Genomic DNA, 68600 nt, shown 5'->3' with positions numbered 1-68600 from the left:
TCTCAACTCCACACCGACGTGGATAGTGGGGGTATGAAAAGGTCGGAGGACGCATACCGCTGCGCTCGCCACGCTTCGGGTTGACGTTGATCGTGGGGTGGCGTTAACAATTGGGGGGGGCCATTTCACACTTCAGGGTGGGTATTTGGGGTCTGTGTGCCATTTAACATTGTTCCCTATGTGAAATCGGGTCAATTGGGCCATTTAACATTGTTCCCTATGTAAAATCGCGGTAATCGCGTCGGTCGCATCGCATGCGATTTTTTGGCCGCATGCGATGCGACCGACGTGATTTTTTTCCTTACGATGCCTAAGATCAAAATCGTGGGCGCCCTTCTAGGAAACAAGTACCAAATAATCTATAGTTAACTCCACTTCTCATTGGATCTAAACCTACCTCCTATGATTTCCTTGTGCACCGATGTAGGCAGTTTAAGTATTTGGGTATTCAGATTGCTCACTCCCTAGCTGAATGTCTGACTTGCTGCCACATATGTATATTTGATTGTTGAGACTCGTGTTTGGCAGCAGCACTCCATATTGATGATGGAACAAATTAACTTTATTATCCAGGCTCGGTTCTTATATCTATTTATATATATCTCTCTCTCTTTCCTCTTATATCTCATTATTACGCGCTATGGTCTCCTATGTTTGGGGGATATAAGCGAGTCCATACTCCCTCCTTTAAAACATGCAACTTCTCGTGCCTCCCTGGCGATTGATGTATGTGTTGTCCAACTGGACTTGAATCACACTTGTATTGATGTGTTGTCCAACTGGACTTGAATCGCACTGCATTGTAGAGCACAAAGACCTTGGAAGTGTTCCCAGCACGACTCAGCAGCTCAGCTGCGCAGGCTTGCGTTTTTGTCCAATTCCATACTCCGAGTCTCCATCCTGCAGAAGGTGGCAGGAGTCTAACCACCTAAGGAGAGAAACAGCCATGTCTTTGGTGAAGTCCTGAAGGAGTTGATCCACTAAAGCCTTTATCAAAAGGAAGTCCAGATAAGGAATCATTGTTATTCCTTGCAGACGGAGCAACATCATCATTACCGCCCTGACCTTTATTAACATCCTGGGTGCTGTAGACAGGCTGAAGGGCAAGGCTTTGACCTGTTAATGCTGTTGCTTCAACGTAAATATCAGATACTGCTGCTGATGGGAATGTGTAAATATACATCAAGCGATACCAAGAAACTCATCACTTTCCAACCCTGCAATGACTGATCAAAGGGATTCCATCTTGAATTTTTATTTTAGCAAGAAAGGATTGCGTACCTTTAATTGTAGGATAGGGCTCATGATGCCATTTAACTTTGGCACCAGGAAAAAGGCTTAAATAAAAGCCTAATTGATGATGCAAGGGAACTGGGGTTATTGGTCCATAAACTATACAGTTTATATACTGCCCCCTTTTACAGCTATAATTTTTCCTGGTGGGCAAATGTTGCAGCGGCTCTGCCACAGCCTCTGAATCTTCTGGAAGTAATTGCCACTTCCTTTAAAGAAGTGGCTCCCGGCACCGTGAGTACCGTCTTTTTTTGGTCTGCAATATGCTACATTTGCCAAACAACAAAAATGAACACATTGATTCCCCTTGGAGTATGTATCCTCCAGCTACTGACCTATCCAATGCCTGGGCCCAGGCTGGTTCAGAGGAAGTAGAATGCCTAGCAGATTATCTGTCCTTTGTAGAAGGGAGCTCTGCTAAGAGACTGCATATAACCCTAGTGATGCCCATGCAGGGGAGTCTTGGCTCTGTACAGAGTTCTATCAGGAATACCTGTCTCACATAATAGGGAGTTATTAGCTTGTCCCTGAGCAAACTTTTCAGCACACTTTAAACAAGTGAGTGCCTTAGCCCTTGAGCCCTTTCCAGCCATGGTGGGGAAAAAAATACTGAACAATACAATATAGGACAGTGAAATAATTGAGGCTGTACAACAGAGACAGGAAAGCGGAACAGATATGGAGGAAAAACCACACTTTTGCCCTACCCACGTTCTAGCAGTGCTAAAAACTCTAGACTCAATGTACTGTAACTGAAAGAAACGTGCTCCAAACTCTCCTTGAAAGGTATACACATCTGTATTTACTACTCTGGTGCAGCTTGTAGCCTCAATGCTGAAGAACTAACAGCACCATTCCCAGCAGCAGTAGCGGTCTCCTACACAATCAGCCTGTAACTGGTGACCGGTGTACTAAATAATAGATTTGACCTGGCCAAAGCAGTCCCCTAGAGCTACCAACAGTTTGTGTTTTCCAGACCACCTGATGCACAGGTGTAGTCATTTTTAGCGGTCACATTTTCATTAATTTCTAACCAACACATTCTACAGATTCACAGGGCATCTAGGAAACCTGAATTGTTGCTAGATTGTGGACTGGTTTGCCCAACACTGTAATAAATGCTACTTGATGTGGTGAATAGCGTAATGGAGTTTTGCTGCTTCTCTCAAACACTTGAACAATGAACAAATACAATGTCACAGTCCCGGTCATACAATACATTTTAAAAATGTATTGCACAATACAAAACATGAAACCAATAATGGCCACAAGCAATATTAACTATGCAGTAGCAAAGGGTTTGCTTTTTTGTAAGATAGTGGTTTAATGGAACAAATACAAATATTCACATTGTGACCAACGACTAGATTGCATGTCCCACAGACATCAGGCGCACTAGGGTGGGCGCCCTGTGGGCCCAGGAACCTCAAAGAAAGGGAGTTAACCGAAGGTAGGTTTTACCATAACTCCCCTTTTCTTCTTCAGGGTTCCTGGGTCCCAAAGCAGTATTCTACGGGTGGATAGCACCTCAGAAATGTGTAGACCAAGGACCACGTTGCTGCCTTGCACAGCTGCTCAGCGGAAGCACCACGCCTAGCAGCCCACGATGGATCAACTGACCTAGTGGAATGTGCAGAAATAGAGGAAGGTAACGGGAGATTAGCCTCGTTGTAAGCCTGTTGGATTGATATTCTGATCTAATGAGCTAAGGATTGCTTGTGAGCAGGCCACCCTATTTTGTGGAACCCATATAAAACAAAAAAGTGTCTGAGCATCTAATGGATTCCGTACATTGGACATATATCTTGAGTGCCCGCATCATGTCCAAAGATTTCTCCTTGGAAGACAACTTGGAGGAATTCAGGGCAGGAATCACGATTTCCTGGTTCACATGGAAACCTCGAAACAACTGTAGAAAAGGTAAGAGGGCCTAGTCCTAAGAATGGCCCTATCTTTATGAAACACCAGGAATGGGGAGTGACCAGATAACGCCCCCAAATCTGATACCCTTCTGGCTGAGGCAATAGCCATCAGAAAAGACCACCTTGGCGGAAAGCCACTTCAAAACTGAGTGTAAAGGTTCAAAGGGTGGCTCTTAAAGAGCTGCTAGAACGAACGACGGGTCCCAAGGAGCTACCAGAGTAGTTTACAGGAGCTGAACCCTCAGCACCCCCTGAAAGAACATGCAGATGTCTGGTAAAATGGACAATTGCCATTAAAACTACACCGATAAGGCAGACACCTGGACCCTAAGGAATGCCAGATGAAAACCCTTATCCAGTCCATTCTAAAAGGAAGGACAACAATCATGCCACCTTCAATTGTTTTGGATCGAGCGATCTTGCCTTACACCAGGTAAAGTATGTGTGCCGTACATATAGTGGTAGATGCTCAATTAGTTCAGTAATACCACTCAGGTGCATGAGTGAGGGGTTAATACTGAGTAAGTAAAAAATACATTGTTTCCCTCAGCTCACTGAATGGCATTAGTAACCATTCTTGAACACTACATGATAATAGAATTCAGAGATATTGGTTACATATACCTGCGCAGGTGTATGATATTCCCCCAAGCCATCGTCAAGGCTTGTATATTGTAGGTCCCTAGCGCTATATCTAGGTGCAGGGTGCGGCACCCCAAAAACTATCATAGGCTAGAAAGCCCAGTGCGGCACGCACAAAGTATGTGTGCCTTCAAACTTAGCCTCTGCAGATCTGGATGTAAGCAAGGCCCTTGACTGAGAAGATCTTTCCTCAGAGGTAAATGAAATGGAGGAGCAGCCGACCGCTGTACTAGATCGGAGAACCAGTGTCGCCTGGGCCATGCTGGAGCCACCACAATTAGGCTTCCTCCCTCCTGCTTGAACTGCTGATATCTCAAGGAAGAAGAGACACCAGTGGATAAATGTATGGGAGACGAAAGTTCCATGGTACTGCTAGAGCGTCCATGAACACTGCTAGAGGATCTCTTACTCTGGAACTGAACAACGGTACCTTGCTATTGTACCGAGAGACCATCAGATCCACATCTGGAGCACCTCACCTCCTGGCTATTTAACAAAATACCTCAGGGTGTAGGGACCATTCTCCCACGTAGATGTCCTGATGACTCATGAAGTCAGCATCCCAATTCAGTATTCCTGGGAGGAACACGGCTGAGATGGCCAGCTCATGACTCTTGGCCCATTGGAGGATCTTTGACACCTCCCTCATGGCTTTTATGCTTTTGGTGCCCCCTTGATGGTTTATATAAGCCACTGTGGTTGCATTGTCGAACTGTATCTGAACAGGTTTGCCCTGTAATAGATCCTCCAGTGACAACTGGAGGGCGTTGAACACAGCCCTCAATACCAAAAGGTTTATGGATAGCCTGGATTCCTCCTGAGACCACTTTCCTTGCAAGGATCTGGATTCTACTTCGGCTCCCCAACCCCACAAGCTTGCATCCATAGTAAGGAGGACCCATTGTGAGATCCAGAATGGCCTTCCTACCTGCAGGCAGGAGTTGGTTAACCACTACCATAGAGATGCTCGTACTTCCGTGATGAGACACATAGTTCGGGAATGTATGGATTGAGGACGGCTGTCTCATCTGGCCAGTATCTCTGCAGTGGATGAGAGTGAAACTGCGCCCACTCGACCATGTCCAACATGGATACCATCAGCCCTAGAATCTTCATGGCCTGATGTATAGAGACTCTGCAACTGAAGGAAACTTCAGCAGGCCTTTTTCTGGAGGGAGGATTATCCTCTGCGACTGACAATCCAGCAGAGCTCCCAGATGTACCATTTTTCTGTAGGGAATCAGAGCTGACCTTCCAATTTATCAGCCATGCATGGGACTGAAGGACTGTTTCTGTCAACTAAAGATGTGTCAATGTTTCCTATGAATTGGCCAAAATCAGTAAGTCGTCTAGGTATGGAAGTACTCTGACCCCCTGCCATCTTAGAGATGCTGTCATGACCTTTGTTAAGACTCTGGGTGCTGTGGCCACCCCAAACAGGAGGGCCGTAAACTGATAATGGTTCGGCAATATTGCGAACCGCAGGAACTGCTGGTGAGATAGAGCAATAGGGACATGCATATACACAACTTGTATGTCCAGAGACACCATGTAGTCCCCTGGTTCCATTGCCAATACAATGGACCTGAGTCTCCCTATACGGAATTTGGACACCTTCACTGACCTGTTCATAGGCCTGAATGTCCCGTTTGGTTTTGGAACAAAAAATAGGGTGGAATAATAACCTTGGGCCCACTGATACTGAGGCACTGGTACTATTACCCTGGATTGCAGGAGGGATTCTACCACTTGATGAAAACAGGTACTTTCCAGCTGATCTTTTGGTAGATTTGTAGGAAGATATTGTTTTGGGGGGGAGCCCTTTGAAGGACACTGCATAGCTACGGGTCACCACTTCTCTCACCCAGGCGTCCGACTTCCTGAGCCACTCCTTTGAGAAGTAGAGAAGTCAGCCCCCCACCATGGGATCCCCCAGAGGGAGGAGTGGCCTATCTGGCAGCCTAGGTCTGTCTGGACTTGGCTGGATTGTCTGCCGAACAACTGTCTCTTTCTTTTCCCTGTTGGCCGAAAGGAACTGACCTTGTGCAGAGCAGATGCAGAGGCTGAGGGGAGGCATGCTGTCTTGGCTGCAGCCAGGGAAGCCACTATTTTATTTAGCTATTCCCCAAACAGGACCTCTCCTGCGAAAGGTAAAACTTCCAATGCCTTTTTGGACTCAGTGCCCACCTTCCAGGACCATAGCTAGAGTATACGTCTGGCCAGTATTGACACAGTGGAGACTTTAGCAGTCAGTTGCCCTGTATCTATCATGGCTTCTGAAATGTAAGCCACAGCTTGATGCACATGTGACAAACACACCACGCATTCCTCTAAAACAACCGTCGGAAGTTCAGCCCCAATCACTTTGAACCATTCCTGCATAGCTCTCGCCGCCCAGGATGTGTCAATAGTGGGCCTGTTAACTGTTCCTGCCAGACAAAATATTGATTTTAGGCATTGCTCCAGGCTACATCCTTTAAGGAGGCGGTCAACATGACCGGTAACACTGAAGGTTTAACAGTTAGGTCACATCAGAGTCCACCGGAGACTAATTTTCCCATAACCTACTATCCTCCATTGGGATAGGGTATCTAGTAGTCACCCTTTTAGGTATTAGGAATTAATTTCCTTGGGTTTTCCACATTCCCGTTCTAATTCCCATTAAATGATCCGAATGAGGGAATTCAGCCCTTATAACTTTGCAGGATTTAAACACATCCACTTTCTGTGCCACTGGCGTTGGCTCCTCCTCATCAGGTAGGAAGACCGTCCTAATAGCCGTTATAAGGTCAGTAACATTTATAACCAGGTTATCTACCTCCCCCATCTCAGGATCACCCTCAGATGTCCGCATCATCATTAGCATCTCCATCTGAAGAGCCAGTGGAGTCTGTCCCCAATGTCGATTGTGATGACACCTGCTTTACGGGTCGTTTAGAACTCTATGCAACAGTCTTATTATCTGTTTGAGCTGCCAAGGACTTTGTTAGTGACAACATGGTTTCAGATAAAAGAATCTACCCATGGGGAATTTCCTGTGCAACAGGTGCTGAGGGAGTAGGGCCGGCTGCGGATGACAGCCTATCCACTACAGTGCCCAGCAACTGTGTAAAAGCTGCCCATTGGGGCTGCTGGACTTGTGGCGCTGTAGAGGAAGTCGGTGGAGTATGGTAAGCAGCTCACAGGCCATCCTGGGCTTCCTGATCGAACAGCCCCGCTGCGCATGAATTACATGTATGCAGTACTGGGGATGCCGGCTGGTGTTCCTCACTGGCCATTGCAAGTAGCCCTTATGGGAACCCCGGTCACACATGAGGCTCTATGCCCAGAGACCAGAATTAATGTGCGACTAGCAAAACCACTGTCTCCCTAGTACACCCTTTCTATGCAAGCATTAACAGAAAAAAGTACAGTGTAATAAAACACACAGGAAGATAAAACACAGTAGATTATAAGCACATATCACACACAAAACAGTACATGTCACACACAACAGTAGAGATAAACCCACACCAACTACTGTATATTGCATTGTCAACCACAGTAACCCAGAGATTATGTGAGACAGTGAGTGCTGTAAAAACTTGTCACAGGAGACATTTTTACAAAGAGCAGCCTTCCAGGGAGTCTGTCAGCAGTGAGGATGGCTGCCAGCATCTGGGAAGGGGAGTTGGAAGCACGAATATGCAGCAAATGGGCGCACAGCAGTGAGGTGAACTGGGTCCCAAAGCCGGGGGGAGGGGCTGCAGGCTAGCGCCGCCGCCTCCTATGCTGGACTTAACCCACCTGTAAAATGGAGCCCAATTTGAAAATGGAGGACAGCTTTCCTCTCAGAAAAGCTGCCTCCTTGACCCCCTTAAATCCAAGTGGGAGCTCAGCATCGGGGCACTGGATGGAGAGCAATGGGCCGAGATCCTTGACTCCGTTAGATATGCCACCCCATTTGAAATATCAGCAAGTATACACAGGGCCTATCGCTCTCCAGTCTCCATGTTTCGATGCGCCTCACCCGGCACAGACTTCTGGCACATGCTGTGGTCCTGCCCACCGGTACTGGCCTTCTGGGAGGCGGTCTGGGCCGACATAATTACCATTGAACCATGATATTGCATATTTGCTCTAGGCCTTCAGGAGTCTCACTCGCCCCCAGTGTACAAGTATGTCCTTTGCCTGACCACCCTAGCTAAGGTCCTTATTGCCAGGAGGTGGTTCGATGTCTCACACCCGAATATCTACAATTGGAGGTCACTGGACACGAGAGATTCACTTACAGATCACGGGGTTCACTTGCCCCCTATATAGTTAAGTGGAGTAGATGGACCTCCTCTAGGCTGGCCCTGTCCGCCGATCCCCAGCAGGATTTACCTATGCATTAACACCCACTCTTTACGGTCCCACCAGTGACTCAACCTCTCTCCAACATGGTCTAAATAGAGTCACTCCTGTCTCCACCTATAACCTGGTAATAATAACCCCTCAGGTGTGAAGTGCTTCTATTGCATTGCATTTTATTGTAATTTTTACGGGTTGCTCCTTTGCTCTCTCTTTTCTTTTTTTAAATATTTCTTATGTTAGGGGGGTGGGGTGGATGGTACTCTATCTTATGGGTACCGGGCTAAGTTTACTAGGGAGAAAATTAAATACTTAATTGTTCCATATGCACTCTCTGTATTGCTGCTAAACTTGCCAGAGTAAGCAGCACCATTCGACAAGAAAAAGACTCGAACATTACTGAAAAGCTTACGTTTGTTTATTGCCAATAGATTTATCCTCTACTTATTGTTATAATTATTTAATATATTATATGTCAAAATGTACAGTTGTGCATCTATTTTCATTCTTGTCAATAAAAATTACTCAATTCAAAAAGAAAGGCTGCCTCCTGCCTGTGCTCCCTATCGCCGGTGGGCTAGTGGAATCCCTCTATGGGGGGCAGTGTTCACGCTAGTGCTGTGACCTGCTCCCACAGTGACACAGCCAGAACAGCCATTTGAACGCTCTCAGAGAGAGCATACTCTCCTGCATTCCGGCCATGCTGTCCAGGAAGATTTGACGGTCAGTGTGCTGGACTGAGACCTTCTACCATCCACTCGTGTGCCCCAGGGGCGACAGGAGGTAATGGACGCTGGCGGGGGTGTCGGAGTGGCAGCGCTGACCGCTCAGTGTAAAATAGAAGAAAATATCTTAAGTAAAAAGTAAAATAAAAGCTAGGGATTACTAGCAATCCCAGGAGAAAAATACAGGTATGGATCATTTTGTCTACAAAAAGTTGTTAGACATTTCATTAGGTCAACATGGGTAAGGTCAACAGTGAAAACGTCGACATGGTTTCTATTTCTATCGACTTTCATACTTTACCAGCCACATGGTTTCTATTAGGAACCATAACGTGTGCCAAGTAAATTGGGGGAGAAAAAAAAAAAAAAAAACCCTCACGTTTACCCGCTATACAACGCCCGATGCAGTGGAAAAAGCATACAACTTTTTAAATACTGGCTGCTTTTGCACGTAGCCCACACAAGCTGGATGGCAATCTTTTTACAGTTCAGTTTAGACACATCCCTTCAAAAACTGAATCTTAGAACATTTTTCATTTGCACCAGCTTCAGCACATGATCTTAACAATGTGTAAATGTAGTTTTTATTTTTGCTTTGTTCCAGAGTCAGAATAAGCACCTCTATGCCAAGAAGTACATACACACTGGGCAAAATTTTAAACAATTTTGCCGTTGCATAGGCTGGAACAAAATGTAAATATCGCCCATTGTGTATGCACGATGTTGTTGATTCTGCACAAACCACTGTACCATCTACAGTGTCCTAGTACAGCGTAGACAATATGTCTTAAGGCTCCTGCTGCTGTACTGTCTATCTGGTGGGGTAGTACATCCTTAACTTTAGTAGGCTGGACAAATTCTGAAATGTTAACACTCCTAACACATGCTAGGTCAGTTAGCAGAAATCTTCCAGAATTGAGACGAGAATAAGAATTATTGTGCAGTGCAACTTTCCAATATGGTTTATTGAACAGATACAAAAACAAAGTGAAAACAAAAGTTGTTCTAAACAGGGTCAAAAGTAATTTAAAATATATTATAAATACATTCTATGGTAATTCTGACAAATGAGAGGACTTTGGAACATATAGTACTTCCTACCACATACCAAGATAACCGGCCTATAATATCTGTTCTATGCTGGTCACAGAGCTTAATGGTGTGACTAGTGCATTCATTATTTACTGTACATTAATAAAAACACGTTTCTGTAAACAACCGTCTCAGACTTTGGTAGTGCATATGTGGTGCAAATTAGGAACCCAGCAACAGCAAACGAGTACGTGGGATACTTCATATGTGGAAACAAAAAAAAAAAATCTGTTTCTTTGACGTGATATGTGGAAAGTAGAAGCACTGCTTAAGTAGGTGATGCTTGAGATATGCTACTTCGAAAACAATTCACTAAGCAGTATTTAAGCCAATGTTTAAATAGTGATATCTATAAAAAAAAAATGGGTAGCCTAAGGCAGAAATACCTAAAACCATATGCTTTGTAACTTTCCAAAGATTCTACAAATTCAGCAGCCCCATTGTGCCAGGTCTGCCATTCCTGATAAGACAATCCTTCCACCCAAACTTATTGCATAAACACAGAGGACTTCACTTTAGGAACCAATACACTGCTGACTAGCTTAGAGGCCTAAGACACTTCCGCTTCTCAGATCAGATCATCATATACGGGGCCATATGCACTAAGCTTCAAAAGTGATCAACTGGAGAGTGATATACAACCAACCAATCAGCTCCTGTCTGACATATTACAAACCCAGTCTGTGACATGTCAGGTAGGAGCTGATTGGCTAGTTGTTTATCACTCTCCATTTGACCACTTTTGAAGCTTGGTGCATCTGGCCCCTATTGAAGTAAGATGACATCATGAGAAGATCAGAAACAAATCCTAGCTCAAACTTCAACAAACACAATATACAGCAGTCAAGTATCTCTACATTCAAAAGGTTCCAAAATAATAATATTTATAAAATAAATTAATCAAGTTTATACAACATTAGATTATCAAAACATTAAGTACTTCAGTTAACAAATGCCTCTTTTTGGTGCATGGAAATCAGAGTCCAGCTAGTCTATTCAGAGCTCACAGATACATTTGGCTTATTTTCCTCCATATCCTGATGAGATTAGCCTTTCAGGTAGCCCATTTTATGTACATATGCTGAAACGCTGCAATTTCAAAACTGTACGGAATTAAAAATGCCGACAAGTAAGGCAACACAAAGCACACAAAATAAATTATTGTGTGGTTCAGCAGGACTTCCTTCATTCAGGCTATAAAGCTTAATTCTCGAACAGGAGGCACTTATGAGATTAACACATTCAGGCTTTCCTCTGACTGCTTGATCTCAACTGAAAATAAACTTACTCTGTAAACGCAGTTGTATATAAAACAAAATACAAAGTGCGGGTTGACATGAACACCAAATGCATTGTTTCTATATGGAAAATATACAAAAACAGGATTTTCTTAAAAACACATCTGGTTTTTCACCATAAGTGCCATTAAGAAAACACAAGAGGGCCTATTACTACAATTGGAAATATCACTACTTCGATGTGAGGGAGTTATCAGTGGGTGTCCCTGCATCCAGGTAAAAGCCGTCAATTTGATCTTTGTACATTTTAGATACCACCGGTCGCTTCAGTTTCATGGTCGGGCCTTAAAGAAAAACAGGGAAAAAAAGTCAATTGTAATTCTTATTGAACAATATTGTACATAAAAACAAAGTTGCTTTATTGTAAAGTGTTGTGCCCTAAATGCAACTTAATGGTCACTAAATCACATTATAAGACGGTGATTACTGCTTACCAAGCTCTCCTCCCGCAATGGTAAAATCTCTGTTGAGAATGAGCCACTTCTGGACCTTTTGTGCGTTTGAAGTAGACTTCTCATTTACCAAGTTAATTCCTTCCTGGATTGCAGCATACACCAATTTATCTTTATGTCCAACTATGTCCGACACTCTAGTTGCTTTGCTGCCAATTTTTTGGCAAAACTCAATGGCCTCAGTAGTCAGCTCATCTTCTGGTTCCCCTGAGTCAGGATTTACATTGCACTGTTGTAGAAATCAGAAGCAGCATGTAAGTCATACAGCCTCAGTCTAAACCAAAACAATCTTGTTTAAACTGAAGGTGCGTACACAAGAGACAATATCGATAACTAGGTCTACAATTAGGACTATTGTTACTGTTATTTTTGTGCCGATCATCTATTGCAGTGGTTCCCAACCCTGGTCCTCAAGTACCCCCAACAGTGCACGTTTTCCATGTCACCCGGCAGGTGCACTCATTATTCAGGCACATTTGAAAAGATCCACAGGTGGAGCTAATTATAGCACTTGTTAATCTGTGTTGAGACCTACAAAACATGCACTGCTGGGGGTACTTGAGGACAAGGGTTGGGAACCACTGATCTAGTGTGTACACACTGTTACAAATGCTAGCTCCTACTCCTTGATAGCTATATTCTCCATTGTTTATACATTCAAGATGGAGGAAATTGCTAGCAAGAATGCTTCCTATCGTTTCATCGCTGACAGCATCAGCAAGTGTGTATGATGGATTTAGCAGGGCTTTTATTTCCTAATGTATATCGATCACCTGGGCGGGGCACGATAGAGTGGAGGGTGTGAGAAGGTGCCAGGGGATATACCTGATTGCTATAGAATTCGTGTCAGTATTTAGAATATATGGGTCTCTAATATACTATAGCTTTACTCTCCTGAATTCCAGGAGAGGAATACTTGTGATTGGGTGTGCTGCCTATTTAAAAATACAGCACTGCGAGGCTTCATTTGATTGCATACTACGCCATTTTCAAAATTTAAGGCGGCTAATCATGTCTCGCAGTGACAATGCCCTGCCCCTCCGGCTGGCTGCATTATTCTGGTGGGAAATAGGGGACAACCAATCCAACAGTGCTGACAAGTGCTCCTGAAGACTCCAGAGCCTTAGGCGGCAGCCAATGAAACAAAGGTCACATGGCCATTGCCCAAGGTGAAAATCCCAGAACTTGACTATGGAAGAAGCCCTTGAGAGGCTGCACAATGCTAAAGAACAGGCACCCAGCCCTAGTGAAAGTTGCAGAAAAATAAAAATGGTCAGGGTCATGTATTGGTACCTGTGAGCCCAGCATGCTGGACCTGTAATTCCAGTGCAAAGTACGGATTCTTACCGTTAATACGCTTTCCTCTACTCCACCATGGCAGCTGTACTATGGGTTTTCCCCCTCATTAGGTAGATCTGGAAAGGAAAAAAAGACACAACACTGCCCTATATAAGGACCGCCCCTACTGAGGCTCAGTGTCTTGATTATCAGCAATTATACATCTTTACATAACATAACACTTATATTGCTTCATTTATCCCAAGGGAGGGAATAATGCTGCCATGGTGGAGTAGAGGAAAGCGTATTAACGGTAAGAATCCGTACTTTCCTCTACCTCCCCATGGCAGCTGTACTATGGGTAATACCATAGCAGTATAAAGAAGAAAAATTTTTTTTGGGAGGGACCAATAGAAGTAATATTACCTTTACGATGCAAGTTTGTAATCACCTACATATAAGGTTGCTTTGAAATTAAATGTCCTTCCCTTTTTTTAAAGGTGAGTCAGTGTAATCCTTAGATTACTGCGCTTAGTATCTTCCTGCCCAGTTTTGCGTCACTGGAGGATTCAACATCCAAGCTGTAATGTCTAGAAAAGGTATGTGCTGAGGCCCAACAGGCTGCTTTGCATAGTTCTTCAAGGGATGCTGCCCCTTTCCTGGCCCAGGAGGATCCCACTGCTCTAGTGGAGTGGGCTTTTAAGCTCTGGGGAACTTCCCTATTGTTCCTCCTGTACGCCTCAGCTATGCATGTCTTAATCCATCTCGCGATGGTTGTTTTCGAGGCCCCTAGGCCCTTGTTCTTGCCCTCAGTCACCACAAAGAGCCTTTTTGTCTTTCTCCAATCTTTCACTCTTTGTAGGTAGATCATTAATGCTCTTTTCACATCGAGTTTATGGAGCTTTTGTTCTTTTTCATTCGCTGGTTTCGCACAGAACGATGGTAGTACGATTTCCTGGTTGATGTGGAAGGAAGTCACTACCTTGGGCAGGAAGTTAGGGTTTGTCCTTAGGAAGACTTTATTTTCGTAGAAATTCAGGAATGGCTCTTCTGCCCATAGGGCTTGCAGTTCCGACACTCTCCTTGTGGATGTTACGGCCACCAGGAATGCCACCTTAGTTGTTAGCCACTTGACTGGTACCTCCTCAAGCGGTTCGAAAGGGCTCTCTGTTAGGGCGTTCAGCACCAGATTAAGGTCCCATGGCGTAGTAGGGTTGCGGAACTCTGGTCTTATCCTCTTGGATGCTTGTATGAACCTTTGTACATATTTATCCTCTGCTATTTTCCTGTCTAGTATAGCCCCAAGAGCAGATACTTGTACTTTTAATGTACTGACTGACAGTTTTTTGTCCAAGCCTGATTGCAGGAAGTCTAGCACCGTAGGTATGGCTTTATGACTTTTCCCCTGCGTCCTGCAGAATTGTATATATGTTTTCCAAATCCTGTAATATGTACCTGAGGTTGAGCTTTTCCTGGCCCTCAGAAGAGTTCTTACTACTTTCGAAGAGAAGCCTTTACTCACCAACCATGCCGCTAGGTTCCAGTTCCTGGGCTGTTGTTGCGCATATTTTCCCTGCCCCAGCAGGTCTTCCCGATCTGGCAGCCTCCAGGGCCCTGCTACTGCCATCCTGATCAGTTTCTGAAACCAGGCTCTTCTTGGCCATGTGGGTACGACGATTATCACCGTCGCCTTTTCCCTCTGTATTTTGTTTAGCAACCTGGAGATGACCGGGAATGGCGGAAAGGCATACATCAACCCTTGTTCCCATTGACACGTTAGCGCGTCTGTCCCCCAGGACTCCTTTTCCCAGTGTCTGGAGATGAACTTCTTCACCTTCCTGTTGTTTCTGGTTGCCATCAGGTCTGTCCTCGGATTGCCCCACATCTGAACTATCTCTCCGAACACTTCTTGGGATAATTCCCACTCCCCTGATTTTATCGGGCTCCTGCTTAGGGCGTCCGCGTACCGGTTTTCCTGCCCCGCAATGAATACTGCTGAGAGACTCTCTGTCCAAGCTTCTGCCCAGTTCAGTACCTGCGCTGCTGCTGTCATCATGGATCTGCTTCTCGTGCCTCCCTGCTTGTTTAGGTATGCCACTACCACCAGGTTGTCTGTTCTGATTACTACCTCTCTTTGGTATAGGCGGGATTGGAAGTGCTGACACGCCTCCTTCACTGCATTCATTTCCCTGATATTTGAGTGAAGCAGTCCTTCTTGTTTTGTCCATTCTCCTTGGGCTGCTGCTCCTTGGCATACTGCCCCCCAGCCTGACATGCTGGCATCGGTTGTCACCAGCACCTGTTCCCCTGTGGTGAAGGACTTTCCCTGTCCTAATCTTCCTTTCGTCACCCACCAGAGCAGGTCTTGTTTGACTCTTTTTGATAAGAGGATCTTTTGGGTTGTCTTCTTGCTGTCTCCGTCCCATTGAGACAGAAAGCAGTTCTGCATGCTTCTGGTATGAAACCTTGCCCATTTTATGGTGTCCGATGCCGCTGACAGAAGACCCAATAATCTTAGGCAGTCTGCTGATCTGACTGCCCTCCTTGGTAAGAAGTAGCTTATTTCTTGTCTTATTTTCATTATTCTTTCCCTTGTCAACCTCGCTTTCATTGTCCTTGAGTCTATGATGACTCCTAAGTATTTCACTGCTGTTGTGGGTTGGAGCTGACTTTTCTCTAGATTTATAATCCATCCGTGTTCTTGGAGGAACTCCATTACCCTGTGTGTGTGCCTTAAGGCTTACTCCTTTGACCGCGCCATTACCAGCAAGTCGTCCAGGTAGGCCCAGACTGTGATGCCTTCCTCCCTGAGTTTTGCCACAAGAACTATCAGGACCTTTGTGAACGTCCTTGGCGATGTTGACAAGCCGAACGGCAGCGCCGTGAACTGATAAGTTATGCCTAAGATTCGAAACCTTAAGAATTTTTGATGCTCTGAATAGATTGGTATGTGTAGGTAGGCATCCTTGAGGTCTATTGTGGTCAGAAAGGAGTTCCTCTTTATGTCTGGGAGTATCGTCCTGAGAGACTCCATCCTGAATTTCCTGGCTGTCACGTATACATTTAATCTCCTCAGGTCCAGTATGGTCCTGAACCCTCCTGATTGTTTCTTGACTACGAAGAATCTTGATTGCCAACCTGTCATTTCTTGCCCTTTGGGGACCGGCACCACAACGCCTTGTAATATCATATTTTGTAGACTTTGTCTCAACGCCAATCTTTCTTCTTTGTTTTTTGGTATAGGTGAATCTTCCAGCCATACCCCAGGATCTCGTACAAATTCTATTTTGTATCCTGACGATACGACCTCCGTCACCCATTTGTCGCTTGTAGATCGGCCCCAGGTTGAATGAAACTTCTTCAGCCTGCCCCCGACCTTCTCCTTGGCGTCATTGTGTTTGTCTGTTATATCCAAACCTTCCGTCTCTGCCTCTTTGGCCACGAAAGGAACTTCTTCCCCCAGACCAGGGCCTCCTGTACCCTCTGCCGGGCCTGTACGTCCTTGCCTCCTTGAAGTCTTGGGATTGAAACTTTTGAGATCTATTAGGCATTTTTTTAAAGCCCCTGTCCTGGGGAAGCCATACTGACTTTCCCCCCGTGGTTTTTGATATGATCTCATCCAGGTTCTTCCCAAACAGGTAATCCCCCTGGAACGGGAGGGATACCAGCTTATTTTTAGATTGTGCGTCCGCCGACCAAGGCTTCAGCCACAATGCTCTTCTGGCCACCGCCGTGCTCGCGTTTGTTCTGGCCGCCAATCTGACCGCATCCAGTGATGCATCGCAGATGAACTCAACGGCAACTTGCACGTTCTGAATTATCTTAAGGAGTTCTGATCTTCTTACTCCATCCAATAAGTCGGATTCTAAGTCCTGGCACCAGGACCTTCGTACTCTCGAAGTCACCGCTATTGCCGAGGAAGCTTTGACGGAGGCGCCGGACGTAATATGCTGCTTACGCAGGCTCATCTCCATCTTTCTTTCCATCGCATCCTTAAATACATTGGCGTCTTCTAAGGGCAAAGTAGTTTTTCTTGACAGACTGGCAATGGCAGAGTCAACTTTTGGCGCCACCTCCCACTTCTTCACCTGGTCTGTGTCGAATGGGTACATTTTATTGACTCTTAAAGGTACGGCTATTTTTTTATCTGGGTTAGCCCACTCTTCCTCTACTATATCCTGAAGTGGCTTTGATAGAGGAAATGCTTTTGGTTTTTTCTTTTTATCTTTAAAGAGGAGGTCCTGCAACTTCCCTTCCTCTTGTGGGTCCTCAATGCTGAGTGATTTATTTATCAGGATGAGAAGGTTGTTGAGGAGATCTGGATTGAAGTCCAGCTCCATTTTCTCCTGGGTAACTTCCCCGTCTTCCACCTCCTCAAGTAAGTCAGTGGCAGGACCTTCCCCTGGGTCAGAGTCCTCAGATGGTGGGTCCCTAGGCCTTTTTGACCCTTTCTTCATATCTTCCTTTGTAACAAAGTTATCAGCTAATGAAGTTTTTAGCATGGCGACTAGGTCCGCCATTTGGTCCGGCCTCATTATGGGGGCTTTCTTGCAGTTCTCACATACAGCACTTTTCCATTTATCTGGCAGAGGTGCATCACATGCAGAGCATTTAGCCACATGCAGCTTTTTGTGTTTCGGTTTCACTTCCAGCTTGTCTTTACTTGATTCTGACCTGCAAGGGATAATACCTTGCTTTAGAGCTGGAATACACTATGACTCTTTACTACTAATTTCCTCTGGCTTACCCTGATTTTGTTTGCTGCTTCTTATCATCCTCCATGCTTGCGGAGTCACTGTCATAACAATATGCTAGTTAGACATATAAAGGGTAGAGTAATAAAGCAAATGTACTCCAGCAGCAACGCTGCACAGCGGAGTCTTACCCTATATCCGTCTGGCTTAAGATCTCAGCAGCGTTTCTGCTTAGCTGCGGCGCCATTTTAAGTCCTGGCGTGTGCTCTGCTTGTCAGGGATCGCGCGCGCCCCCTGGCGCCTTCTGGTGACGTCAGACGCCATTACCCCGCGCCTCAGGCGCGCGCGCCAGTCTGGGGCCTGCGCGATGACGTCAGACGCCGCGTCTGACGTCTCCCTTAGCCGCTGATACTGTAGCCGGCTTCCTCCTCGTGTCCCCGCCGGAGGGGGGGGGGGGGGGGGGAGATCCGACAGGACTGTGGGTGAAGCCTGGGAGCTGATGCCGGACACCACATGTACCTCCGCGCTCCTGTATGACCATGCTGCGAGGTGTGTTTTTCTTTTTATGCTCCATAGCCCCATACTGCGGTAGGCAGCGGGGTATTGCCAGACAGGTGTCCCTACTACACTAGGTAGCGGGTAGCCTCTAATTGCCTAAAACCCCTATCTGCACTAGGCAGTGGGGAAGGCTGCAGCAGCTCAGGGTAAGCCTCCTCTACCTGGAAAGGAAAAAAAGACACTGAGCCTCAGTAGGGGCGGTCCTTATATAGGGCAGTGTTGTGTCTTTTTTTCCTTTCCAGATCTACCTAATGAGGGGGAAAACCCATAGTACAGCTGCCATGGGGAGGTAGAGGAAAGAATATTTACTATATACACTATTACAAGTTCTCCACCTTGCACCCACTGCACATGGCTATGAGAGCATAGCCCTGGGATTCAGCCCAAGCTAGACTGGAGAGGTTGATCCCTTTATATGGAGGGATTGCCACTTCCCCAGGCTGATTAGTTGGGGGCTTAATGCTTTGCCAGTGTGACATCGTCAAGTCACCCTGGCAAGTGGTCCCACTGGTGCGGTTTTTAAAAAGGGAGTAGATTTCCATCAATAAGATGAAATGCATGTGTTACATGCTCAGAACAGGGTGTACCTTGACAAAAATTATACTTATTGTTAGGAGACCAGATTCAAGAAATTCTACACCAATGTTCATTTACCTTCAGAGTAAGCAGCATAGACAGGAACTTTTTCTTATCTCCAATTACCATGGCATTACTAATTATGGGTATATGCTCCTTCATGGCATCCTCAATGGGGACAGGAGGAACATTTTCACCACCAGCTGTAATTATAAGCTCTAAAATGGGACAAAACATTGAATAGTTTAGATTTTATCCCTTACACACAAAGTGAAAGATTTAGCATAACTACTGTAACATAGTGAAATGCTGGGCAGCACATCAGAAAAAATGCAGCAGTGGGAGGCCAGAAAAGACATCATATAATACATAGGAGATCAAATGTGTCCATGTAGCCTCTTTCTAGTCACAGCATTTCATGGCGCGACTGTAGTAGCAGGCGTCTATTTTGTTGTTGTTGCAGTCAACAACCAACAGTCCATCATACAGATACAGCTGTAGTCACACACTGAATATAGACATGCCACATATTTTAATCAGCAGCAGCTGGTTGTGCATCCCATCTACTCAGTTTCGTATTTAAGATACTAGTTAATGGAAAAAGTAGCCAAAAAAAAAAAAAACACGATTCAAGTATAAAGACATTAGCACACAGTCACTGCAGGGGGACTTTTTTGAACTGCCCATATATTGTTTTACCAAGACTAGAACATGATCTTTCCAATGCATTATTCCCTGCTCCAGGTTACATAGTGTAAATTAAAGAAAAGAGGTTCTCTTCAACTAATTTTCTTTGCACTGGATAGATAATAGGGATTTATATTAACCCACTAGCTTCCACTACCCAAGTCTAGGAAGCCTTTTGCAGGCATTTAGATCAATATAGCATCTTTAGAGACATTAGAAAGGTAAATGAAGTGCTCACCTTTAATTCTGCCAGTGATGAATAAGAATCCTTGCTCATCATGTTTTCCAATGTCTCCAGAATGCAGCCAGCCCTCCTCATCCAAGGACTCCTTTGTCTTCTCCTCCATGTTTAGGTATCCCATAAAAACATGTCGGCCCCAGAATAGGATTTCCCCACTTCCATCACGGTCTGGTTGATAGATTTTAGTTTTACAACCAGATATTACTTTCCCACAGCTAAATAGGGGGAAGAAAGATCGACATTTACATTGAGAAATAAAATTAGCAAAAGTGCAAATGATTAACCCCTTCAGTGGTGTTTTTTTTTTTATTTTTTTAACGGAGCGCTCCCCAGTGGGTGAGTTTTTCTAGTGGGTGAGTTTTTCCTGGGGGGCACTCCCTAATAAACCCCCCCACTGTGTCCCGGGGTCCAGGCAGCGCCGCTGAACTGTGCATCAACTACTGCCTGGCAACTTGGCCCTGCCCCCAGCAACCAGGCGTGACGCATAGGGTCACACAGCCAAGGAGGGGGGGGGGGGTAATCAGGGTGGAAGGGGACACAAGTGACTGAAAATCTGTGTACAGAACAAGCGATAGTGCTGAGATCTCTCATTCTGAACCACTACCCGGCTTTTTTTTGCTTAAGCAAAATTGCTTAGTATGTGCTGTTCATTAGTAGTAGTGAAACACGGTTTTTCTTTTTTTATTCATATTTTGTCACACACACACAAATTTACTTTGTCTTCCATATATATGTTACTTTATGCATACTATTTCATTTAAAGTATCAAATTCCCCAAAATTACTAGTTTGTGACCTACTCCTACATAAAACTATAAAGCTTCGAGTTTAACCAGGTAATGTGGAGAGGGGAGAAGAGCACATTGCCTTAAAGCAGGCATGTGCAAACTGTTGCCCTCCAACTGTTGTGAAACTACACATCCCAGCATGCCTTTCCATAGTTTTAGCATTCCCCAATAGCAAAACTGTGGCAAGGCATGATGGGCCTTGTAGTTTAACAACAGCTGGAGGGCCATAGTTTGGACATCCCTGTCTTAAAAGAAGCTATATAAAAAAAAAAAAAAAAAAAAAAAACATACCTGGTGATCCTGAAGGCATCAGACACAGAGATTGTATGTGGGCCTGAGCTCTCACTCATTCCATAAAGTTCATAAACAGGAATATTGAGGCTGAGGAAAAATTCTAGGGTGTCCTTTGTGATTGGAGCTGCTCCGGTGTAACATTTTGTGCAACGGTCCAGTCCAAGTGCTTTGCGCACTTTCTTGAACACCAGTTTTTTGGCCACATGATACTTCATTGGTGGGGGAGAGGCACTGTTGCAGAACAGAGACTGGTTTTAGATAAAGAATCTACACCTAGGTTTTACAATACTAATTATATGCATCAAATTAAAGCTTTTGTTTTAGGAAATGGGTACAGTACAAGAACCTCAATTTTACAGGATTCATCATAAATTATGACTTGAATGGATGAAAAAAAAAAAAAAAAAAATTAGGTCAGTGTCTACAGCCTTGGATCTATAGCGCAGGGTCTCAAACTCAGTCCCCAATATGGTGCAAGTTTTGCTGGTCTTTTTAAAGAATCACAAGAAATAATTAGGCCGACCTGTGGATCTTTTAAAATGTGTTAGTGAGTGCTCCTGCTGGGGGACCTGGAAAACATGAACTGTGTGGGGTCCCAAGGACAGAGTTTGAGAACCTCTGATCTATAGAAACACTGGACAGAAGACGGAATCCACACTCCTGAGTGGATAATGGGGAAAGATAAAGCAGCATTCTAATAGATTCTGGATGACTGACAAATATGCAAGCAGCAAAAGAACAAATACCAAACACAGAAGTCAAGACAAAGCACAGACACTGCTTCTAACTTGCATTTAATAGTTTACGAATCAGTATTATTAAAGATATTGTGTAGAAGCACAAAATCAAATACATGTCACAAAAGCAACACTGGTGACAGAAGAAAAAAAAGTTAACAGGACATTTGGACCCAAAACAGAATATATTGAGTCGGAGTCGGTGTGGGCTATATTCTTATAATTAACTTTTTAATAATATGGATCTTACCCATTCATTTTCTTTAAGTTGGTTTCTAAGCCCACACCTTTTGCCCAAGAAGCCACCTTGCGTCTAAAGGTTGAAGACTTTGCACCGACAGCTTTCATCTTCTCCTGCATTTTCTCCCACACTCTAGGAACACCCATGAAAGCTGTTGGCCTTACTTCTCTCAAGGTGTTTGCCAGTGATCCCTTGGAGAGAAAAACACAGTAAAAAATGGAAACAGAATAAAGAGCCTATGGAGCTTTAGTTATACAAGTCATAAGAGGCAGCAAGCTGTACTTCAATAACATCACAATGGGGGGGGGGGGGGGGGGGATTATTACCTTCAAAGCATCTGGCTGAGCAAAGTAAGTTGCTCCTCCATACTTCATAGTCAGCCAGATATCTATCATTTGTGCAGCAACATGGCTAAGCGGCAAGTAGCTGACGACCATCTCTTGCTGGTCAGTGGCCTCCCGGAGATGGACTGTTTTACCAGAAGCAGTGGCTGTCCAAGTGATCTGAAATAACGGTTGTGTTAACACAAACGCCAGATTTCGAGCCCTTAGGACAAACAATTGACCCCAAAAAATAGAAAATGGTCTTTTTGGTCACTGAAGCAGTGTGCAGTCAACCATTTGCTAGCGACAACTACTAGGCACCTCCCCACAGTGTATTTATAGGCTACATCATAATGGTTAGTCCAGCCCACAGAACAGATGCCTCCCATGTGTGACACTCACATTATCATGGCTCAGCATTACTCCCTTAGGCTGCCCTGTGGTCCCGGATGTATAGATCAGTGTACAGCACTGGTTCGGTTTCTGAGAAGAAATAATCTGGTCCAGCTGAGCATCTGGGACATCCTTTCCCAGCTGCATGAATTCCGCCCACTGCAGAAACACAGGAGTAGAGAATAGTTTGAATATTGGAAATAAAAACACCTATCGCAAATGTTTTCTTACTTAAATGGTTTCATTTGTTCATGTTTTAAGTCAATAAACCTTTATAGTGGTATTGAGCCCCAAATAAAGGCAATGCTTTGAATAAAAAGAAAATATCTTTAACTGCAGCAGGATGATAATTACCAGCCTTTATTCAATAATATTCTATATAGACCTCAGATAACAAGTCTGTCAGATGGACATTTTACCACACTGCTTGACACCATCACATACTGAGAGCGAGTGTAAGGCAGAAATTCCCAACCTCAAGGTACACCAGCAGACCAGGTTTTAGTGATATCCATGCTTAATCACAGGTGACTTACGGGACCTACACAACAGGCGATTTCAGGGCATTCAGAAAATGCCCCTACATTGCTCAGTGTGTAGGGGCGATAGCGATGGGCAGCCCGGGGTGTCGCTATCGCCCAACGATTAATATCCAGCATGCTGGATAAATCTATAATTGCCTAATGCTTCAGCATCTGCCCATGTGTAGGCCCCCCATTAGTAGTTATTTTGGGTTGAAGCCTTGATATCCCCAAAACCTGCACTGTAAAGCCTCGTACACATGGGCCCTTATTCTGGTCCACTCACAAAGGCAAATTCCTTCTTAAAAATGGACAAAACCATGTGCACTGCAGGGGGGCAGAGGTCACGTGCAGAGAATTAGACTTGGGTGAGCTATTTTGTTTCTGTGCAGGGAAAATACTGACTGCTTTATTTTTACACTGCAATATAGATCTCACTTTGAAGTAAAACCCCACCCAAATCTAATTCTCTCTGCACAAGTAACATCTGCCCCCCTGCAGTGCACATGGTTTTGTCCATTTGAGAAGGAATTTTCCTTTGCGAGTGAACCAGAATAAGGGCCACAGGGCGATGTGCCGGCTTATGCTAAGCGATTAATTAGTACAGATCGCTTAGCAGACATTGCTGAGTGATCTGCGCTAACTTCCATTTCTTGATGAATATGCAGTATGAGTGAACAATCTTGACTGCATGTGCCCAAGATCTGTGCAGGCGATGGTAACGCGCAGGGGCACACAGACCGATCACGGAAAAAATTTCCAAAAAAATAAATAAAATCGCCCCGTGTGGATGCCACCTTAGTGTGACTAGAGTACAGATTCTGGGAATAACTTGTGTAAGGTCACATGAGATCAGTGTTTCTACCATAGGAAGTAAAACATTTCCTAGTTTCTCTCCTGTGAAGGAAGGAATAAATGATCAGCATTTCCTGGAACAGTACATACGCTACCAGATGCAGCCAAACAATTATTGTATCAGTCAGACATGGAATCATTTTTGAATTCTGCAGATTAGGCCCATAACTGCATAAATGTATGCCTGAATTTAGCAATCAACTGCTTTTGACTAGCCATGTGTTATCAGATTGAACAGCGATCCCAACTTAAAAAGCAATGGAATTGCGACCAATGTTTCCAAAGAGCTAAACCAACATAACTGTACATAGTACAGCGTCTATTCACACACAATATCCAACCAGTGACAAAGCACTACCCTATATGGACTTGTCCGAACAAACATTTAAAATGACCAGCATGTGAAATGGTTTGTCCAGATATAAAAGGGTCATTATAGTTCTCATCCTGCAATTAATGGAGTGGAGATGTTGGTTGGGTTGGTAAAAAGGACATTCTTTACACTCTCGCCTGAGATTTGCTGAACTGTTCTCAAGCACAAGCAGATTTTCAACTACATACAAGGATTCCCCTGAAACTATTTAATGTATTTGTATACAAACCGTGTATAGATTGGGCCTCTTCTCTTTCAGTTCATCTTTGTATTGTATAATTGCCTTCAAATGAGGCAGCTGGTCCTGAATCTGAAAAACAAACAATTATCAAAACAAAAAGTTGTCCGCTTCCCACACTGGTGGAGATAGGGAAAAGGGAAAGAAATCCCATTGTTAAAGCTTCTGAACTACTGAATGGTTTTCATTACACTAATGTTAGTCGGGTTTAGAAGAACTGGATTTAAGAGAGATTTCTATGCCTACAGCAGCAGGAGGAGAAAAACCCAACACTATGCTAAGGGCCAATAGAAGTACTCTTACCATATGGTGTCACTTTTCACGTCATCTAGATGTAAAGCAATAAGAAAGTGCTGGCTACATGAAGACACCACTGCCTGTTTTTTGGTGAACTTTATATCTAGGTCTCTTGTAGCAACTTACTTGAAGGATTTTTTGTAGCTGTTTATGGTTTTCCACCACCAGTACGTTGGCTTCACAGTTCTCTGCTACATAATGACATGCCTCAGCCGAGTTTGTAGTATAGATGCCCACAGCAAACCCTCTGAAAGCAGAAACCAATTCATATTAGGATGAGTGGCTCTATAGACAAACATTCCATGCATCTCTGCTGCACCAGCTACCCTTAAGGCCCCCAAACACTAGAACAATATAATCGGCGATTTTTACTGGTAATCGGTCAATATATCGGACGAAAATCGGACAATTGGCCAAAAAATCTTTATAGTTTGTGGGGGCCTTTAGTATGGATATCACTCGCTGTGCAATTTGAATGCTCAGAAATTTTTGCATAAATTCTCTCAGCGACCATATTTCTCAGTGTACCATTTTGGCTGAAAATTGCGCGCAATTCCATCTTTACATTTTTTGCACTGTGTGGGTTCTTAAGGACAGCATTTGAAAACCACTGATCTTTACCACTCAAGCTTTTGTCTTCTGTAATAAAATATTTGTGCGGTTTTACAGATGTACCTTTATTCTAGTTCTTATGCTACCTTTAGTGTTGAAGCAAAAAAAAATAATACATTATTTGAAGCACTACAGGCAAGTGAGATTATTCTGTTTACAAGCATATCACCGACTACCTTCCTGGATGATAACCTTCTCTACAAACCTTTGATAAAGTTTTCTCTATCATATCAGACACTCCACAATAATCTGTTATGCAAGAATGCAAGAGATCAAATGTGGCTGTTCGATAGATAGAAAACACATTTCAGATATCAGGATGTCAGTATGCTACTATAAACTACAGGTTGAGTATACCTTATCCAAATATCCGTTATCCATATATTCCAGAAAGTTTTTAAACCTTGTTTTATGCACAAATAAAATATATTTGTGTGTTTAAACATAAATGCAAGATACATCATTGAAATATAAAAATATTCTGAAACACGGAATAATCAGTTATCCAAAATTCTCCTGGTCCTGAGCATTTTGGATAAGGGATACTCAACCTATACATGCAACATTTGCTACTTCTGTCACCTTGATGTGCTCTGGATGTTAAGAACTTTAGGATTAACCAATAATTTATAGCAAAAGAAAATTGGTTAATGAAAGCGGCTGCCTCCACCTACACGGTTTGGGCTACAGGTGGACCATACAAGGACTCTTCTAAAAACCAGATTATCCCCAAATAGGTCTAGAAGCAAAACCTCACAGGAACGAATGCAGAGACTCACCCAGCAAGGATAGCTCCTATATCAGCAATAAACCACTCCATTGAGTTAAACCCCAGGATGCCCACTCCATGGTATCGCTCCAAACCCAACTGGAGAAAGAATAAATAATTAATACAGAAATGAATAAATTATAAAAAACACACATTATATGCTTTCCTACATACCTTTAGGAATCCTTTGGCTGCAGTCCTGCATTGTTCATAGTATTGCTTGTAATTAATGGTGTTCCACTGATCTCCATCTTTGGATGCTAGTGCGACATTCTGACCATACTTCTTAACTGTTTCCTCAAACATCTGGTGAATAGTTACTGGAGGTGCACTGGCGACTCCAGAGTCTTCCATCCGCAGTTGTACAGTGCCGTCTCGCTGAGTGGTCATTAACTTTAGGTCTGATGCAGAGATTCTTGAACGGACATCTGGAAAACCAATGTAAAACTGAAACCCAAACAAATCATGCTTGACAGTCCTACTCCACTCTCCTACCTGGGTCATTTACAAAAATGTATATATAATGACATAAACCAAACTACACCAACATACATCTCTTGTCTCAAAATATCTTCCAACCAGACCTCTTTGCTCCTTACAAGATCTACGTCTCATCCACAATCGTTACTCGCTCCCATTCCCAATTGCAGGACTTTCTTCAGGCTGCACCCACTCTGTGGAATGCTCTCCCATGCACAATCTCCTCCAGTCTCCAAACCTACAAGCATTCCCTGAAAACTCACCTCTTCAAGCAAGCATATCCAATTCAAGAACCAGCCACTTAACCTTCATATACCGTTCCTATCTAATCGCATCCCCACTGTACAGTCCACACATATCCACTCTTTCATTCTCCTGACCTGGCCAAACTGCTGGGTCACAGTATCATACAGCACACCAGGAACCTTTGCATTCTGGTGAAATGAATGCCTATTTCCTTATATATATTATAAGCTTGCGAGCAGGTCACTCCTAGCTTTGACCGTCTGTAAATACCCAGTTTGTTGATTACTGTCTCCTATTGTAAAGCGCAATAAAATGCTGCGCTATATAAGAAGCTTAATAAATAATATAAACAATAAAGATCCATTTTGTTCCATTTAAAAAAAAAAAAAAAAAAAAAAACGACATTCAGTATATGCCAGAAGATAAAATCCCACAAACCTCAGCACTACTCTACAGAGCGCATGGTCAAGCAAGCAGCTGCCGGCTTTGTGACAAGTGGTGTGCATTATGATGGCGGCTGCACAACTCATACATATTGCATTTGGCATGCCAATCACAAGTTTCCTTACAATCACACCTGAGCAAACAAAAAGCATGTCTGTAATAAAAGTGGACCAAATTCCGCTTTCCTTCAGACCACAATGAGTGTCAATGCTGCAGTTATGTATACATCACAAATTGAATATGGTTATAGGTGGGAAGGTGCCTAGCAGGTTATAGGACAGAGGTAGAAGACTTTCCAGAGAATCCAAAACCTACATGTACTTTTGTAAGTTTGGTTATTAGCAACTTCCAACATCACTGTGCTACGTGCACAATGCAGGGTGTGAGAGGCAGGTATGTGCTCAATGCAGGGGCAAATGGCAGTCACATTCCACCACCTGTACGGAGCCAAAAAAGTAGCACATACGGATGTGAGGTTTTAAATATGAACGTTCAGTTTGTCATCTGCAACACCCCACGTTGTTATACCACATTTCATAATATCATTTAACACTGGTGCCAGATGACGGTCTGACAGTGGGGATCTTGACAGTCAGTATCCCAACACACAGGTGCTATTCTCCCTTGTGGGGGTCCATGACCCCCATAGAGGGAGAATATAACCTGGGGTGCACGTAACGAGCCACCGGGCCCGCAGCGAACCTGCAAGGGGCTTCTTTGCGCTCGCCCCCCTGTCAGGATCCCCACTGTCGTATCCATATACCACACCCATTTAACACGGACGTGTACAATACATACCATTAGAAAGAGCAGTGTCAGCTTTAATCTGAACCCCATTCGGAAGTGCCTTTAGATTACTGTTGGACATCGGTCGGTTACTAGACGGATCCTTGACACTTTCCTCCTTGAAGCTAGATTACAAAAATACACAAATGAAAATAGTTTTCAAATTACTGATTTACATGATTTGAAGCAGAGTGACAAACTACTAAGAAAAACCAAGTGAAAATAGGATATCAAGCAAAGTGTCAAGACCACATTAATGTGACATGGAGATCTGCTGCTTGTGGAACAGGATCCAGATGACACTAAAAGTGATTACATTTAAAAATTTTCATCCACGTATGGTTCTCGCATGCCATTTATACCATGTAGCCCATATTGCAAGGCAAATTAGTATTCGCATGCAGGTCTTTTTCTCACCTTGTGTGGGCACCATCAGAATGGGAACAGAAAAGTGAGTCAAATGTAGTGAGGCACCTGGCCAGAAGCATGGAGAGCCATGTGCTACACTAGTTTGGGGTCTACATGCTGGAGGTCTCAACATTATTAAACCCCCCCCCCCCCCCCCCAAGCACACACCATGAAAAACGTACATTGAACTTTTGACTGTCTGTGAGCTATTACACACCCCTGTGGAGCAATGCTACTATTATTGATTAACATAGAGGTCAGAGGGAACAGACAACTAATAGGAAAGTTAGAAGCAGACGGTCTGGTACTTTATCACTTTATAAAGTTTGATACAACTCTCCTAGAAGATGTATCACGGTCAGGCATACATACAGGAGGGATGGGGTCACTGTAGTGTGGAAGCATAAAAGAGTGAAATGATAGGAGTACAGCGAGGTGGTACATATACTGTAGTACGGGTAGAGAATGGCACTCATGGAGGGGATAAAGGTTTACGAGGCATCTAAATTCAGTTTAATTGATCAAACTGGTGTACATATGCATGGGGGGGGGGGGTAGAAAGAGTCATGACTTCAACTTGGACCTGTTTTATGCTTATAATCATATTAGACAAATAACAGAAGTAGGAAACAATAGAAGCAATGTGTGGGGAGAACCACACCCACACCCACATTAAACAGAGCCAGTGTTCTAAAATGCTTATTCTATTAGAGCCATCTCTATCCGCGGTTAATTCCTTTGATGCTGCTTTCAGGCTATTATTGACCCAGAAATTAGTTCTGCCAAGTCAGTAGGTTCACGAGACTCCACTCAACAACCCTGGTCTTGAACCCAGGACTTCCTTTTCACATATGCAGATATCCAGTGTTGATGCGCAATCATTTGCGAAACCAGGGATAAAGCTGCATGTGCAGAAAATATCCCGGGATGTTGCCTATGAACAGACCGCAACCTGGGAGATCGCCTAGCTTGAAAGTATACTAGCCTGGTAAATTACCAGAGTGAGCTGGTAATTTGGGTCAATGCAAACAAGGACCCATTCATAGCATAACACGAGCCAGAGATTCTCATCTCCAGCCTGCACTGTACACGTGTGCGGTGGCAGCACCGACCCAACAATATGTCAGGTACAGCCTAAAATGGGCCTCAAACTGGGTTGGTCCTGTGTACAAAATCCCAGATGCAACCTGGATTTTTAATCGGAGAATTTTAATACGAAAAGTAATAAAACTTCGAAAGCCAAAACCTAGATAAATAGGCAATACTAAACAGCAACTACAGGTCTTGATAAATTACTTTTTTTTTTTGCTACAAGCATTGGGGCAGATGTATTAAGCCTGGCGAAGAGATAAATTGGAAAGAGATAACGCACCCGCCAATCAGCTATGTTTGAAATATGACAGTTAAGAGCTGATTGGCTGACACGTTATCACCCTCCACTTTATCTCTACGCCAGGCTTAATACATCTGCCCCAGTGAAACATAGTAACTACTGTATAAACCTCCTCTCAAAGCAGGAGGTAACTATATCAAATCTGAAGTGTACTGTATAAACCAGGGCTGGGCAACACCGGCCCTCCAGATGTTAATGAACTACACATCCCAGCATGCCTTGCATCAGTTTCAGCATGGCCACATAACAAAACTAATGCAAAGCATCCTGGGATGTGTAGTTCACTAACATCTGGAGGGACAGTGTTGCCCAGCCCTGGTATAAACAGAGAATGAACCTACCTGTGGGAGGAAGTTTCCAGTATGTTATTCAAACAGACATCTCGCTCTGCCAGTTCTTGTGGGTTGACAACTATTTCTGCAGCTGCAGTCGTTACCATAGCAGACATGTCTGAATCACACTGCAGTGTCACTAAAATAGGACAAGAAACACATGTAAAAAATAAAAGATCTGGTAATAAATATGATTTTAGTGCATTAAGCAGCAATTCAAACTGTGGCCCAGTAGTCTGTTCCCCCATAGACTAGAACATGCTATAAAAATGTAAATTCGTCCCAATTACGGTTATGAATGCAGCAGTTTTAAAAGCACATTAATTGCATGTTTGATCATATATAGAAGCCACATGCAGTCCATCGCACAAAAGCAAAGAAAAAAAAATATCATAACCTCCATTGTATTTTCAATAATACACAATACAACCTATTTTTTTTATTTCTTTTTTGCCAAGAAACATGGTACTTCCATACAAAACATGACGTTTAAAATGATCACCTTTTATGAGATAGCAGGTTACAGAAATATAAAAGGCATGACTGTGGGGTGTACAGTATGTCCTGAACCATAACGTAGAGAAATAGTGCTCCGTGTTCCAATCTGAAATACTCACATAGCATCTTGACAGATGATCTTTCCTGTTCTGCAATGTGTGCTGGATACTAGTGCAGTCTCCTCCTAGCTTCACACCAGTAGAAATGATTACTGAAAACCAGCCCCCATCAGGAAGACCAGTAGTGGTGTGACATCATCGCTTTTCTACTCTGTAATTGGAAGCCACCCATCAGCCCACAAACCATCTGCCTTATATGGCAGCTTGTCAGATGTACTAAACAACCCTCCTTTATACGACAGTGGTGCATCACAATACTAGCTTCCCATAGGATGTGCTGTTCATTTCCCTTTCCACTAACACATCGCTGATGCTCTGAGAGAGGTTACTTTCGGTCACACAGAATAGATAAACACAGGCATGATGCCAAAAAGATTACAGACACAGGTGCATTTACAGTACTGCAAGCAGCACAGCTCCAACCGAGAACAGGAACAAAATGAAAAGAACATTTATATATTTCCAATAATAAATTAATAAGGGACTAATAAAGCCATTGGCAAGGTGGTTAATATGTTTTACCAATTGCAGCTGATAATGTAAATTAGATTATACATATTTTCCAGAAGTAAGATTTTTAATTTTATTCTTTACATTAAGTTGAATCATTCCCTTTACGTTCAAATTTTCTTGCAATTTGAGTTCTTTTCCTGTGACTGGATTTTCTGTGATTGCAGCAATCAGTCACAGAAAAATAACCCAAAATTGCAGGTAAAAATCACCCAGTGTATGGTGGCCTACAGACGCGACAACAGGAGCTTTGTGCTGAGTGATCTAGCATTGCTTAGCACACTGCGCTGCACCAGCAATGTGTGCTGAGCGATCGGTCACTGCCCGTGTTCTCAGAGATAACACGGGTGATGACTAGGTATTCCCCCCCCCCCCCCCCAAAGCCTCCTCCTGTAAGGGGGCCGACAGGAGGAGAGCCGGGCCGAGTAGATCTGCAGGTTCCGGCCACCGGCTGTGGCAAGCAGCAGGGGTAACCATTGATAGCCCCGCAGACCCCCGGCGCACACACTTACTCAGCACCTCCGCACAGGGCTATTGTTACACCACTGCAAGCATGCTTGAAATATCTAGCCCGGCGGCAGCAAAGCACAGGGCTGCACATCACTACCGCTATGGACTACACAAACACACAGCGATTTGTGCTTAGTTTCTAGCTGATCTAGTCAAATCGCTTAGAAAATAGGCAAAAATCACTACGCCTCATTAAAGCTGGTGTTGCATAAATCCACACTAGTTAATAGTTCAGACCCATGGAAAGCGTTATGTTGCAAGTCAGTTTTCAGAAAGAATGAAAGAAAAGTTGTAGCTTAGTGTGTGGCGATATGCCCCTATGGACTTCATCACCCAGACAGCCGCGTTAACAGACAAGTCAAATATTACAAATTATCTAGGTTGCACAGTATTGTCTGAACAAGGTGATTAAAGAGCAAACTGTACAGAGAGCAGACTAGGGGTCACAAACTTGGTTACAAGTCAATGTTCTGTACTCAGCAAATTCCTCCCACCATGTACATAGTATATGCTAGACAGATATTCACTGTGTATACCATGAACAAACTGGTTGCTTTCAAAGCCACACTTGCACCGCCATGGCCCGATACAGACCCGATTGCTAAAGTAGTTAGCCACCCAGACAGAATAAAAACCCACCCTGTGTAAATCAGAGCGTATTGCTAACATTTTGCAATCTGGTATCCTGTCACACATCCATCCGCAATTCACTCACCATCGAATCATTTTCCCAGTCTGTCCATTTCACAACTCTGCAACAGAGACAGGGTGATGGAGGCCGGCACAGACATCACAAATTCACCCTTAAAACGCCTAAGCATGTCTGACACTCCCAGAAAACTGCAGGTTTCTACCCCCGACCGCAGACTTCCTTCCAGTCAAATTGTGAGGGGACTGCGATTTGATCCGCTCACTAATTTGCCTCATGCATGTGTGCTTCCATGCGTACACATGATCAGTCATTCGATAACCTATCACACTAGGATATGCAGGGTTGCCAAATAAACGGCAGGCAAGAGAATGTGGAGAGCAGGGTCAATCCAGCAAAAGCCTGGCCAACCAACCAGTCCCAGATTGCCTATTGGCAGCACAAGGTTACTTTCCAGCTACTTTCCTCCATTCATATTCATTGTTTTCTTAGAGAAACTATGTGTGCATTGCTTAATCCATGTAGTCAGATGTTTATGTTAAAGCAACCTTTGTAACATCAGTTAAGACCCCCACACACTACTGCGACTTGTCTGAAGGGCAAGTAGCATCAGATTTCCCTTTTGAACTCCCCGGGAGTCCTCCCGTCCGATTTAGCACTTGATATGCTATTTTTACATGCAATTTATCACATGTAAAATGGACTCCTGGGAAGCGGCTGGGCAAGTTCAAGTGAAATTGGATGCTCTGATGGCTGCACATCAAATTATTCCTTCGTGCAGCACATCTGACAACCGACTGACCCAGTGTGCACAGGACTGCGCATCGTGTGTGTGTTGGAATTTGGTGAAAAGAGGAAAAAAAAAAAAAAAATCGCACTAGTGTATAAATGTGCAGAATTAGTAGTTTTCATCCGTAATTCATATATACAGATGTGTCTTGTGGCAGCCTTGCTGCATAGCACATGCAGAAAGACTGCCAGTTCTGAGACTTATTTTCTTCTGTGGGAAAGCCATGGCTGCAAACAGATCACAGGCTCATGTGGTATAGTGGCCCCACAATGCATGGTATTACAGGACCAAATGCTGCAAGGCAGTAACAGGACACATCTGAGGTGATGCAATAATGGTGTCCGGGAGGGGCAGGTTGCACCTGGGTATAACACGCCGAGGGGGGGGGGGGGGGGGGGGGGGGGTTGACACCAAATGCCAGCTCCTAACCAATAAGAGCTGGGTGCTGCACTGCTACATTACATGCAGCTCATGCCAGTGTTAAATACTAAACTTCAGACAAGGCAGTCTCTTGGAGCAGCCACCATCTCCTGTATCCCCGGAGTGACAAAAACAGGGTTCAGTCCCTCCCCAACCCTGCAAAACCACGTTCCCTTTTTAACAGGAGCCACAGAAGGGGTAAGTAACACTACTGCACATATGTAATAAAAGGTACATTGTTTAACATATGTCACATGGTTTAGTTTTATTTTCATACAAGGGGGCAGATGTATTATAACGGCGCTTATCGCACCACTATAATACTTCCTGCTTTGAATCATTAGCAAGGCGAAGCAGGAGGGGAGACCGAAAAGATGTATTAACATCTTGTCCACCGAAGCAGGGGAACGCTAACTCCCCCCTCCGGCGATGTCCCCTGTGGAGATAGCGCATCAGTTTACACTGATGCGCTGTCTCCTGTCCCCCGGCTGGCTGCACTGGGCATGCGCGGGATCCCCAGCGCAGCCCAGACCTAACAGCAGGGACAGTGCTTAGATAGGGCGTCGCCAGCCTGATGCTGCATCATGTGGAACGCCCCTGTCCATTACCGCACGCTGGCGCCGTCATACATGGGGGAGAAGCGGAATCAGTGCACATAACGTGCGCTCATAACATTCTCCCCCATATCGTCTTATCATACATCTGCCCCAATGTGTAAAATTCCTAAACTGAAATTTTTAAAACCCTAATGGTGTGTACACACGGGTACAATCAGCATGAGATCTTGACTATATAGTCAAAATCGCATGCAGATCGCACAGGTTTTTTACCTTGCGATCCCGATGCGCGCTCCCGGGACAGCACAAATTGAAACCCAGATAGACAGGGCAGCAATGACTATATAGTGCAAATCTAATGCAGATTGTATGAATTGTATGTAAATAGTACAGAGTTAGCACAGATTGCATAGCACTCGAATCTTAAGTTGAATAGCAAGGGAATCTTACCGTGTGTACACACCAAAACATGCATTAAAAAAAAAAAAAACCAAAACAAAAATATACTAGATCCTAAAAATACCGGGTTATTACCTGGTAATGGGTTTTCCTCTACTCCGCCATGGCAGCCATCATGAATGGGTTTCTCCCTGCTGGGTAGTGCTTTTGGAAAGGAAAAAAAGACCTCTGGCTCCTATAAGAAGACTCCTCCTCCATACACCAGTGTCTTTACATTTCTTCAGCTTTAAAACAAACGGACATCATTATTCCACGTAACACACCCCTTTTTGAACACATTTTTTTTTTTTTTTTTTTTTTTAAGGGTGGGAAATACCGCTGCCATGGCGGAGTAGAGGAAAACCCATTACCAGGTAATAACCCGGTATTTCCTCTGCCTCCGCCATGGCAGCCATCATGAATGGGTCATGCCCAAGCAGTACTGTATTTCGTAGGGAGGGTATACTCACGTATAACATAAGAACAGGCCACCGGCCACATAATTTACAACTCAAAGAGGAACGTTTCTTCACGTCCTAGTCTACTGCCGCGCTCAGGATCTTCCTCCCAAACTTGGCATCTGCAGAGGACCAGACGTCCACTCTGTAATGTTTTGTAAACGTGTGGGCTGAGGACCACCCTGCAGCCTTGCAAATCTCTGTTAGTGATGCAGATCCTTTCTCTGCCCACGATGACGCCATTGATCGCGTTGAGTGCGCTTTAAACCCTTCAGGTGGCTCCTGCTGCCTTATGACATATGCTTGTCGAACACAACTTTTAATCCACCTTGATAGGGTTTGTTTAGAGGCTCTTTGCCCCTTTCTTTCTCCTTCTGACAATATAAATAAATTGTCAGCTTTACGAAATTCAGCCGTCCTTTGCTTGTAAATGGACAGGGCTCTGACCAAGTCCAGGCAATGTAACCTGCTTTCTTTACTATTTGTCGGATTTGTACAGAACGTAGGCAATATGATCTCCTGATTGATATGAAATTCTGACGCCACCTTAGGTACAAACATTGGATTTGTCCTTAAGACTACTTTATCTGTATATATTTTGAAGTACGGCTCCTTTATCCACAGTGCTTGGAGTTCTGATACTCTACGAGCTGAGGTCATGGCCACTAGAAACAATACTTTCCATGACAAGAATTTCAAGGCCACCTCTTGTAGTGGCTCAAACGGTGATTCTGTTAGCACCCCTAGCACCAGGTTCAAGTCCCATGAGGGTATCGGACTTCTTACCCTTGGTTTAATTCTTTTCACTGCCTGCATGAACCTTTGTACATATCTGTTCTTGGCTATGTCCCAATCCAAGATGCATGATATAGCCGAGACTTGCAGTTTCAGAGTACTTGGGGAGAGATTCATTCGCAGACCTTCTTGTAGGAAGGAAAGTACGGTGACCACACTACAAGGATTCTTACTATTTTCCTTCGCCCAAAAAGCATACTTTTTCCAAACTCTATAATATATTTTCATGGTTACCGGCTTTCTTGCCTTAAGCAAGGTATCCACTACTCCTTCACTGAACCCCTTTGCTTTCAGACTTCCGATTTCAGCAACCAAGCCGTCAGTTTCCACGATTCCGGCTGCTCCTTGAATACCTCTCCTTGTACAAGTAGATCCTTGGTCGAAGAGAGTCTCCACGGATCGTCTACTGCCAACTTCTGTACTGTATTGAACCATGCTCTGCGAGGCCAATATGGCAGGATCGTTATTACTTCGATCTGCTCTCTCTGCAGTTTCCTCAATAGCCTCTGAATTATTGGTATTGGGGGAAAAACATAAGCCCTTTCTATGTTCCAGGGCACTGACAGTGCGTCTACTTGTTCCGCCAGCGGCTCCCAGAACCTGGCAAAAAACCTGGGTACTTTTTTGTTTTCCGCCGTCGCCATAAGGTCTACCTGCGGACGTCCCCATCTTTCCACCAGACTCTCGAATACCATTTGGTTGAGACCCCATTCTCCTGGCAGGCATTCTATTCTGCTTAATTGGTCGGCCACCACATTTTCTTTTCCTGCCAGATATACTGCAGTGATGCTCATAACCCGGCCTTCCGCCCACTCGAACAGTTTGGCGGCCACCTCCATCAATGCTCTGCTTCGCGTACCTCCTTGCCGATTCACATAGGCCACTACCGCCTGATTGTCGGTCCTCACGATTAGTTCTGTCCCTTGTAGTTGACTTTGAAACCACCTGCATGCTCTGACTACTGCCTCCATTTCCCTCAGGTTGGAGTGAGCTTCCCTCCAATCTTGCTGCCACTTTCCTTGAGCCACCTGATGATTGAAGGTTGCTCCCCAGCCTGTTTCGCTGGCGTCCGTGGTTAGTGTAACCTGCCGCTCCGTGCCGAAGTATCTTCCTGCCACCAACCTGTCTTCTGCTTCCCACCAGTCTAAGTCCTGCCTGGCCTTTGTGGACAGGACTATTCTTTGGGACAAGTCCTTTGAGTTTTTGTTCCATTGCAGAAGAAAGCAGTTCTGTAGTTTCCTTGTATGGAACCTTGCCCAAGGGACAACCTCTATAGCTGATGCCATTAGGCCTAGCACCTCCATGCAGCCTCGTGAGGATACAACGCGTCTTCTTTGCAGGTTTTTTACTTGGTGGATCAGTTTTTTTTCTTCTGACTTCTGTTAAGGAAATTTTCTGCTCCTTTGTATTGACTACTACCCCTAGGTATGTTATTTCTTGGGCAGGAGTCAACTGGCTCTTTTTGTAATTTATCAACCAACCGTGTTGTAACAGGCACTGCACCACCCTGTCTGTGTGCTCTTGGGCCTTCTCCTTGGAGTCTGCGACTATTAGAATGTCGTCGAGGTAAGGAATTAATCTTATCCCGCTCTGTCTTAGTGCTGCTACCAGCACGACCAGCACTTTGGAGAATGTTCTCGGAGATGTCGCCAGCCCAAATGGTAGGGTGTTGAATTGATAACTTGTACCCATCAGCCTGAACCTCAGATACTTTCGATGGCTTATGCAGATTGGGACGTGCAAATAGGCGTCTTTGAGATCTATCGACGTCATGAAGTCCTTTTGACTTAAATCTAGTATCACTGATTTGATACTGTCCATTTTGAAGGATTTTACCTCTATGAACTGATTGAGTCGTCTCAGATCTAGTATGGTCCGAAATCCCCCTGTCGCTTTTTTTACTAAAAAGAAACGGGAAAAACATCCCCGAAATTCCTGACCCTCTGGAACAATGCTGATTACTTCTTGTTCCAGCATCTCTTGCAAACTTGCTAATAAGGCTTTTCTCTCTTCCCTGTTTTTGGGAATTGGAGAATGAACAAAAAACTCTCCGGGAACTTTGTTGAACTCCACTTTGTACCCGGAGGATACTACCTCTTGGACCCACCTGTCTCCGGTGGTCCCGGACCAGACGCTTGCAAATTTCAGCAGTCTGGCCCCCACTGTCTGTGACCCGACGTCACTGTGCCTCCTTTTTGGAAGAGAATTTATCTCTATTTCTTTGGGCACGAAAATTGCCCCTTGAGACCCAGGATCCCCTTCTATAGGGCCTTCCTGGTCTATATGCCCGTGACTCTCTGTAGTCTTGAGGCTGAAATCTTCCGAACTTGGCCGGAGGTACTCTTCTGCCTCCCTTATCCTGAGGAAGCCAGACCGACTTCCCCCCTGATATCTTAGCCACTAGTTCGTCCAATTGTTTGCCAAACAAATAGTCCCCTTGGAACGGCATGGACAGGAGTTTATTCTTGGACTGAACGTCCGCTGCCCATGGTTTTAACCATAGTGCCCTTCTTGTCGCGGCTGTTGCTGCCCCTGCTCTGGCCGCCAGCCTTACCGCATCCATAGATGCTTCGCAAACAAACTCCACTGCCAGCTGTACATCTTGTACAATTTTCAACAGTTCCGAACTTGCAAGGTCATCCAGAATATCCTTCTAGTTGCTGGCACCAGCCTCTTACTATTCTGGATGTTACTGCCATTGCTGACGCTGCTTTCAGGGAAGCCCCTGAAATTAAATGTTGCTTCCTTAGGCCCAGCTCAATCTTACGATCCATTGGATCTTTAAAGGCGTTGGCCTCTTCTAGTGGTAATGTCGTCTTTTTCGACAGCCTCGCCACCGCAGCATCTATTTTAGGTGCCTCCTCTCATGAGAGTACCTGCGTCTTGTCAAAAGGGTACATTTTGTTAACCTTCCCCGGAATAGCCACTCTTTTGTCTGGCTGTTTCCATTCTTCGGTTATTATGTCCCTTAGAGTTTGTGACAAGGGAAACGTTTTAGTTTTCTGTTTCCTATCCTTAAAAAGCATTTCCTGCAAACTCACATCCTCCTGTTTGTCCTCAATATTTAATGCTTTATAAATCCGGACCAGAAGGTTGTCAACCATGTCGGCATTAAAGTCTGAGTCCGACCTATCCTGCCCTGGATCATCCTCCTCTTCATCATCTAAGTCGCCTCCAAGCATACTAGCACCGGCCGCCGGCCCCGCTGTATCCTCTATGTCCTCATTTAGCACATAACTTTTCCGTTTAATGGGCGTTTTGCCCATATCCTCTTTAGGTGCAAACGTATCAGCTAGGGCCGTTTTCAACATTTGTACCAGGCTCGCCATTTGAGCCGGGGGAAACAGCTGAGGCGCCTTACAGCCTTCACATACAGCCCCCACGTGTTTGTCCGGCAGCGTCTTGTCACATGATGTACATTTGCTTTGCACAGATTTCTTCTGCTTGCTTTTCCCTTTATCCTTGCTAGACTCCGATCTACAATGACAACCAGTCACTAAGAACTATTTAACACAACACCGTGTGGACACCCTACACCCGCACATTGCTCACCCAGTTTTTGCGCCCGACTGCCTGTCTTCCTCCATAATTGGTAGTGCGCTTCCCTAAAACACACAGTCACGTCTAATGAAGTACTGCCACAATCAGTAACTTAAAGCATAATACAGCCGCAAGATACAACTCACCTCCGTGTCCGCGCAGATTTCGTCACGCCTGACCTGTCCAAAACCTAAGAAGCTAGCGTCCCCTGTAGCAGGTGTTCGCGCTCCCAGACCTCAGATCAGCGTGACACTGACCACCGCCGCTACGGCTATATCCCTGACGCGTACCGGAAGTCGCGCCCTAATGACGCGCTTCCTCCTGAGTACACGTAACGTGCACTACCCGGCGCCCGCCCTTAGCACAGAGCTAGGGCAGGGGAGCGCGTGCCGGCAAACAATACTGCATGGCTTAGTACCTCGCTCCCCTGGACGCCGCCGCACAGCTACCCCATGGGGCCCGCCTTCGGCATAATCAGAGCTTATGCTCTCCTTCTCCCCTGCATGAAGCCAAAGCAGCTGCCGGGAGCGACAGTCTGCAGCCTGAGGTGAGCTGGTGTCCACACACATGCACTACCCGGAAAGGAAAAAGACACTGGTGTATGGAGGAGGAGTCTTCTTATAGGAGCCAGAGGTCTTTTTTTCCTTTCCAAAAGCACTACCCAGCAGGGAGAAACCCATTCATGATGGCTGCCATGGCGGAGGCAGAGGAAAGACAGGGCTTAATGAGTCCACACACCAGCCTAGACCTATTTATCAATACACAGTGGGAAAGACAAAATAATGTGTAGTAAATTAAAAACATACAATAAACGGTCTGTTTGCTTTCCCTCACAATTACTGCCATGTTTCCCCATAGACGGATATTGCTGCTTATTTAGAAGTCATGTGTTACCATGAGACAAAAATCCACATGGGAGGGTGTCACTCTCACCCCACACAGCCTCCCTCCTACAATAGACCACACTGCTTTTCTGTGCTCGAAGCGACACAAGCACACTTCTAGCAGATGAAACCATCGTTATGAATCACTACCATGAGTCATGGTTAAATGATCTATAGTAACCTCATTGTGAAAACTCCTCCTCTGTCTCTCATGATTTTAAGTGAGCGTGTTATGTTAGGTCAACATTTATCAAGTAGATGTGAATCAGGGTGACAATGAGATCAACATGGTTGAAATACTGACATGCTAAGGTTGTCATCATTTACAACAGCTACATGAGAGATATGTTAACCTAATATTCTAGTCAGAGGCAGCCTCCCAGCCAAATGTCAGTGCTGCTAGCTCTGAGCTGCCCGCCCTGCGCTGCACCCACCCACTCACCCGCCCGCTGTAGCAGGGGCTGCGGCGCTGTACACTAGAAATAAGTGTGGCTGTCCATAAGAGAAATGGCCACTTGTGAAAAGGAGGGCTACCGAGCAGCAGCCCCTCCTCCCATGATCCTTTGCAGAGTCAGTTTAGCTCCAAGCACTGCAGTCACGCGGCTCACCATCACACTCCTCCTCCCAGTACGACTGCAACAGAAAACTTCATGGGCGGACTGTGGCACAGACCTGATCAATTTTTATAGTGAGTAAATGCAGCATCTGTGTATATTTAACACAAACATTTGCATGATCTTTTACTGAAGGGCACTCTGGTGGCAAAACATTATGGGCCCGATTGACATTCCCCTGCGCGTTCGCACAGGGGTGCGATGTTTAGCGACTGCACATGATCTTGTTCAGCCACTTTTTTCGAGTGGGTACGGTAAATTGATTATTCGCAAGCCTATTCGCACATAGCAGTGTCACAGCGGCAAGGGGTCACGCCCATGGGAATGGCCAGCATTTCCTAGGCGTTCCCATGGGAATGCACCTGTGATGCGGGTGCCGGTGGCGGGTAGCTGACATCAGCTGCCCGTCTGCTTCACGTACAGGGAAGCCACAGATCTAAGAAACCAGAGAGGTGTCTTAGATCTGCAAGCCCTGTAGAAAGTATCCGATGGGGCGCGGCATGAAACAGGCCCTTGCTCCGGGCACTGACAAATAGATACACCACGGAGTATAACAGCCATTAGAATAATTGAAACACCCCAACCACCCAATGGGTCATTCACTAGGCAGTCCCCCTCCTTGAAACGGGTAAGAGCCGCCACTGGTTAACGGTATAGTTAACAAATCATCTAGCATGTAACCAGCTTAAGACATTTCAAAATAAAAATATAAATTCATTTTACAGACTTTATTTCCTTTCATGTCCATGTGTATATGGAAAAAAAGCATGTGTGTGTGTGTGTGTGGGACGCACTGAAAATACCGCCATAATAGACACCCCCTCCCCCTATTCCTGTATGGCAGGCATGTCCAAACTATGGCCCTCCAGCTGTTGTGAAACTACAAGTCCCATCATGCCTTGCCACAGTTTTGCTAATAGGGAATGCTAAATCTATGGCAAGGCATGCTGGGATGTGTAGTTTCCTAACAGCTGGAGGGCCCCAGTTTGGACATGCCTGCTGTATGGGTAACGACAATGATGTGTTCTATAGAGAACATTTATACCACTTTCACACTGCCTACACGTTTTAAAAAACTGTATTTTGAAACGGGTCTGAGGCTTCACATTGCAGTAAATTACAGTTTTAAATACCGTTTAAATACCATTCACATCACTCAACCCGTTTAAACCCCTGAACACGTTTCAAGGCAGAATGCAGGGGACAGCCTATAACAGGTCTGTAATCAGTTGATTTTACTAAATACCATTTCAGAGGGGTTGGGATCATTTGGTCTATTGCATTATGGTCGAAAGTCATTAGGTCGAATCCATTAGGTCGACATGCTAAAAGGTCGACATGACTCTAGGTCGACATGGGAAAAGGTCGAAAGGTCATTAGTTCGACAAGGTCATTAGTTCGACAAGGTCATTAGTTCGACAAGGTCATTAGTTCGACATTGTCTATGTCGACATTCACAAGGTCGACATGGGGTTTTTCACTGTTTTTTTACCTGAATGTCAACACAGTCGACATGGACACAGTTTAAAGTGCACTGCATCGCTCGCTGCGCTCGCAATGCGTCGGGCACGGTGCCTCGCTACGCTCGGCACACTATTTTATTCTCCCACCACGCCCTAGTGGATGGTAGGGCATGAAATACCGCCTGTCGGCACATGTTGGCTCAAAAAACAGTGAAAAACTCCATGTCGACCTTGTGAATGTCGACATAGACAATGTCGAACTAATGACCTTGTCGAACTAATGACCTTTCGAACTAGAATCATGTCGACCTTTTCCCATGTCGACCTAGAGTCATTTTAGGTCGACCTAATTAGCATGTCGACCTAATGGATTTGACCTAATGACTGTCGACCATAATGCAGTAGACCAAATGACCGCATCCCTTTCAAAACCATTCTCACTGCATAAAAAAAAGGCTCTGAAACGTGTAGGACTCTGCTTTTCAAACGTTTTAAAATACCGGTTAACCGGTAAATGAACTCTGGTGCTTTCCCACTGCAGCCTTAAATGTTTTAAAATGGAAAAAAAAAAACTGCAATATACCATTTAACAAGTGCAGTGTGAAAGGGGTATTAGTCTAACCAGAACTGAGAACAGCTTTAACCCTATGTAGCGTAAAGAGAGAGTGAGCCTTAGGTCAGCCTTGAAAAAGCCGACAAAGGGCGAAATGCGCATCGGCACTTTACTCTGATATAGCCGTTATCTTACTAGTCAAATGTATTGAAATATAACTATGTGTTGACAATGTGGTAACCAGTGTTTGATGTTCTATAATAACACAGATCTGTGTATGTATATGCGGGGACAGTGAAGCGCACTGGAGATGCTGTAACGTACATGTAGTACAGAAACCAAACCTCCAACAGTGTGAGCTGCGAGCCAGCCACACCGCGTATAGCGCTACGGCGCCTGCACACTTGAAGTTATCAAAATAAATGGATATGTGTTAATAAAACTAACCTCATATGTATACATGCTGGGGGCAGTAGGGTACGCTTAAGAAAGTGCAACAGGTGCACAGCTAAGCAATCTAATCCCCAATCACGGGAACTACCAGTCAGTTAGACCGCATATAACGCTACGGTGTATGTACATCTTATTGATCATACCAGATGGATATGTGTTAATAAATACCTACCCAGGTGTGTACATGTGCGGGGGAGAGCAGGGTGCACTTGTAAACGGTGCATTATCTGCACAACGGAGTGACTAAATCCCCAATAACGGGAAGTATCAGCCAGTCATATCTTCTATAGCGCTACGGCGCCTGTACATCTGAAGTGACTCTAATAATTGTGTTACTGACACTCACATTACTGTGGATACGTGTGGGGGGCAGCAGGGTGTATTTGATACAGTGCAATACATGCACAGCATAGTGATCCAACTCCCAATAACGGGAACTGCTAGCCAGCCACATCACCTAATAGCACTACGGCGCCTGTACATCCTGAATGGTTATAACTGATGTATTTGCAGAATTAATACTTACCTCATTATATAAACATACGGGGGGCAGCAGAGTGTACCTGAGACAGTGCAATACACGCACTGCCCAGTGACTGAATCCCCTATAACGGGAACTGCCGGCTAGCCATATCTCCCATAGCGCTACGGCGCCAGCACATTTTAAGTGTCCATAAGAAACGGACTGGTATAATTCATATCTATCCTACTGTATATACTTGTGGAGGGTAGCAAAGTACAACTGGGACGGTCTATACACGTACAGCCCAGTGACTGAATCCCCATCAACGGGAACGGTCATCCAACTATACCCTCCATAGCACTACGACGCCTGTACATTTGAAGTGTTCATAACAGAAGGGACGGATAATACGGATACCCACCTTACTGTATACATATATGGGGGGCAGCAGAATGTACCTGAGAGGTTAAGATATACGCACAGCTGAATAACTGAGTCCCAACTAACGGGAATTGCCAGCCAGTTAGATCTTACACAGTGCTACAGCGCTTGCACATCTAAAGTGACTATGACAGACCAATATGTGTAAAGGATACTTACCTCATTGTACACATATGTAAAGGGCAGCAAGGTGTACTGGAGACTGTGCAATTTATGCACAGACTTGTAACCTAATACCGGCAATATCCCCTATAAAATCACATTAACACGTATGGGACTATAGATTTAATTTAATAGGAATTGTATTCAGAGGTAGTTCACCAGGCTATACGGCAGGTTACTACCCACTTTTCCCATTCATTCTCACATACGTGAGGCTTGATGTGCTGTAGAATATAAGCGACTGGAATTGATCTTGCTATATATAGAAGCCTATGTAAGCATCCCCCATTATATACGTGCTAACAAACACAATACAAGACACTGGTTACCAATTTGGGAATAAAACCCACTTATTTTGCATACATTTGTACTAAGACTATACCTGCATCAAAAGCAGAATTTATCGTACAACATCCTATACTGACGGCTAACAGAGAGTTATTTTAATCTTTCCTAAATTTCTTTTTCTCTATATCTACTATTTTCCTTATTTTAACATTTTCGCCATCACAATCCCTGATACAGGGTAACTAATCATCGGGTCAAGCATTATTGAATATTAAAAATTTATAATTACGACTGTAATTTGTAACATTAAATAAAGATTAAACAGAATTTTAGTCATCTTTTTGACATTGTGAATGAGGAGTGCGTCAACCCAGAACTGATTTGCTTTCTCTTTTCTACATAGTTAACCCTATGTAGACTGACCACATAAATTACCCGGTTGCTGACTGCATATTTCCATTTTTAGTTCACCAAAAACATCACTAGGTCTTTTGTTGTGTCTAAGCCAAACAAATTTTAGTAAAAGGAAGAGAAACATTTTAGTGGTAAATCTACAGAAGCTCTATAAACTAGGTAACCAAAAAAAAAAAAAAAATAAACTTTACTTTGACATATTACTGCAGGCAATAGCCCTTATTCAGATCTGATCGCAGTACAAATTTGTTCTCAAAATGGGCAAGACCATGGGCACTGCAGGTGGGGCAGATGTAACATGAATAGAGAGAGTTAGATTTGTGTGAGTTATTTTGTTTCTGTGCAGGGTAAATACTGGCTGCATTATTTTTACACCACAATTTAGATTTCAGTTTCAACACACTTCACCCAAATGTAACTCTCTGCACATGTTACATCTGCCCCACCTGCAGTGCACATCGTTTTGCCCATTTTGAGAACAAATTTGTACTGCGATCAGATCTGAATAAGGGCCAATGTTCTCACTGCAGGCAATGTTCTCACTGCATAAAAACCAGTGTTAAAAGGCAAAATACCGAGTAGAACCTCTTCACCCGGGAATTTGCCTTGCAGTGAGAACCGGGGACCGTCCAATACCGGGTAAAAGCCGTGTATTTCTCACTCGCAGTGAGAACATGATATTAGCAAACTGGCAAAAGTAGACAGTGATGTCCCTAATGGTTCTAATTTGTGAATAGTAACTTCTTTTATGCCTTTGGGAACCATTTAATTGTCACATGCAATGCCACAGAGGAAACCAACAAAACATAAACAAACTACATTTGACTGACATTTTTAGAATATGCCATAAATTCTATGTATCAATTCTCAATTAAGAAAGTGGGTTAAAGTTATTCACTAATGCAACAAAAAGCAGCCACATGCCAGGCAGAGTTTGTTCATATTAAAAAAAAAAAAAATTTGTCTGCCAGCTGCCATGGGTTAACAGAAGTACTGTCAATGCAACTAAATTTATACCCCTTTTACACCGCCGCAAAACCCTGGGTCTTTGTCGGGTCAGTGGTGGTGTAAATGGGATACGCCGTATCCATTTACATGAGACTTCTACCCAGGTCCTGACCAGGGTAGAACAAGGCTAGGACCTGGGTGGAGGGCAGTGTAAGTGGGTACGTCGGGTCATGCGACCCAGCTCCCATTTACATCAATGGGGGACGTACAACCTGCGGACCGCAGTGGGTTGGACGGGGGGGCACAGACTGTACTCTGCAGACAGCTGCGTAGGAGGTGAATAGATGCCTGTGTGCGCCATTCATTCACCTCCCGTACAAGGGCTGGGGGGTGCAGGGGGGCAGCCCAGCAGATTAGCTTAGTGCTGGGCTTGCCCCCAGCGCAGCGGTCCGGGTCCCGGCGATCGGCGCTTGTAGATGTTGTCATCTCCAAGCGGCGGCTCAGGAACCGCCTGCGCCGGGAGGGGGGGTGGCACTGGTGTAAAAGAGGCGAGTTCGCTGAAAATTCAGGCCCGCCGTAAAGTGCGCCCGGTGTCGTGCACACTGCAAATCGTCCGCACTGTTCTGGAGTAATAGGATCGACCCTATAGTGGGCGGGATTCTCCAATAACCCTGGCTGCATATCGCCAGCATTCGCATTGTTAATAATCGCATATGCAGTAACATATGCGATTATTAACGCAAAGGCGATGACCGGAGACGTGCAGCGGGTCCCCCCTGCTTTCGGGAACCCTCACCCGGCTGTGAGGGCTCCGCTACCTCCTCCCTGCACCCAGAAGTGGTGTAGGGAGGAGGAGGAGGTCACTGGTCCGGGCAGCACATAAGGAGGCTGCCTGGAAACAGGTGTGTGTGTGTGTGTGTGTGTGTGTGTGGTTATGCCATCTAGAACTGGCGTAACCCCCGCAGCGAAGACCCGGCAATGGGGCTTTGCTGCATATGAAAATGCAGTAAAAAAAACAAAACCCTGAAAACAAGGTTTTTTCTGCATTTTTAGTTTGGTGCATCTCGCCCAATGTATGATTGCCATCACCTGTTTTAAACAAGATAAGCACAGGTGATGGTAATCATTAACATGGAAGTCCAGGAACAGAGCATGGTGTCCCTCCTGGATAGGGTCAGGTGGAGGTAAGTAGCAGCATAACTGATGAGCCATAGCTTTTGATCTCCCACCATATGGCATTACACTCCAGGCTACATAAATAGATTACTGCCCAAAATAAGTACATCTTCTACATAGTCTTGCCAATACTAGGAACTACTATCGAGTGAACATGAAAGATAAAGCCAAAAATAACGTGTAGCCAATGAGCAACCGCAGTTATCCGTTGCGTCAGTGACGCCAGGAACACAGAGAGCAGCGTCACACAGCATTAAACTCTGCAAACTCTTTCCATCATAGAGCAGCGCACAATACCGACTCTAGGAGTTGCGGCTATAAAGACATACACTCACCCGGATTGGGAGTGTAAAATAGGAGACTGTGGTGTCGGCTGCCGCGGAACAACTGCGTCTGACGCTCGCGCCTCTACTGCCGGAGTGAGAAAGTGGAAGCAGCGAAGGGAGTGGCCGGCGGCGGCATCCTAGTAACAGGTGCAGGGGGCGGGGGCCGAGAGCATGTGTAGGGGGCGGTGTCGTATATCAGGTGAGGGAGGGTGTGAGCCGCACAGCAACCAGTCAGCTGTACGCAGTAGCGTCGGGAGCCTCTCGCAGATCACTGCTCAGTGACAGCGGCGTGTCACACTGCGACGTGTTACTCCCGGGTATCGGCACTGACCGCCCTGACCTCACCCGCCCCCGCCACGCCCGCCTCGCCTTCCTCTCCTGCTGCTGCTGCTGCGCAGAGTAATGTGTGTACACAGCGCTGACAGTGGGCGTCACCGGGTGACAGTAGTGACAGTTGAGAGACACTGGTGCTGATAGTCACGCGTTACTAGCGACTCACCAGCAGCACATACATCAGCAATTAATTGTGACAATTTTCAGATATGGAGATGATTGCCACAATTAATTTTAGATGTGTGGGCTCCCCCTTTTGGCAATCCCAATCAAAATCGCCAATCGATTTCTTAATCAGGTTCTTAAACATGTTTAATAATCTGGTATTATCTGCAGATCTTTTTTTATATGTGTGGGCATTCCCAATTCGTCTTCTTCATCTATTTACATTATGAACAGCAATCGATTGGGCAATTTGCAGATATGAAGATGCAATCTTTAGATGGAAAAATCTGCCGATCACTGAAATAAATCTGTAATGTGTGGGCAAAGTCAGATAGATTGTAAAATCCATTTATCTGGCCAAAAAAATCCCTGGATCTGGAAATCCATTAATTGTGATTGCTGATGTATGGGGCCCTTTACACGTGTCACAAGTAGTTCTATAAGCATTCTACACCGGAATGGGGGATGGCCACCGACAAACAATGATTCATATCATCATTTGTTTATGGTCGATGTAGAATACTTTTGCGATTGATGGGGAAGAACCAGATGGTTCCACTTAGGGATGGCCATCGTTGCCATTGCCATCCATGGCAATTCTGCAACTGGCCATCGATAGTGCTTAACTATGCAATGGATGACCATCGATATTTTTACATATCGATGGTCATCCATTGTGTTTGATTGATTGGCCTGTGGGCCAAACAAAACGCAGGGGCGGGGCTTCGCGGATGTCGGGGCGGAGCTATGCTCCGTGTCCCGACACTTTGAAAAAAATAAATAAAGCAAAACATAGTTTTGCTATTCCATCGATGGAGGGAAACCATCTGTTTCTCCCCCATCGATGGCAAAAGTATTCGACATCGGCCATGAACCATCGATGAAGGGAGAGAGCGGATATGGCTAAAAACCGGACCCAGACAAGACGCCGGACCGGACATCAAAATCTGTAGTCCGGAGCCTATAGTGTCCAGTCCAGGGTGTGTCCCGTTCTGGGGGTGTCCTGTCCAGGGAATTCATGTGACAACTGTCACTAGGAAGAGGAGGAGAGGCCTCCCTGTATGGTCCAGGCATGTAGCAAAAACCAAAACATTCTGGACCACACGAGGAGGCTGTAATCTCCCCTTCCCCATGTCACTGGTGAAAGCTATCACTGGCATACCTCCGGATAGGACACCGGTGAAAGCTATCACTGGCATACATACCCCCAGACAGGACACCCTTCCGACCCCCCCATACTTGCCTACCTGACCCTCTCCATGCGGGTGAAAATGCTCTGTTTCTGGACTTTCCTGGTAATGTCAGAATCAACTTTATTGGCCATGTGTGCTTGCGCACACTAGGAATTTTTTGTGGATATACAGTGCAGCATCAGCAGGGATGAAAAAGGGGGGGTGGGGGCATTACATACATTACATTGAGACATTACATGTGGGGAACGCAGCCCGCCGATCAGCACAGAACCTAGGCAGCCATCAGCGGCGCCACTGGTCGCTGAAGTAGCTGTGGAAGGTAGCAGTAACAGTATGAGCACAAACATTGCAATTTAAGCAGAGACAGTACAGTTATCACATAGGGGACACAGGGTTACATGTGGCTGAGTGCACAGATCCTAGGCAGCCATTTGCGGCGCCAACTTGTATCTTCCTGGGGTGGTGGTGGTGGTGATGGTGGCGGGGGGAGGGGGCAGAAAGAGTCAGTGAGGCCAGGGGAGAGTCAGTCAGGAAAGGGGGGTGGAGGGCTCGGGGGGCCTGCAGAGTTACCCGGGGCCGGTGCGGCCTGTCTGGGGGGGATCTTGCCAGATGTGGAGACCTGCCCTGCCCCCAAACGGTTACCCGGACAAATGTTCAGATGGTGCTGCCGGTGGTGGGTTGCTGCCAGGGGGGGAGAAGATGATGCTACTGCGGGTGGGGGGGCCGCGCTGCCCGATGGTGCTGCTGGGGGGGGGGGCCGCAGTGCTGCTCGATGGTGCTGGTGCTGCAGGCGGGAGCACAGCTCTGTCCGCCTCCGGCCGTGTGCTGCTGGGGGGGGGGGGGCCCGCAGTGCTGCTCGATGGTGCTGGTGCTGCAGGCGGGAGCACAGCTCTGTCCGCCTCCGGCCGGGTGCTGCTGGGGGTGGGGGCCCGCAGTGCTGCTCGATGGTGCTGGTGCTGCAGGCGGGAGCACAGCTCTGTCCGCCTCCGGCCGGGTGACGCCGCATCCTGCGCCGAGGGGACACGGTGCTCACTTCTCACCCTCTCCCGCCGCAGGTCACCTCCGACCGCCTCCTCTGCTCTGATCTTGACGACCGCCTCCTCCTCTCTGCCCGCCGCTGCCGCCACGCTGCTCCGGAGGCCGGGGGTATGGATTTCTCCTGCCGCAGGTCACCTCCGTTCTGCTCCCACCGGCCGCCTCCTCTTGTCTGCCCGCCGCTGCCGCCACGCTGCTCCAGAGGCCGGGGATGGTGGAGCTCCGTGGATGGGAGATCGGAGCTCCACGTGATGCGACCATCCCCGGCCACCACCGGAAGTACTAACTAGTTCTGCATATGTGCATAATGCAGAACAAAGGGGGTGGTGGTCCATGTATGAAGTCCAGGAGCAGAGCATTTTCCCCCGCATGGAGAGGGTCAGGTAGGCAAGCATGCCAGCTCTGTGCTGCCCGGACACAGGTGAGGGGGGGGCGGGGGGCAGGGCGGGCGGCGGGGGGGGGGGGTCACGTTAGAAACCTATGGGTTTCTATGGGGCATCACCAGATTTTTCAGGCTAAGAGCATCCCAAAATGTGGTAAAAACCCTGATAACTGGGATTTTACAGCATTTTTAGTTTAGAGAATCTCCCCCTTATCAGCCTGTCTCCGTCGCAGAGTTGTCAAAGGGTCAGACCACCTAACATTTGCACAGACTGGTAAAATCATTAGATAGTGAGTGAATTGTATATGGATGTGCGACAGGATAGCGTATAGCGATATTTTCACAATTCATTCTCACAGTTAAAATTTGCAGGTAAGCATTGAATCAGGACCTAGATAAGCATCGGTATCATGTGGGACATTGATGTTTCTTAAGTATCGATGTTCCGGAGATATCTGTATTTTGCCATGATAGAAGATTTTTGTAAGCACTTTGTGGTTTGGAACCATATTTTTTTAAACACAATTTTAAAAATAGTTAGTTCTTTTTTAATATAATGAAATAAAAATTTAATTAATTTTGAATCTATCATGTGGAATCTGATAAACCACAATCTGCATATGCACTTTCTAAATATGTGTGAATATATATATATATATATATATATATATATATACATTTATATATATATATAAATATATATATATATAAAGTCCGATGTGTCGGCACTCTCCCCGCAATAAGCTTGATAACCAGCCCCGGGTGCCCTCTTGGGTAGACCGGTAATCTAGAAAGCACGAAGGTAGCGGCACTCACGGGAAATAATGGACACGTACTCAGCGAATTGCTTAACGTTTCAAATCTTGTTAGGATTTTTCATCAGAATATATATATATATATATATATATATATATATATATATATACACACATTATAGTTATTCTCCATGTTTCTATTTAGAGCAAAAAAAAAACGGAAATTCCGGGTATATGGAACGCCATTTTGAAATAACGGCAATGCGCATGCGTGGCTGGTGGCAGGTGCCGCGGATGGACATAATTATCAGGCTGTTCAATACAGCCTGCAGATGGTCCGGGGTGTACGCTATTGAAAAAGGATTACTCCGAAACATGTTTAGCGTGAACTGAACTTGTGGACCCAGAGCAGGACGGACATAATTATTTCACAATTTTCAATAAATTGCTAAACCATCTGCACTAAATAGTGTTGTATCTTCCCTTGGCAATATTTGCTGTGTGAGCTACATAAAGCCAAGGTTTCTTCCACAGATTTAACACGTTGAATTGAGAACTGAAATTTCCTTAAAGGGACAGTATTTGTTTGATTTTTCTTCTTACACACATGGTGTTAATTGGGAGCTCTTTACTGATTGTGTGCACATTCTTTTTACAATGTGTAATGGGCATATTGGTGCAATGTGTAATGGGCATTATGGTGTATGGCCTGATGTGTAATGGGCATTATGGTGCGTGACATAATGGGGGAAATTTACTAATATGAAAAACCGAGTTTTTCGTATTAGTATTTTCCCTACGACTGCATACGACTGTTTCAGTCGTATGCAAAGTCGTGTTCCGGAGGGTCATTTACAAAGCAGTCAGATACGACTGCTTTGTAACCCACCGATGTCGTAGGAATTCGTATTAGCGGCCGTATATACGGCTGCTAATACAAATTATTTGTAGCAGTCTGCACGGATCAGTCAGATCCGTGCAGGCTGCAAGGTGTAAAAAAAAATTAAATAAATAAATAAATAAAAAAAAACGGCGTGGGGTCCCCCCCACAGCCGAAACCAGCACCAGGCTGACAGAGCCTGGAGCCGGTAATTAAAAATCAGGGAACCCGACAAATAGGGGTTCCCTGATTTTTAACAACCAGCCCCAGGCTCCTGCTCTGGGGCTGGTTCCCAAAATACGGGGGACAAAATGACTAGGGGTCCCCCGTATTTTAAGAACCAGCCCCAGGCAAAACCAGCCAGCAGGGTAATGCCACAGCCGGGGGGAGACATTTTTTTTGCAAGTCCCCCCGGCCAAAGCATTAACCCTACTGACCAGTCAGCCTGGCCAGGGGCCCTGGGGGAGTGGGGACCCCCCCAAAAAAAAGGGTTCCCCCCCTCCAGGACTTACCTGACCAGGCTGAAGCCTGGTGCTGTCCTCGATGCCCCTGGGCGGTGGGCATCGAGCTGATAGTGGTGTAAAAAATAGAACAAACTATTGTTTTTTACTGTGGCACTACAAGTGCCAGCAGGCCTCCCCAGCAAGCTGGGACTTGGAGAACCACAAGTCCCAGCCTGCTGGACATTAAAGGGCCCGCTGGGTCTTGTAGTGCCACAGTAAAAAAAATAGTTAAATAAAACACACTGACACCCATTTTAAATAAAAGTTTAATACACACATTACACACATACTGATACTTACCTATCTTGATCCCGTTGGTAGGTCGCTGGCTCCGGTGTCGGCGGCTCCGTGTCGGCGGCTCCGTGTCGGCGGCTCCGGGGACGGCGTCCTGTCCGAGGATAATCCATGTTGGACCTGTGGAAGGAAATCCTACTTACCCAGGTCCTCCATGGATGGTCTTCTTTCTTCATCTGTCGACATCCAGGTCTTCTGGCAGCTGCTGACGACTTCCAGCAGCTGCCGGCATCTCCCGCGACGCTCCCCGGCTTTCAGAGCCGGAGAGATCCTTCCTCTTCGGCGTCTGGGCTCAGAATGAATTCTGGCCAATCAGGAGCCGCCTAGTCGCCTAGCGGCCAATCAGGAAAGACCTTTCCTGATTGGCCGCTAGTCGGCTCCTGATTGGCCAGAATTCATTCTGAGCCCAGACGCCGAAGAGGAAGGATCTCTCCGGCTCTGAAAGCCGGGGAGCGTCGCGGGAGATGCCGGCAGCTGCTGGAAGTCGTCAGCAGCTGCCAGAAGACCTGGATGTCGACAGATGAAGAAAGAAGACCATCCATGGAGGACCTGGGTAAGTAGGATTTCCTTTCACAGGTCCAACATGGATTATCCTCGGACAGGACGCCGTCCCCGGAGCCGCCGACACGGAGCCGCCGACACGGAGCCGCCGACACCGGAGCCAGCGACCTACCAACTGGATCAAGATAGGTAAGTATCAGTATGTGTGTAATGTGTGTATTAAACTTTTATTTAAAATGGGTGTCAGTGTGTTTTATTTAACTATTTTTTTTACTGTGGCACTACAAGACCCAGCGGGCCCTTTAATGCCCAGCAGGCTGGGATTTGTGGTTCTCCAAGTCCCAGCTTGCTGGGGAGGCTTGCTGGCACTTGTAGTGCCACAGTAAAAAACAATAGTTTGTTCTATTTTTTACACCACTATCAGCTCGATGCCCACCGCCCAGGGGCATCGAGGACAGCACCAGGCTTCAGCCTGGTCAGGTAAGTCCTGGAGGGGGGGACCCCTTTATTGGGGGGGTCCCCACTCCCCCAGGGCCACTGGCCAGGCTGACTGGTCGGTAGGGTTAATGCTTTGGCCGGGGGGACTTGCATAAAAAGTCTCCCCCCGGCTGTGGCATTACCCTGCTGGCTGGTTTTGCCTGGGGCTGGTTCTTAAAATACGGGGGACCCCTAGTCATTTTGTCCCCCGTATTTTGGGAACCAGCCCCAGAGCAGGAGCCTGGGGCTGGTTGTTAAAAATCAGGGAACCCCTATTTGTCGGGTTCCCTGATTTTTAATTACCGGCTCCAGGCTCTGTCAGCCTGGTGCTGGTTTCGGCTGTGGGGGGGACCCCACGCCGTTTTTTTTTATTTATTTATTTATTTAATTTTTTTTTACACCTTGCAGCCTGCACGGATCTGACTGATCCGTGCAGACTGCTACAAATAATTCGTATTAGCAGCCATATATACGGCCGCTAATACGAATTCCTACGACATCGGTGGGTTACAAAGCAGTCGTATCTGACTGCTTTGTAAATGACCCTCCGGAACACGACTTTGCATACGACTGAAACAGTCGTATGCAGTTGTAGGGAAAATACTAATACGAAAAACTCGGTTTTTCATATTAGTAAATTTCCCCCATTATGTCACGCACCATAATGCCCATTACACATCAGGCCATACACCATAATGCCCATTACACATTGCACCAATATGCCCATTACACATTGTAAAAAGAATATGCACACAATCAGTAAAGAGCTCCCAATTAACACCATGTGTGTAAGAAGAAAAATCAAACAAATACTGTCCCTTTAAGGAAATTTCAGTTCTCAATTCCACGTGTTAAATCTGTGGAAGAAACCTTGGCTTTATGTAGCTCACACAGCAAATATTGCCAAGGGAAGATACAACACTATTTAGTGCAGATGGGGCTGGTTGTTAAAAATCAGGGAACCCCTATTTGTCGGGTTCCCTGATTTTTAATTACCGGCTCCAGGCTCTGTCAGCCTGGTGCTGGTTTCGGCTGTGGGGGGGGACCCCACGCCATTTTTTTTTTTATTTATTTAATTTTTCTATGGTACTTGTGTATTTTGGCGGCGCCCCCGATGTCCGTCGTACGACGAACAGATCGCATCGCATCGCATGCCATGCACCCGATGGCATGCGATGCGATGCGACGCGATTTTGACCCCCTATACGACCAAAAATCGTATAAGCACCCTAAAGGGTGCTTTTGAGCACCCAAATGGGTGCTTACAATGTTAAATGCACCCCCACACCACTCCCCACTATAAACGTGAACCCGAAGCGTGGCGAGCGCAGCGAGCCCGCGAGGGGCGTCGGTACGCGTCCTACGACCTTTTCATACCCCCACTATCCACGTCGGCGTGGAGTTGAGAATAGAATAGTGTGGCGAGCGCAGCGAGCCACCGAGCCCGAAGCGTGGCGAGCGCAGCGAGCCCCGCGGGGGGACGCGGATACCTTCACAGTTATACGCGTCCCCTCGCGGGCTTCACAGGTGTCCGTGGCGACGCCTTTACCTGTGAAGCCCGCGAGGGGACGCGTTTACCTGTGAAGGTAGCCGCGTCCCCTCGCGGGGCTCGCTGCGCTCGCCACGCTTCGGGCTCGGTGGCTCGCTGCGCTCGCCACACTATTCTATTCTCAACTCCACGCCGACGTGGATAGTGGGGGTATGAAAAGGTCGTAGGACGCGTACCGCCGCCCCTCGCGGGCTCGCTGCGCTCGCCACGCTTCGGGTTCACGTTTATAGTGGGGGGTGGCGTGGGGGTGCATTTAACATTGTAAGCACCCATTTGGGTGCTTAACATTGTATAAGCACCCATTAGGGTGCTTATACAATGTTTAATCGCATCGCATCGTATGGCATCGTATGCCATGTACAATGGCATACAATTTCAAAATTGTATGCCATCGTGCACTATCGTACGATATCGCGTCGCATCGCATACCATCGTATGTGTTATGGTATGCGATGCGATGGGCGCCGCCAAAATACACAAGTACCTTTTCTATTTTTTTTACACTGAAGCCTGCACGGATCTGACTGATCCGTGCAGGCTTAAAGCAAATAGAACAGGAAAATGGTGTTCTATTTTCCTGTCGTATTTGCATGCCTGTTTTACACCACTAAGCAGCCTTATTATCAGTACGGCTGCTTAGTAAATCAGAAACCACCATTCTTTTGAATGGTGATTTCTGTCGTATCCTATCGATGGTGTAGACATTTAATTTTATAACTGAGAAAAAAAGTTGTGTACCTTCACCTCTAAGCGCACTCTGTTCCCTTTTTTTGTATCTCTATCTGTCTTGAGTCCCGGCTAACAGGGGACTTTCAGAGTTGCTGCTATTCACTATTAGGGCGCGGACAGTTAGGTACTTTCCATTTTCTCATATATATATATATATATATATATATATATATATATATATAGGTTGTTAGCGCTTGATTCAGACCCGTTCACCCGTTCACTAGGCAGCATACACTCACCTAGCGAGTAGGTGCCGCCCCGATGAACTGTGGTTACACCCACTTTATGGGCGCCAGCGTTGCTCCACTGCACAGGCGTCCCAGTTCCAGTGCTCAATTGGGGAAATTTACTAAGATGTGTATTCTACTTCATGTGATGTTGCTATGGGCAACCAATCAGATCATGTTTACTATATTCTAGAGCAGGGCTGGGCAACACCGGCCCTCCAGATGTTAATGAACTACACATCCCAGGATGCTTTGCATTAGTTTTGCTATGTGGCCATGCTGAAACTGATGCAAGGCATGCTGGGATGTGTAGTTCATTAACATCTGAAGGGCCGGTGTTGCCCAGCCCTGTTCTAGAGGGTGCTAAATAACTAAGAAGTAGATTCTGATTGGTTGCCCCAAGCAACATCACATGAAGTAGAATACACATCTTAGTAAATTTCCCCCAATATGTTGGGAGGTATGCCTGTCAATAAGTAGAAGGGTAGTATAGATAAGCAAATCAAAATAGCAGGGTAAACCTAGGGATGGCCATCGACTATCGATGTTCCCAAAACATCGATGGTTGGGACCTAGTGCTCGATGTTTTGGGCATCGATAGTGGATGGTTGAATAGTTATATGCCATCGAGGGATGGCTTCCGATGGTAAAAGTTGGGTTCACATGCACTCTGCGTGCGCAGCGTCATTGCGTCCAACTGCGTCGCTGCGGGCGGCCCGCCCCCGCCGGGAGGTGCGCGAATGCGCAAAAGAAACTTAAACTGGATTGATGGCTAAAGTTTCTTCTGCGCATGCGAACGGATCCCGGCCGGGCAGGCTGCCCGCAGCGACTCGTCCCGTTGCTCTGCACATGCGCGGCTAAGCGATGGCAGGAAACATCGATGGTGTGAAGTACAATGTTTTATAGCCATCGATGGTTCCTGTTTATAGCCATCGATGGTGTGAGGTAGAATGGTTTATAGCCATCGATGGTTCCTGCTCTAGAAGCCATCGATGGGGGATGTGCCGACAGCCATCTCTAGGTAAACCACAAAATACTGCACCATACTGGAGCGGAATGGGATCATTCGTCAGACTGCATTTAGGTCTACAGTCATTAGGTCGACCCCACTAGGTCGACTGGCAGGAAGGTCGACCTGACTTAAGGTCGACATGGGCCAAGGTCGACATGACTTAAGGTCGAATTTGCATAAAGGTCGACATGAGGAATGTCGACTGGTCGTAAGGTCGACATGGGTTTTTCACTGTTTTTTGATCCGAATGACGACACAGTCGACATGGACACAGTTGGCAATGAGAATCGGACCCTCGCATCGCTCGCTTCGCTCGCAATGCTTCGGGCACGGTGCCTCGCTGCGCTCGGCACACTATTTTATTCTCCCACCACGCCCTAGTGGATGGTAGGGCATGAAATACCACCTGTCGGCACATGTCGGCTCAAAAAACAGTGAAAAACCCATGTCGACCTTATGACCAGTCGACCTTCCTCATGTCGACCTTTATGCAAATTCGACCTTAAGTCAGGTCGACCTTCCTGCCAGTCAACCTAGTGGGGTCGACCTAATGACTGTAGACCTAAGTTAATTCTAATAGATGACCGCATCCCACTGGAGCACAAGTGGTAATTAAATTCTAAGCACATTTTGAGCTAAGGAGCATGTTTTAATATCAAAGTCCCAGGTACAGATCATATGCTGCAAGAGCAGGCAATTTGCACAAATTAAGGGATTTACTAAAATGGGAGTTCTATTGAAGATGGGATGTTGGCCATAGCAACCAATCCAAAGAATATATGTCTTATTTATTTATTACCTGCTAGAATATAATACATAGAATATGATTGGTTGCCCATAGCAACATTCCGGGCGAAATGTAATAGGGTGCGGTTTTTTTTTTTTTTGCGATTTTTCCCGCAAAATATGCCGTTTTCGCCCATTTCCCGAAAATCGCATATTTTATAGGGTGCGATTTGCGGGAAAAATCGCATTTTTTAAAGGTGCGATTTTTAGTTAGACTAAAAATCGCATCCAGATGTTTTCCCATTAAAAAGGATAGAAGTCGCATATTTAATGGGTTGCGATTTTTAGTAAAGCTTACTAAAAATCGCAAAAAAAATAGACCAGGTTCTGCCTGGCGCTTTTATCAGAAACATGCACAGATCATTGAGATCTGTGCATGGTTCTGTTGTAAAAAAATAGTTAAAAAAAAAAAAAAGAAAAAAAACGGCGTGCGGTCCCCGCCCTAAGCATAACCAGCCCCGGGCTCAAAAAGCCGGTGCTGGTATAATAAAATCAAAGGAACAATCAAGTTGGGGTTCCCTGGATTTTATAAAACCAGCACCAGGCTCAAGGTCCGGCGCTGGTTCCCAAAATACGGGGGACAAAATGACTAGGGGTCCCCCGTATTTTAAGAACCAGCACCGGACACAACCAGCCAGCAGGGTAATGCCACAGCCGGGGGGAGACTTTTTATACAAGTCCCCCCGGCCAAAGCATTAACCCCCTGGCTGGTCAGCATGGGCAGGGGTCCTGGGGAAGTGGGGATCCCCCCAATGAAGGGGTCCCCCCCCTCCAGGACTTACCAGCCCATGCTGATAGTCCGGGGCTGTCCTCCATGCCCCTGGGCTGTGGGCATGGAGCTGATGCTTTGTGTAAAAAAAAGAATGTAAACTATTGTTTTACACTGGCGAACTATCAGTCCCAGCAAGCCTACCCCGCATGCTGGGACTTGGGGAACCACAAGTCCCAGCATGCGGGGCATTAAAGTGCCCGCTGGCACTTGTAGTTCTGCAGTGTAAAAAATAGTGCACAAAATCACACTGACACCCTGTGAAATAAAACTTTAATACACACAAAACACACTGATACTTACCTACCTTGAGCCCGTAGGTCGGTCCCTGGATCCTGGATTCTTCCTCCGGGGCTCCAGGGCAGAAGAGTCCGGTTCCAGGGCCTTGGTCCTGGTTCCGGGGCTGGTCCTGGGGTTCCGGGGCTCCTGCCGTGAAGAATCCGGGGTCCGGGATCTGTGGTAGTCCAGAGGGGTACCTAAGGAGGAAAATCCTACTCACCTGCTCCCCGGCGGCGACCTCCGGTGACAGCGCTGCTCCCGAATGGTACCCGGCTTCAAGGAGTTGGTCCGGCGCTGAGATGTTTCCTCTTCGCCGTCTGTGAACAGAATGATTTCTCGGCCAATCAGGAGCCGAGAAACTCGGCTCCTGATTGGCCAGAAATCATTCTGAATATAGACGCCGACGGAGTAACATCTCTGCTCTGGATGCGCTGAGATGTTACTCCGTCGGCGTCTGTATTGAAGCCGGGTACCATTCGGGAGCAGCGCTGTCACCGGAGGTCGCCGCCGGGGAGCAGGTGAGTAGGATTTTCCTCCTTAGGTACCCCTCTGGACTACCACGGATCCCGGACCCCGGATTCTTCACGGCAGGAGCCCCGGAACCCCAGGACCAGCCCCGGAACCAGGACCAAGGCCCCGGAACCGGACTCTTCTGCCCTGGAGCCCCGGAGGAAGAATCCAGGATCCAGGGACCGACCTACGGGCTCAAGGTAGGTAAGTATCAGTGTGTTTTGTGTGTATTAAAGTTTTATTTCACAGGGTGTCAGTGTGATTTTGTGCACTATTTTTTACACTGCAGAACTACAAGTGCCAGCGGGCACTTTAATGCCCCGCATGCTGGGACTTGTGGTTCCCCAAGTCCCAGCATGCGGGGTAGGCTTGCTGGGACTGATAGTTCGCCAGTGTAAAACAATAGTTTACATTCTTTTTTTTACACAAAGCATCAGCTCCATGCCCACAGCCCAGGGGCATGGAGGACAGCCCCGGACTATCAGCATGGGCTGGTAAGTCCTGGAGGGGGGGGACCCCTTCATTGGGGGGGTCCCCACTTCCCCAGGATCCCTGCCCATGCTGACCAGCCAGGGGGTTAATGCTTTGGCCGGGGGGACTTGTATAAAAAGTCTCCCCCCGGCTGTGGCATTACCCTGCTGGCTGGTTGTGTCCGGTGCTGGTTCTTAAAATACGGGGGACCCCTAGTCATTTTGTCCCCCGTATTTTGGGAACCAGCGCCGGACCTTGAGCCTGGTGCTGGTTTTATAAAATCCAGGGAACCCCAACTTGATTGTTCCTTTGATTTTATTATACCAGCACCGGCTTTTTGAGCCCGGGGCTGGTTATGCTTAGGGGGGGGACCGCACGCCGTTTTTTTTCTTTTTTTTTTTTACAACCAAAATCGCATATATGAAAATGCGCACATTTTCAGGACTGAAAATGCGCACATTTTCAGGACTAAAAATCGACCTAAATCGCGGAAAATCGCATTTTTTGCCGCTAATTCGCATCTCATTACATATGCGAATTAGCATCTAAAAATGCGATTTTTAAAGGTGCGATTTCTGGCGAGTTTGGAACTCGTCCAAAAATCGCAGCCTATTACATTTCGCCCTCCATCTTCTATAGAAAACACTAAGAGGCTGATTCTCAGTTGCATGCAAAGAGATCTAACTTCCATAGTTGCAGGCAGCCATGGAAGTCTGACCAACTACAAAATGCTGATGCACACATGTATAGGGCTATTGCAGAGGTTTGTGCATCTGCAGGTGGAAAGGTGTGCTGCTCATTGATTTTATTGCAGCTGTGGCTATTGTTATCATTAGTGTCTGCACTTGCACCAACCCAATAATGTGAGAAAGAAATTCATCAAAGCAGGCTTTCCTTCCATACACTCTATATTATATGAAGATTTTATGGTTCCGAGCCTTGAAATTGTTCAAAATATCATCAAAATATCATCTAGTGCAGGCATGTCCAAAGTCCGGCCCGGGGGGCCAATTGCGGCCTGTGCTGTCATTTCAAGCTGCCCGCAGCCTCCAGCCAGAAGCGGGTGGAGCATCAGATGCGGAACACACAGCACTAAAGGTGGGGCCCCGGCGAGTGTGCCTTACCTTGCGGTCTGCAGCAGTGAGGAGGTGCCAGCCGCCACAGTGAGATGTGTTTGCAGGTGCAATTGTATATCACCCTCCTCCGCAATCACAGTGACAGCCGTATGTGGGGAGGGGGTGCAGCAAGGGGGAAGCTTCCTCCCATAACATGCAGAGTGGCGGAGGGGGGGAGCCGAAGCATCACCTGTCCTTGTAGTGCCTGCTTGCCTCTCTGCCCTCTGGCTCACACAAGGGGCTGGGAAACATACAGAGAAGGGAGGGGGCAGGCAGGGGGACATGCAGTCAGTGGGGGCAGAGTGGGGGACATACAGTGAATGAGGGGTCAGGCTTGTGGACATACAGTGAATGGAGGCAGTAATGGACATTCAGAGAAGGGGGGGCAGGCTGTGGGACAAAGTGAATGGGAGTCATACAGTGAATGGGAGTCATACAGTGAATGGGGGCAGATTGGGGGACATAAAGTGAATGGAGGGTCAGGCTTTGGGACATGCAGTGAATGGAGGCAGTGATGGACATTCAGAGAAGGGGGGACAGGCTGGGGGACAGAGTGAATTAATGCAGAGTAGGGAACATACAGTGAATGGTGGACATACAGTAAAGGAGGAGCAGGCTGGGGGACATACAGAGAAAGATGGTCAGGCAGGGGAATATACAGTGAAGGGGCAGGCTGGGGGACATAAAGTGAATGGGGGCAGAGTGGGGGACCATTCTGATGTGATTAATGATTCAAAGAATGTCAGGCTCAATGTGAGGCCCACCACATTTTCACCTCACCAAAACTGGCCCTCATCGCAAAAAGTTTGGATACCCCTGATCTAGTGGGTACCCAGCTTAAAGGCCACCATACACCTGAAAGACATTGCATCCAATCATACAAACTCGAGGGATTGTATGATGGATTGTATGCAGATTGTGTGCACATAATTGTGCAATGCGTAATCCTGTGGGTTGGAGGATTGGTCCTCTAATCAGTTAGGATAGGTTGCAGATTGCATGTGCTTTTAAGCACATGCAATCTGTCATACGGCAAGGAGAAAGTGCTTTGCTGCCCTCAAGTCACGTGACCTGCACGGAAGCAGGACCAAGAGGAGTCCACCCACTGCTGCTGTTGGGTGCTGTGCCGACGCATGTGAAATTTCTGCTTCAGGACATAAGCAGCCGCACATGGTTCCTGGTTCATAAACTCCCTAGTAGGCCAGCGCCCTATTAATGAAGCTTCAATCAATAGAATCATGCAGCAGATGGATTGAATGATTGTGAGTACATTGTGTGTCCAAAAAACACCAAGGACTGCCAGGGAGTTGAAGGGAAAGTTGGACACAATCAGGATTGTAAGCTGGTCTTTCTAATGTATGGCCACATTTTCTCTCTATGGTGTCAGTTCAATTAGGGGGAAACTTGCAACTTCAGTGGTATCTACACAGTACCTTAATTGTGGCATATCGTTGCAAATACTCAGAAAGAACATCACAGAATTGAATTGACCACAATGTGAAGGTTTGCCCATTGTAGAACCATACTTTCAAAATGTATAAACAAGCAAGCCACCAGATTGCATTGATTGGAGAAACATTTTGTGGAATACAAAGGGGATTTAAACATTCTTTAAGAGCAGGAGAATGTAAAATGCTTCAAATGAAATGGGCTGCTCGGGATTCATACACATGGAGATGCACAGATACCACTTTAAATTTAGACAGGAGAGACTTGGTGGGCTGGAGAGTAGACAGGAACCTTCAACAAAGAAGTGGATGAAATATTGGGATGATTAGTTATATAGGCCAAGGTTGGAGTTTTGGAAACTTTTGGCTGACTTATAACCTGGGCAGTGGAATAACTAGAACCTTGTGGGACCATAGCAAAATGTTTCTATGGAGCCCCCTCCACAGGGAACAGGGGCATAATGACACTGTCACGCTTGAGGTATTTGTTGGTAAAAATTTGGAGACAGTCTCCCTTAGGAGCTTTGGAAATATCGGAAGACTGCACTAAGTGTTATTGGTATTATGATTTTTAGAAATAAATAATAAATAATGGATATTGCCAGTAGTCTAAATTAACAATGACTCTGTTAAAGAGTGAAACGCATTGGTGGATTTCCCAAAGTGACTGACCATTTCCACACCTTGACACTACCATCCTTCGCCATCCTGGGAAGAACGGACAGCCTCTGAATAACTCCTTGATGCTAAACCTGGGATACCCTTTTCCCAAATGAATTCCATCTCCACTTTTGGATCCAAAAAAACAGTCAAGCCACTACAGTTGGGAAAAGCATTGTTGCGGCATACCATCAAGTGAGGCATGCTAGGAACAGACTCACCCAGGCATATGTAAAATCCAGCTGGTAATTCACACAATACGGTACCATATGGACTTTTATGGTCACTGGTCACAATGAATACTGTATGTATATTCAATTTCATGTTTATTAATTGAGGATACTAGCAAAATCCATTATTTTTTATTTGTTTCTAAAAATCATTATACCAATACCACTTAGCCCAGTCTTCCTATATTTCCATTTGTATCTTTTGTTGGGGAGTGACACCCCCTATATGTGTACTGCAGACTGGCAACCCAGTCTCATTTTCTGTGCCCCTATCTGATAACTTGTTATCGAATTTCTTGCTCCCTTAGCAGCTTTGTCCACATATGTGGATAACCTCAGGTGTGTGTGCAGAGTACAGAGCCCAAAGGCATGACCAATGATGGAAGAAACAGGGATGATATCAAGTTTGGTGTTTATTGAACAGTAATTTAAACAATGGTAATTATTGTGAGAAAGTCTTAGACGTTAACGATAGGAAACAGTAATAACTGTACGAGTAGAGTCTATGACCAGACTGGAACCGGTAGGAGCAAGAATCAGCAGTAGCTGAAGCATGTCCTCATTGATGTCCTGATAATGACAATCGATGAACGAAGAGGAAGAAGAGGATCTTGGAAGACACCTGCAGGTAACTGTATTCTATACGGAACATGGAGTACCAATACCACAGGGGTTACACCTGGTGATGATGGGTACCGTTGGTGGTGACTATCAGTGTGGTCCCTCTGAAGGTAACTGGGATGAGGTGAAGTAGTTTTTGCTGTTACATAGTTGGATTTCCTATTAATGGAAATAGACTTTATACTGTACATTTAGATTGGTTTGTTGTTAATGATAGTTGGATATATTGACTTGCTGTTTGCAGGTCAGGATGACCAAATAACTCATGTGGAAGAATTGCTGAGTGAGAGATTCTAGCTGGAGAACTTTGGCAGGTAGCTTTCATTAGGCCAGCAAGGATACATTAAAGGGGCATGCAGTCAAAATCCCGGCAGTCAAAATCCCGACGGTCAAAATCCCGACAGGGTCGAAATCCCGAATGGGTCATAATACCGACAAGGACAAAATCCCGACATGGACAAAATCACGACATTTAAAATCCCGACAAGGACAAAATCCCGACATTTAAAATCCCGACAGGGACAAAATACAGACATATAGAATGTACAGGTGAAACAGGTCGACATGATTTTTTTCACTGTTTTTTGACCCGACATGCGCCGACAGGCGGTATTTCATGCCCTACCATCCACTAAGGCGTGGTGGGAGAATAAAATAGTGTGCCGAACGCAGCGAGGCACCGTGCCTAAAGCATGGGGGCTGCGGTTCACTTCCGTGTCCATGTCGACTGTGTTGCCATTCAGGTAAAAAAACAGTGAAAAAACCAATGTGGACCTCGCGACCTGACGACGGTAAGTCATGTTGACTGTTTCACCTGTACATTCTATATGTCGGGATTTTGTCCTTGTCGGGATTTTAAATGTCTGGATTTTGTCCATGTCAGGATTTTGTCCTTGTCGGTATTATGACCCATTCGGGATTTCGACCCTGTCGGGATTTGACCGTCAGGATTTCATACCGAATCCATTAAAGGTATGCTTTTAAAATTGATACAATATCTAAAACTAAAGGGCATATTTATTACAATCTGCATCTCAGATGTGACAGAGATACAGAGCATACAAACAAGGGGCCAGATTGTGGTTCATTCACTCCCCTGCATGTCGACACCCACTACTGCACTGTGGGGAGCTGCAGGGGGTCATGGGACCCAGCCGCTGGCTCAGGGGTGGAAGGGATACGGGGTACTAAGGGGCCCACTAAACAATGATTGGCAGCAAGCCCCGTCCCCTCTTCCTCCCCTGCACCGCTGTGTCCTCACTGCCCGCTTCTTCCCTGCAGCCTGCATGCCACATCACTCGCTCTATCTCAACAGCCTGCACGCCACACCTCCCGATCCTTCCCCGCAGCCTGCACGCCACACCTCCCTATCCTTCCCCGCAGCCTGCACGCCACACCTCCCGATCCTTCCCCGCAGCCTGCACGCCCTCCTGCAATTTAGCTGCAGGCTGTGGATTCACATTCTTTTTGGCAGTCCAGCACTGAGCCAGCAAGAATTGTGAAGGAGTGGAAGTGCCCCTTCAGGGCTTGGTGCATTTCAGTCCCCGGCAGGAGGGAGGGGGAACGGAGTAGAGACAAGGTTGTAAGAATCTCTCCCCCTATTGTGGGGTATGTTTAGGATGGGGGAGGGGCACCAAATGACTGCCTTGCCCCAGGTGTCGGAAAAATATATACATACCAGCCACATGATTCATCAAACATCTAAACTGATAAAGAGATTAACCTGGGCAATACAAGGCTTAAGTCTTGCTATAAGTGGGGCTAATTTACAGCTAATTTGCCGTTTTTACAAATGGCAACTTCAGACGAATTCGGCTGTGGGAATTAATACGCCATCGATTAGAACACAGCCGTATATGGCCATTCTATCGGATCGGCTAATTCACAATCATTCCTACTGCTGAATTTGGCTACGAATTCAGCAGTAAATACGACTCGAAAAAAGACCTAATTTTATCAGCCGTATTTGGCTGGATCCTGCACAAATCAGTTCAGATCCATGCAGGCTTCTCTGTGTAAAAATAAGAACAATAAATGTAAAAAATGGCGTATGGTCTCCCTTCCCGGTTATAACTAGCCTCGGGCTCTTAGAGCTGGCCCTGGCTACAGAAATACAGGGGAACAAAAGATGAGGGCTCCACCTCTGTTTGTCAAACCAGCAGCGGGCTCTTGGCCTGGCCCCGGTTCCCAAAATATAGGGGACAAAATGACTAGGGGTCCCCCAGTATTTTGTCAACCAGCACCAGGCTCCAGCGGCCAGCAGGCTAACTCTACAGCCGGGGACACTTTTTGATACAAACTCCACCCAGCTAAAGCATCAACCTGTGCACTGGTCAGCCCTTGACGGGACCCTGGGGGAAAGGGGACCTCCATCCAGGGCACTCTTTTACACAGAGAAGCATTGCACAGATCTTACTGATCCATGCAATGCTGGTGGGTTGTATGTATTTGGCTGCCTGTAAATTCGGCAGCCAAATACGAATCACTTCACCATTGTAAAATATGAATACGGCAGCTTTATTATTTATTTAATTATTAACAGTTTCTTATATAGCGCAGCATATTTCATTGCGCTTTACAATAGGAGACAGTGATACAACAAACAGGGTATTTAAAGACAGTAAAAGATATGAGAACACAAGCATTAGGTCAACATGGTCTAGGTCAACAGTCATAAGGTCGACATGGGGTTTTTCACTGTTTTTTTTTACCCGAAAGTCGACATGGACACAGGATTAAGTGCACCATGGCGCTCGCCATGCTTAGGGCACGGTCCCTTACTGCGCTCGGCACACTATTTTATTCTCCCACCATGACCTAGTGGATGGTAGGGCATGAAATATCTCCTATTGGCAAATGTCAGCTCAAAAACTGTGAAAAACCCAATGTCGGCCTTTTGACTGTCAACCTAGACCATGTCGACCTAATGCTTGTGTCGACCTAATGACCTGTCGACCTTGTCCCAAGTTGACCTTGCAGTATGTTGTCCTAGTAGAGTAGACCTAATGACTGTCGACCATCTTTATGTCGACCATATGACCGTATCCCATGCAAACAAATAGCCATTCAATAAGCACAAAGAAATAAACAGAATTCTTAAAGGGGTAGTCAAAGTAGCTTAAAGGGAAACTGAAGAGCGCATAGCCACTGAAAGTAAAACCAATCCCAAGAAGTTTATCAACTACATAAGTAGCAAAAGAAAGATCTCTAAGACCCTTTTTCTGATTGAGTCGGATGGCTGCGTGTGCGGACGGCCGGCCGATGTTTTGTGTTTGTGCATGTGCAGAGGCACTTCTGCGCATGTGCGAACGCCTCGCGCGTCCAAACATGGCATAAATTCCGTGCAGAAAACGATTGTATGGAACTATCCAAGCAGGGGGTGGAAAGGGGCTGTTGGGCTCATTACCATATGCGTACGCCCCGCGTTTCATGGGCATTCCCATGAAAACGCCGGGGTTACGTACTGTAATCCGGTCATGACGCACGTGTGTGTGTGGGCGGGCAGCTGACTTGTCAGCTGCCCGCCCATATCCCTGCTTTCACACGGAAAAATGTCAGAGTGGTCTGGCTGCCTGACCGCTCGGTCCATTTTTCGTTGGTCGGCGACCATCAGAGAATGGGGGAGGTTCCCACAGATGGGGAGATGTTCACATGAAACATCCACTCGCGGTCCATTCGCTTGGCATCTTATCGCATTCGGACAGCATGAGCGATCCGTACGGTAGGCGGGGCTAAGAACACTCATTGCCCGTCCGAAATACGCATCCCTCCGATGCAAAATAAGGCCCAAGGTGAGAATATGGATCCCAATTGTGCTTAAATCTAAAACACAAAAATGCCCACAAAAGACAGGCCAAAAAAACAGAGAAAATCAACAAAGAAATCACC

The 68600-nt window shown here is 45.9% G+C and overlaps 1 protein-coding gene across 3 annotated transcripts; it reads right to left on the bottom strand.

Annotated features, from left to right (window-relative positions):
* Positions 1-10724: 10724 nt before the first annotated feature.
* ACSBG2 (acyl-CoA synthetase bubblegum family member 2) lies at positions 10725-48022 on the bottom strand. 3 transcript variants are annotated; one of them, XM_083179181.1, is made up of 15 exons: positions 47798-48022; positions 30329-30458; positions 28199-28311; positions 26405-26658; positions 26241-26329; positions 24976-25096; positions 24544-24624; positions 22575-22724; positions 22176-22352; positions 21859-22040; positions 20869-21102; positions 19788-20005; positions 18941-19080; positions 11739-11985; positions 10725-11588 (listed from the first exon to the last, which is right to left on the bottom strand). In XM_083179181.1, exons 2-15 carry the CDS (start codon positions 30433-30435, stop codon positions 11476-11478), a joined length of 2226 nt encoding a protein of 741 aa, XP_083035307.1. In that variant the 5' UTR covers positions 30436-30458; positions 47798-48022; the 3' UTR covers positions 10725-11475. The 3 variants fall into 3 exon arrangements, with proteins under 3 accessions (XP_083035307.1, XP_083035306.1, XP_083035308.1); XM_083179180.1 differs by lacking the exon at positions 47798-48022 and adding an exon at positions 30937-31089; XM_083179182.1 differs by lacking the exon at positions 47798-48022 and adding an exon at positions 30822-31070.
* Between the last annotated feature and the right edge of the window lie 20578 nt (positions 48023-68600).

This window comes from Crinia signifera, chromosome 1 (assembly GCF_055691185.1).
Source record: "Crinia signifera chromosome 1, ASM5569118v1, whole genome shotgun sequence".
Taxonomy (NCBI): domain Eukaryota; kingdom Metazoa; phylum Chordata; class Amphibia; order Anura; family Myobatrachidae; genus Crinia; species Crinia signifera.
The sequence above is the reverse complement of the archived record's forward strand: the minus strand, read 5'-3'. Positions and strand labels throughout refer to the sequence as shown.

Bases quoted from the DNA above. Each gene is read 5' to 3' on its own strand.
- ACSBG2 (XM_083179180.1), bottom strand. The intron at 28,312-30,328 runs GTAGGTTCATTC...TTTGTAATCTAG, and splicing joins CTGGAAACTTCCTCCCACAG to CTTCAAGGAGGAAAGTGTCA. The intron at 22,041-22,175 runs GTAATAATCCCC...TTTCTCTCCAAG, and splicing joins CTCAGCCAGATGCTTTGAAG to GGATCACTGGCAAACACCTT.